Source organism: Phaseolus vulgaris, chromosome 8 (assembly GCF_000499845.2).
Source record: "Phaseolus vulgaris cultivar G19833 chromosome 8, P. vulgaris v2.0, whole genome shotgun sequence".
Lineage (NCBI taxonomy): Eukaryota > Viridiplantae > Streptophyta > Magnoliopsida > Fabales > Fabaceae > Phaseolus > Phaseolus vulgaris.
Genome location: NC_023752.2, coordinates 40,141,863 through 40,212,839, shown reverse-complemented (window position 1 = coordinate 40,212,839; position 70,977 = coordinate 40,141,863). Strand labels below are relative to the sequence as shown.

The following is a 70,977-nucleotide window of genomic DNA, read 5'->3' as shown; positions in this document are numbered from 1 at the left end:
GGTAAGATTAAAAATGGAAAATCCAAATCGCATGCATCCAGTACAAAACTTTCGAAACGTGAAGTCTTAAAAACCCTCATCGCCACTCGGCGACCGGGGGTGCAAGCTTAAGTTTTAAGCCCTCATCGCCACTTGGCGATCGGAGGCACATGACAAAGTTTTTAAAGTCCTCACCGCCACTCGGCGATCGGATGCACAAGTATTAAAATGTTTCTGACCGCCACCAGGCGGGAAAGAGATTTGAAAGTCCTCCTCGCCTTGAGCGAGCGTAGGCAAGAAAAATATTTAAAAGTCCTCCTCGCCTTGAGCGAGTGTAGGCGAGAAAGAGATTTAAAAGACCTCCTCGCGTCGAGCGAGCGCAGGCAAGAACAAATTAAAAGACCTCTTTGCGTTAGCGAATTGAGGCAAGATGAAAACCCTCAGTGCATCCGGGGAGGAGGAGATGTAGCCCCTGGGCAAGTTGAGGCATCAGGGCAAGTCCTTCTCACCCTTGAGTGAGTTCAGGCAAGATGAAACTGCAAAGCCAGGGGTGTTAACGATCTCAAGTACGGGAAAGAAAAACTCTTTCCCCTTGAGTGAGGCACCAATATTGGCCTAGTAAGACCAGTTAAGTCAGAAGTTAAAGGGTGGTAGGAGAGGTCCGCAGAGGGCACCCCACCACCCAAATCATTGTTCTGAAACTCTGGGAGGTAGAGAAGGATCCGAAAGGCGCCTCTACCCGCAGATGAGGGGACGGTGATGCGAGTTATTTCAGGGTAAAGACTCGGGGAAGGCAGAGGGAGATCCGAAAGGCAGCTCTCCTCCCAATCGAGCAAAGATGACATCGGGAGGTGGTCCCGCAGGGAACATTCTCAGTTAAGGGGAAGGTGATGTCGCCAGAAGCCCATTGCGCGAGAATGAAACATAAGAGAATTGCATGGCAAGGGCCGCGCCAGCAAAGTTCTAGGCGACGACGTAGAAATGCCTTTGGCCCTTGGTAGATCGGGCGAGAAAGGGTTTAGATATTAAGATCGACCTAAGCCCTTTTTACCGGGTAAGTGATGTTGTGTTAAACGTTATTGTTTCGAGTTAACCGCTTGTTTAAGTTAAAAAGGTTTGCAGAAAGTTAAGTACCGGTTGGTACAAGGCACGTTGAGTTGAGAAAAACCATACAGCTAAACAAGTTAATTGCACGACAGATAAGTTAGAAGATTATACATGAGTATCAAACAGTTCGAACGGAATGAAAATTGTTACATATAGACCAAAGTTAAGTACAAGAGTTCTCAAGGCGATAAATCGATTGGGGGGACGATCTTGCCATCCACAACCTCATTGTACACGGAAAACTTTGAAAGGTCAAGATCGGGGAATTTACAAGCAAACTGCTCCAAAGCTGCTCCAAAGCCAAAAGTGAGAACTTGGGCAACATCGAGCTGAAGCTTATCGATCTTCGTCTTCAACCCGTGGTTCTCTTCATCGAGCTCGTCGGCTTTCTTCTTGAGCCCGCTGTTTCTTCGCGAGCTCGGGCAAGCTCAGCAGCAGTTTCGGTTAGTTCCTGGGAGGCCTTATCCTGATCTTGCTCAACTTTTCCCAAAAGAGTCTCCCTCTCGATTGACCTCTTCTCTATATTGGCCACCTGTTGGGCGTCGGCTTTCTTTGCCTCCTCCAGCTTGGCAATTTTCTCCCTCAAGGGGACGAGCTTGCTCTCCAAGTCGATGGTCTCCTGAAGCTTGTCGTGCAGTTTTCTACGCAACTCGTTCTTGTCATCGCGCATGCTTCGGAGCTCGTCTTTGAGAGCATTTTCGACCCGCGAAAACTCGATGCCTTGCAGCAGCATGTTGCACTTGACCTTCTCAGCTTCAGCCTTCGCGGTGCTTGCGACCTCTTGATGGATGCGACAGTCGAGTTCTAGTTTCTCCAAGTGGCCTTTCAGCCCTTCGGCGACGATGTGAGGGAGGCATTCGTCGGCCATAGCATGTAGGCGCACATTAAAGTTTTTCAAGGCCTCTTGGGGGGAGGTTGGAAAACCCGGTGTTGATGGAGAAGGCAGGGGTTGGTGTCACCACCACCCTCGCAAGGTTGAATCGCGGGGGGAGCTTCGAGGCGTGGTGGTGAGATGGACAGCTCTTCGGCGGCTTGGTTGGAAGCTTGCGTATCCGCAAGTTGCTCAGGAGCGGCCTCAGCAACTGAAGCGTTTGAAAGTGGAACCTCCCCAGCGGACTCGAATGGTGTGGAGGCGCTGGGGGGTCCTCAATGAAGTTTGGAGCGGCGCTCTCAATTGTTGGGGGCTCTGTCATCGCCACCCTCTTCCTCTTGCAGATTAACCCATCCTCAGTGGCTTCATCCGTCTCTTCGTCAGATACTACCCTAGGGGCCTTCCTCTTGGCCTTCTTGAGGGGTAGTTTCTTGCGTTGGGGGGCTGGAAGAGCGGCGGCTGCGGGTGGATCGGCTGGCGAAGATTGGCCTTTGGCAGCGGCGATCTCCGCGACAGAGTTCGAAACTGTTTGGAAGCCCGCCGCCAACTTGTGGCGCCTAGCTATGGCACGTAGCTCAACCATCTTATCCTTTCCCATTAACAATGCAAAGAAAGATAAGTAATGTAAGACAATACATAGGGAAAGCTTAAACTACACACAAGTCGGAACAGCGTCGTCAAGGCAAAGGCAGGACGATACAAGTATAAGCTAAGGGAGCCCAAGGACGAACCTATATGGACGTCTAGCTGGCTTTCGAGAAACTCGTAAGAAATGATGGAGGAAGTGGGGAGAACCACGTTGCGGGAGGCGACTCTTTTCCAAAAATCGCATAAGTCCTTGTCGAGCGCCCCCATCTTTTCTGGCCCCCTGGCCTTCCTGAAGCTTGACTCCTTCTTCCCTTTGTTCACCCAGTACAAGGGGAACCCGTCGAGAAGAGAAGGGTCTTGAGCGCTGCAGCACACGCGCATGAACTTCCCCTTCCAATCCTTGTAGGATTGCTGGAAGATAGAAAGAATGGACCTCCTGGCGATCCCATTAAGGCTGACCCATAGACGATCGCTCGGGTTCTTCGCCTCGAACAAGTACAAGAATACGTCCACAGAGGCCGGGAGTCCCAAGTGTGCGCAGAGAATCTGGTAAGCTCGTACGAACGCCCAGCTGTTGGGATGGAGCTAGGCGGGGGCAATGTCGAGCTCGGTCAGGAGCTCCCTCTCAAAGCGTGTGAAGGGAAACCGGAGTTTGACCTTCTTGAACATAGTGGTGTATATGAAGCAAAAAGGGGTGTCGTCGCTCCCCTGATCATCGGTGCAGATTGGCTCACAGGGAGGACAAGGCCGCACAACCACTTTGTCATCGTGCTCTTTACTGAAAGAGAGGTTTTCCTTGTCACCCTTCTTTAGACGAAAGATGTCAAGGTCGGAGTTAACGGATGAGGTTTCACCCAACAAGGTTGCGGAGGCCCACGGGTATAACCGTTTGTAATCTGGAAGAGGTTTTGCCACCACGCTGGTTTGAGGTGGGTTTGGTTGCGGTTGGCTACGGTGAGAGGACGCGGGTCTCGCGACTCGGTCGGCGGGAACGTTGGGACCCCTTGGGGGGTCGCGGGAAGAAGAAGGGTTGGCCCTACGGGTTTTCGCCGGAGGGTTGCGAGGAGATGGAGGAGGGTTTGGTGTGATTTTTGGACGAGTCATCGAGAAAGCTGCAAGAAGATGAAAAGGTATGAGTGTTCGTAAACAGAAAGACTCGACAGAAGAAGAGAAGAGGGAAGAATAAGGGGGGCTCGCAGAGAAAGGTTCAGAAACCTTAAACGCAGAGAAGAGAAAAACAAAGCAGAGAAACATCCCACAACGTATGCTCCAGACAAGTATTGGATGATGCAAACTGATTAAAATGCAGCAAATATCAGTAGAAGTGATAAAAAGGTTACCTTTAGATGATCAGAAGAGTGGTCAGAAGGATGGAGATTGGGAGAATCGGAGCGTTCGCTGGAGCGTTTTGAGGGTTCGAAGAGAGGTGGAAGATAATGAAACAGTGAAATGGCGCGAAGTGTTTAAGAGTTTCGAAGAATGTCGAACGTTGCGGGAAGCGCAAACGACAGTGAACAATGGTCGTTGATGGGTCCACCTGTCGAACGATCGAAGGAGTTGGTGAAATGTCAAGTCAGTGAACAGTTTTAGCGCCAACGCCAAAGCCACGTAAGCCGCCGGATTTAAACCTCTTTAGTGTCTTCGCTGAGCAAGTCGCAGCTCGAGAATGGGGGGCTTGTGTACCGACCAGGTCGTCAGGTGTGATGACGTGTCTTGCACGTGACTATGTGAGGCGTGTTCAGCGGAGCACGTGAGCAAGGGAAAGATGGGCGGTCCAGAGGTGAGTGTAGTCGCCGGTCATGGAGCTAGCATTCTGCAATGAGCATGGCCGGTAGTCGCCGGGTTTGCCCTTCATCGACGTGTTTGGCGATTGGCGATCAGGTAGCTTGATATCGCCGCAGGAAGCACGTCGCCAGATGTCCCGACAAGCTTAGATTGAAGCTGATGAAGGCCCAGAAATGTAAGTTTAAGTGTACAACTCCAGTGAGGCGATTGTTGCGCTAGCATAGGGCGTGAAGGGCGTTTGGGTTGAGGGGACAGCTTGCCTATCAACGACAGGATTCCCAGAGTGGACATTCGTTGAAGGCAAGGTTTCCTCAGCCAGAACATGCATGGCGCTGCGATAAGGAGGGATCATCAAGCGACAAGCGATATCACAGAGATGGTGCGCTTTGCTGCACCCGATACTCGCCTTGTCAGGTGGTGTTCTAGAGCATGTCGCGTGCTAGTTTACTGCTTGAGTAGAGGACTTAGCCGTGCGACTAGTTACTACACAGAAATGACGTTCAAGTTGCCCCAACCCAGATGACGACACGTGTAGGGTTGGATGCTATCAGTTACTCCAACCCAGGTGATGACACGTGTAGGGATGGGTACAACCTGCGACCCCAGCCCAGATGGTGACACGTGCAGGGTTGGATGCGAGCCACGCGTCCAAAAGCATAACGGCCTGGAGAGAGAAGAAACCTAGCTATAAAGGTAAACTTAACAGAATTTACAGAGGTACGTTTTCATTTACGGCTCATTCTGCTAGGGTTGTGTGCCTTTAGTACGGTCCAACAGAGCATATTTTCTCTCAGTTTCTTGGGTGTTCTTGTCACTGACTTGAGCGTCGGAGCGCCACCGGCCGCAAAGGCGCCACCTTGTGTTTTTCAGGTTCTCAGAGAGGCTATCTGTGGTGTGGACTTGAAGGGCACGCGGTGTCAAGCTGGTGAGGAAGATCGTGACGAGGCAATGCTCTTGCGCTAGGTCAACCGACAGGATCAACTTCCCTTCAATTTCTCACTAAAATAGGCTATCTGGTGGCCCTCTTGAAGGAGAATAGCCCCAATACCTATGCTTGAAGCATCACACTCAATCTCAAATGTCTTAGTGAAATTAGGAAGGGCCAAGATGGGAGCATTAGTCAATTTTTCTTTCAAAGTTTCAAAAGCTTTTTGTTGTGCTTCTCCCCATTGAAAGACCACATCCTTTTTCACTATGTCATTGGGTGGTGCTGCAATGGTACCAAAGTTTGGGACAAATCTTCTATAGAAAGAAGCAAGTCCATGAAAACTTCGGACCTCATTCAAAGTTTTCGGTGTAGGCCAATTTTGAATGGCCATCACCTTTATTTTGTCCACACGGACCCCTTGCAACTTACAACAAACCCTAGGAATTCTATATGATCAAGAGCAAACATACATTTAGCAAGATTAGCATACAAATGTTCCTTCCTAAGGGTTTCTAAAACTTACCTAACATGCAACCTATGGTCATCCAAAGATAAGCTATAAATGAGAATGTCATCAAAGTAAACAACAACAAACTTACCAATGAATGGTCTAAGAACATGATGCATGACGCGCATGAAGGTACTTGGTGCATTAGTTAGACCAAAGGGCATAACTAACCACTCATATAAACCAAAGTTGGTCTTAAAAGCCGTCTTCCATTCATCACCCGGTTTGATACGGATTTGATTGTAGCCGCTTTTAAGATCAATCTTTGAAAAGATTTTAGAACCATGTAATTCATCCAACAAATCATCTAGTCTAGGGATGGGATGCCTATACTTAATGGTAATGTTATTGATGGCCCTACAATCCGAACACATTCGCCATGTGTCATCCTTTTTTGGCACTAAGATGATAGGCATAGCACAAGGACTCATTCTATCTTGAACCCACCCTTTCTCAATCAAAGCCTCAACTTGTTGGCGAATTTCCTTGGTTTCACTTGGATTGGTCCTATATGCTGGACGGTTTGGTAAAGAAGAGCCCGGTATCAAATCAATTCGGTGCTCAATCCCTCTCAAAGGTGGAAGTCCATTTGGAGGATCTTGAAACACATCTTGAAACTCTTCTACCAAATTTTCCAAGCAATAAGGACTATCAACAAGTGATTCTACTCTAAGAGTTCTAGGGATGGCTAAAAAAAGAGGATGATGAGCCACTATTTCCCTTTCAATTTCATGCCTAGACACAAGGAGTGTAGGCTTAGAACTCTTATCTTTTTTATCTTTTTCACTCTCCCTCTTTTTCTTCATTATAACTTGGTCCTCATGGACTTCTCTAGGAGAGAAAGATTTTAAAGTAACCTTGTGACCATGGAATTCCAAAGAAAGTTTGTTGGTAAAGCCATCATGTAAAACTTTTCTATCAAATTGCCAAGGCCTTCCCAAAAGAACATGAGTGGCTTCCATGGGCACAACATCACATAATACCTCATCTTTGTATTTTCCAATTGAGAAATGGATGAGGACTTGTTTATTTACAACTATTTCTCCTACTTCACTAAGCCATTGTAATTTGTAGGGCTTTGTATGAGAGATAGTAGGCAATCCAAGGATATCTACTACTCTTGTACTAGCCACATTTGCACAACTACCCCCATCCACTATCAAAGAGCAAATGTTGTTTTGAATAAGACATCTTGTATGGAAAATATTTTCCCTTTGACTTTCAAAAGGTTGTGAAACTTGTCCAAGAAGTCTTCTCACAACTAACAAATCCCCTTCAAGTGGACATTCACTCTCTTCCTCACTAGATGCACTAGAATGCAATGAATGCTTAGGAGAATCCGAATCATGCTCACTCACTACAATGCCTTCATGCATGTACATACTTCGTTTAGAAGGGCAATTAGTAGCTATATGACCATAACCCATACATTTAAAACATTTAGTATTAGACGTTCTAGTGGGTGATTTAGGCCTAGAAGTAGATGGCTTAGTTTCCTTGGGTTTGAAAGAAGAATCTTTGGAAGGAAATTTAGAAAAAGACTTTTTGTTTCTCCGAGAGTTGTTGTAGTAACCATCATTGGGAGCATTTTTGAAAGAATTTTTCTTAGCAAGTTGGGCTTCCACCTTCATTGCAAGATGAACTAAAGACCCCAATGATGAATACTCTTGTAACTCAACAATGTCTTGAATATCCTTCCTAAGACCACTCAGAAACCTAGCAATCATAGCTTCCTCACTTTCTTCTAATTCAATTTTAAGCACAAGCGTCTCTAGCTCCTTATAATATTCATCCACATTTAGCATGCCTTGTTGAAACCGTTGGAATCTCAACATGAGGTCTTTCCTAAAATGTGGGGGCACAAATCTAGCGCGCATGTGATCCTTTAAAGAGTTCCAAGAGTCCACGGGAGGACCCTTGTGATAGATAATGTCCTTTACAACACCATGCCACCATTTCATGGCATAATCACTAAACTCTAGGGTGGCTAGCTTAAGCTTATGCTCATCTTGGATCTCATGGATCTCAAATATTTGTTCACACTTAGCCTCCCAATCTAAATATACATTAGGATCACTAGAGCCATTAAAACAAGGAAGCTGGACCGAAGGTAGCCTAGACTTTGCATCTTGGTAGAAGCCATTGCCGTAGTGATGTCTCTCCCCTTGGTTATGATGTCTATGTCCATGGAATTGGGGTGGAGTTCTCCTTCTCATATGCTCTTCTTCACGGCCAAAATCATTTGAAGAAGCTCTTGTTGAAGGTCTATGTGAATGATGCTCATCATGGATAGAAGGAGATGGCCTAGCTTGTTGCACCTCCATCTTTTGCAATTTCTCTTCCAAGCGTCTAATGGTTCGTTGTGCTTCATGTAATTCACCAAGGATTGAAGCTTTGGAAGGAGAATTCTGCTTGTAGGATGCATCACTTGAAAAGCCAGCCATTTGTAATTAAAAACAGCAAACACACAAAACAGTAAACAAGTCAAGAAACAAAATTAGCAAAAAAATAGTGAGATTGGCAATGAAATTGCGGAAGTGAATTTGGGCAGAAAATAGGTCACTCTCAAAGAAATAATGTCCTTGCACCAATCTGATCTTGAGGTCTTGGAATCCTCAAATGAAAGATGTCAAAGCAAGCACACCAAACTTAAAGCCAACCACAACAAAACCAATGAAGCAATAAAGAAAAACAAGAAAAAGTATAAGCAAAGAAAGGCTAGAACAAAAGGAATACTAGATGTTTGACAAAATCAAAGATTAATGACAAAAGACAAGCAATAAAATTAAAGAACTCAATGAGAAAGTAGGCACACAAAAGAATACTTAAAGAAAAGCACTAGAGTAAATGAAGAAAACAAAAATTTAGCTACTGGAAAATATTTTTTTATGCAAACTGTGCTTGATGTTCACTGATTCAACTGGAATGATATAGATCGAACTGGATTATGAAATTTAAACCACAGAAACTTCAAGATGTTAACTCAATAATGGCACTGGAATCACTTAAAAACAGTAAGCCAATTAATTTAGATAAATTTTTTAAAATCGCTGCCAGATTACCGTATTTTTTTCGGCAGAATTGTACACTTTTTGTATTTTATTTATCATTTTTTGTGTACTTTGAATTTTTTAGTACTTCTTTCTTCTATGCTTTTATAACACTTTGAATAACACAAATCCAGAATTTCATAATTTTCCAGTGATTAAATCAATTGCAATAAGGAAAAACAGTTAAGCACTTTTCAGGAAAAAAAAAACAGAGGAATCCTAATAGGAATGAAAAACAGAATTATGAACTAGCAAAGACATAGTGGAAAATGATGTATATGGAACTTGTATAGGTCTAGAATACAAGCATGAACTCAAACTAAAACAGAAAATGCACAAAGGATCAAATATCAAACTCAGAAAATTATATGACACTAAAGCAAGAAAGAACAAAATCAATAAAAGTACTACAAGAAGTGATGACAATTATGGAAAAACAAGACTAAGACAAAACTTGTATGGATTCAGAAAGGAAAATACTCAAACATATGATAGGCAAAAGAATTAAAACAGCAAGCAAACTCAAATAAGCCTAAAAAAACAGAATCATAAATTGCAAGAAACTAAAAGAGCTCTTGAAATTAAAGTGCTACACAACTCAAAAAATTAAACAAGAACACACCTAAACTCTTGATACCACATGATGTGATTCCACTAGCACAATTAGAATGATTCTTGACATTCTTAGGAATCATCTTGAGTTGGTTATGAGATAGGCACTTTATCATAGAATTGGATCAAGGTTCTATGAACAAGAACTCACCAAAACTAGTGCCAAAACACAAACTCATATGGAAGTTCCAATTATTGTCAAATTGAACCGATTAAAGTTGAAGAAAAGGAAAATGCACCGAACATAATACTTAAGAATTGAAATGAACCGAACATATGAGCTAGAAAAACAAAGGAACAAGATGAATGGACAGAAACATCAAAGGACCGAACCAAAAAACAGCAAAACAGCAAGAACACCAAACAGAAATTTCAAAGAAGCAAACTAAGACATGAACAATTAAAGAGGAAGAAGGAAGGAGAAGAGAAAGCTCATGGAGATGGATGTATGGTTGGATGATCACGCCACTAGGAGGATGGAGACTCCAAGATAAGTGTGCAAGCCGCCACTTGAGGTAACCATGGAACCATCAAGATAAGACTAGTGAAGAAGGCACAGAGCTCTCCAATGCTCTCTCAAAAAATGAGTATAGTTTCTTTAGTCTAAATTCAAATATGAAATGTACAAGGGCAGCACCTTTATTTATAGCCTAGAGGTGCTGAAATGCAAGCTAAGACAATTCAAAATTCCCTCCTAAAATCAAATGCAACCGGCGCCTAAAACAAGTCATGAGGAAGGTGTGATCTCTTCTCTCACTTTGGCACCTCCTTATTTACTCCTACACCTATCTACTAACGCACCCCGCTTCCTAAGACTCCTAACTAAAGACTAAAAGATGCTTTAACAATAGAGGTTTCTAATGTTTCCCTCTATGCACCTTCAACCAAAGAAATTACAAAAAGAGAAAATAAACGTTCCCTAGCTCCTAAAGCTTTGAACATGCTTCTTGTAAGCCTTTGAGGTGGGCTTTGACCTCCATGGGTGTCCTCCACTTGAGCCTCAACCTCTTCTTGCTCTTGATGATTGGCCTCCATGTCCACTTGAGCTTGATCTCCATCAGCCTGGCTGCCCATTGGGGGCGTCAAGAGGGTCCATATAAAGAGTCACTAGGGGTGGCGCAGAAGGCGAGGGAGGAGGCCAACAAACGGCTGCACGAGGTGGCTCAAGCCCAGGCAGGGCTCCTCAATGAAGTGGTCCCCCTTCGCACAAAGATTGTTGATCTTGAGACGATTGCAGAAACCTCTAAGGCGTATCAGAAGAAACTCGAGGACCAGTGCATGGATTGGGAGCAGAAGCTGGGGAAGATGGAGGTCGCTCTTAAGAACAAAACTGATGAGTGTTCCCAGTTAACCACTGAGAATGCCTCCCTCCAAGCCAAAGTCCAAGAGTTGATCTCTGCCCTGACCTCCAAGGACCAAGAGATGACCGCTCAAGCTGCCAACTTCAAAGTTGCGGAGGAGAAGCTGATAGGGGAGGCTGCCACCGGTTTCGCCGATGGGTTTGCAGAGGCCCTTGTTCAAGCTGCCTATGCAAACCCCGGCGTCGATGTCTCAGGGTGCAGCCCCTTTAATGAAGTGGTCGACGACAAGCTTGTGCCTTTGGAGGCCCCTGAGGAATAACCTTGTCCTTATTTCAACAAAAACATATGATGTGTACATAGTTACCTTTTGTTTAACTTGTAATCGTTATGAACCTTGTTTTGTAATTATGACCTTTGATTTACTTTAACGTCTACTTAAACCTTATCTTCACATTCTTGTCCGCTTCTAACTTCTCTTGCACTTTTATCTGTTTCGGCTTTCTTTTCCATGTCAAAGGCCCAACTGGGATTTGCCTTTAATGTATTTCTTGGTTGCTTCGCCTTTACTCTTCATGGCGCGTGTCTCTCCTCTTATCCTTACTTCTTATTCTTCGAATTTCTTTTTTTCTTCTGAACTTGTGAAATCTTCAACCTGCTTGCCATTCACCTTTCTTGGGCCCGAGGCACTCGTAGCTGAAGGCAGTACTGACTTTCTCGTCGATTTAGGATGAAAAAGGGGGGTCTCTTCTTTTTTGGCCTCGTCGTCGCTCAAAGGCGCAGAGGACTTATCCAACCTGTGTTGGGTATCTACGCTTGAGGAGAGTCCCGCTCTGGGTGTCCTCAGCATGTCTAAACACTTGGGACAAAAGTCGCGCTTTGGTGCCCACGCCCATGGGGAGGTCTAAACAATAGTACCGTATCGTCTGTGGGGTGTCTAAAAACACCGAGGTGCAATGTTCTAGGCATTAGACGCTGGGGCGACGCCCTGTTCTAGTAACACCTTACCTTGGCATTGCTATCTTGGCGACGCCTCATCTTGGCGACGACTAGTTCCGGCGGCGCCTCATCTTGGCGACGCCTTGTCTTTGTCTTTGTTTCTTTAACCTTTGATCTTACATTCGAATGAGAGAAAAACTAGAACAAAAATATTTTAACTTTTCTTTTCTTTATTTGGGTGACCTCGTTAAAAAACCCCCGGGAGGGAAAAAGAGTGTCCCCTTTACAAACTCAACTGAAACAACATCAACTGAAATAAAATTTTAAATTTGTCGCATTCCAACTACGTGGGATGGGGCCCCCTTCTAAAGTTTCTAGTTTATACGAACCATTCCCTTTGGCTTTGGTTACTCTGAACGGTCCGGTCTACTTGGGAGACAATTTATTTTTGAGCTCGTAAGGGTGAGCCTTCCTCATGACCAAATCACCAACCTGAAATTGTCGCAGCTTCACCTTGGAGCTATACTGTCGCTCCACTCTTCTCTTCACGGCCTCTGCCTTGATTTTCGCCTCTTCTCTAGCTTCATCTATTAGGTCCAAGTTCACCCTCCTTTCCTCGTTGGATTCTTCTACTATGAAGCCTATGAAGCGGGGCGAGCTCTCGTGGATTTCCACCGGGATCATGGCGTCTGATCCATACACTAAGCTGAAAGGTGTCTCCATGGTGGAGGATTGAGGCGTGGTGTGGTAAGCCCATACGATCCTTGGCACCTCTTCAGCACACGCCCCTTTAGCCTTCTCTAACCTGTGCTTCAAACCTCTCAAAAAAACTCTGTTTGCTGACTCGACCTGCCCATTCGTCTGGGGGTGTTCGACTGACGCAAACACCTGCTTGATTCCTACTTCCGTGCATAGCTTCCCCAATTGTTGGCTTGCGAACTAGGTGTCGTTGTCTGAAATAAGACGCCTTGGTACCCCGAAACGACACACGATGTTCTTCCAAACAAAGTGTTGTACCTTGTGCGCGGTGATCTGTGCTACTGGTTCGGCCTCTATCCACTTGGTGAAGTATTCGATGGCAACGATCAAGTACTTCATCTGTCTTATCGCCAATGGGAATGGACCTAGGATGTCAATCCCCCAAGTATGGAAAGGCCATGGGCTGTATATGGATCTTAGTTCCTCTGGCGGCGCCTTGTGCCAATCAGCGTGCATCTGACACTGCTTGCAATGCTAGGCGTATCGCACGCAATCCTCTCTTACTGTTGGCCAGAAAAACCCTGCACGTATCACCTTGGACGCCAAGGACCTTCCTCCCACGTGGCTCCCACAAATACCTTCGTGAAGCTCGACCATTATCCTGGTGCACTCGTTGCCACTTACGCACGTCAAGATAGGGTGCGTAAACCCATGCCTGAACAATATCCCATCTACTAAGGTGTACATGGCGGCGTTCCTCTTGATCTTCTTGCCCTCCTCTGGCTCTGCTGGGAGGATTCCATCCGCTAGGTATCGCCTGTAGGGGGTCATCCAAGTGTCGCCTTCCTCCAAAGTGCATACCTGTACACCCCTTTCTCCATCTGGCGAGGCTGCGTAAGTACTGATGTAGGGTGCCCTCGCCGTGTCTTGACTCAGGGAGCGATGGTTACGTGGGTTTCCTCTTGCTGTGCTGACATGAAGAACATCTACCCTGTTGTCTGCAACAAACTTTCGCAGCGTTTTGAGGGTCTCTTGGATGACAGTCCTCTGCCTTCCCCCCTTGCCTGAGCTGGCCAGCTTGGCAAGCAGGTCAGCTCTGGCATTTTGCTCCCTGGGGACGTGCACCAGCTCAAACGCAGCGAAGGCTCTCTTCAACATCTCGACATACCTTAAGTACGCGGCCATCTGTGGATCCTTCGCTTGATATTCTCCCGTTACTTGCCCTGTGACCAATTGTGAGTCACTATTTACCAAGAGGCTCTGAGCGTCCATTTCTTTAGCCAAGAGCATCCCAGCAATCAGTGCTTTGTATTCCGCCTGGTTGTTGCTTGCCTTGAAAGCGAAGCGTAAAGCCTACTCGATCAATACTCCATTGGGCCCTTCCAAGATAATTCCAGCCCCACTCCCTTACTGGTTGGAAGAGCCATCCACTGAGAGCGTCCACTGTGCCCCTACTTCTACTTCTTGAGAGTCTCCTCCCGGTGAAAGTTTTGCCACGAAGTCGGCATAGACTTGCCCTTTGATGGAACCCCTGGGCTCATATTGGATATCGAACTCTGACAACTCGACCGCCCAGCGAACCATCCTCCCCGCTACATCTGGCTTTTGGAGCACCTTCTGGATGGGGAGATTTGTCATTACCACCACTGTGAAACTGTGGAAATAATGGCGAAGCCTTCGTGCTGAAAATACTACTGCTAGCGGTGCCTTCTCTAGTGATTGGTATCTCAATTCTGGGCCTTGCAAGGCCTTGTTTACGAAGTAAATGGGCTTCTGTACCTGGTATTGTTCCTGGACCAGCACAGAGCTAATGGCCCACTCAGTCACCGCAAAGTACAAGCGGAGGGGGACGCCTATTTGTGGCTTGCAGAGCACAGGTGGCGTCGCCAAGTACTCCTTCAACTTGAGAAACGCTGCTTCACACTCGTCTGTCCACGCAAAACGACTATTCCTTTTGAGGCATTGGAAGTAAGGGTGGTCCTTCTCTCCTCCAGCTGATACGAATCTCGATAACGCTGCCATTCGCCCTGTCAGTTGTTGAACTTCTTTTACTGAGGTTGGGCTCCTCATGGTGATGATGGTTGCACACTTGTCAGGGTTCGCCTCAATCCCCCTCTCCGTGAGTATGAACCCTAAGAACTTTCCTGCCTCCACGCCGAAGACGCACTTTTCTGGGTTTAACTTGAGGTGGTACTTTGATATGGTAGCGAACAACTCTTCTAGATCAGCTGCGTGCCGTCCTCTCTCGTGCGAAGTTACCACCATGTCGTCCACGTAGGCCTGTACATTTCCTCCCAGCATGGGTGCAAGGACCTTGTCCATCAGCCTCTGGTAGGTGGCGCCTGCATTTTTCAAACCAAACGGCATTACCTTATAACAGTAGCTGCATGTCTCCGTCATGAACGCCATTTTGCTCTCGTCCCTGGGATGCATCTTGATCTGATTGTAGCCTGAGAACGCATCCAAGAAACTCAGCATCTTGCAGCCCGAGGCGCTGTCCACTAATGCATCGATGTTAGGCAGCGGATACGAATCCTTTGGGCACGCCTTGTACAGATCTGTGAAGTCAACGCCCATCCTCCATTTCCCGTTTGCCTTTTTTACTAGAACCACGTTGGCTAGCCATTCAGGGTATTGTATCTCCCTGATGTGCCCAGTGCTGAGCAGCTTCCGTGTTTCCTCCTTCACAACGAGGCATCGCTCTTCGTTGAACTTCCTCCTTCTCTATCTCACAGGGCGAACCTTCGCATCCATGGTGAGATGGTGGCACAAAAAATCTGGGTCTATCCCTGGCATATCCGCCGCAGTCCACGCGAAAGCATCTAGGTGGCGTGAGATTACTGCAGCTACCTCTTCTTGTTCTTCTTGGCTCAGCAAGCGTCCTAATTTGAACACCTTACCCCAATTTGTCTTTCTACTGTGTTATCTTCTGCTCGGGGTCGCTCATTCTGTACATTCTGTACCTTCCTCCATAGGCGTCCCCCCAACGGGTGCATCGGGCATCGCCTCCTTTGGCTCTCCTTCTGTGGGCGAGGCCTCTCCGTGTACTCCTTCCATTGTCGAGGCATCGCCATTTCTTCCTTCTGTAGACGCTTCTTCTATAGGCGTCGCCCCTGAGGTAGCTTCGACCGGCGTGGGCTTCGCGGGCGTCACCTCTTCCAATGGTTCTAACTCCATTTGCGAATTTGAAACGAATGGTCGCTCAATCACCATGACCACGCCTCTCTTTGTCTTCAGGCTATTTTCATAGCACTTACGGGCTTCTTCTTGATCCGACTTGATCACAATTACCTTACCACTAAGATCTGGTAGCTTCATCTTCATGTGGCGCGTGGAGGACACCGCCCTCAATCTGTTCAAAGCTGGTCTGCCTAGCAAAATGTTGTAGGCTGAATTGGCGTTTACCACCAAGTACCGGATGTTCTCGGTGCATGATGTTGCTCCATCAGTGAACGTTGTCCTCAGCTCCAAGTAGCCTCGTACCTCTACTGGATTATCTGCAAACCCATACAAGCATCCAGTATAGGGTCTCAAAAGGTCGGGGGACAACTGTAGCTTGTTCAAAGTTGACCAAAACATGACATCTGCGGAACTCCCCTGGTCGACGAGAACCCTATGCACCCTCCTTCCTGCCGTGACTACTGAAACGACCACTGGGCCCTCCTTGTCTCGTAAGTGCGCTTCCTGTCCGAGTTCCTTCTCTCTGTGGCAGCTTCGTGGACCCTAGCAGGCTGTGTGCGTATCTGCGCTCTTGGTCGCGCGGGTGCAGCAATCGTGCACTTCTCGTACGCCTCGCCCTTCGAGGCAATGTGCTCTACCGCCCGACGCCTCACTTCAGCAAAAGTTTTGGGGCGACTGTGGTTGAGCGATTTGCTAAAAGATCCAGGACACATCCCCTTGCTGAATGCGTACACGATCATGGGCTCTTCTGTGGTACCTACTTTTACGACCTGCGCTCCGAAGCGACTTATGTATTCCTTCAGGGTCTCCCCTTGGAATTGTTTCACGTTGAAAAGGTCGTACGAGACTGGGGCTGGGGCCCTGTTGGCTAAATACTACTCTCTAAATAGTCGTGAGAGTTGTGCGAAGGACGTGATGTGACCCTTTGGGAGGCTGATGAACCAATCCAGGGCCATCCCAGTTAAAGTGCTCATAAAGAGCTTGCATTTTACGGAATCAGAGCCGCCAACCAACATCATTTGTTTGTGGAATGCCGTGAGGTGCGCCTCGGGATCCTCCATCCCTGTGAAGGTTACCTTGGGCCCTGTGAACGTGTTGGGGATTACTGTCTCTAAGATCGCTCGTGAGAACGGTGTTATGAATTCCCTAGGTGGGGAGGCGATCTCAGACTCGTCCCCGCGCCATCCGCGACGTAACTCCTCATTGGCTTGGTGGAGCTCATCGTTTCTCGCCTGAGAAGCTGCAAGATCCGCCTGCATGCGCTCTTGCTCCGCTTTCGAGGCTTCCATTGCGTCCTGCAGCCCATGCATCATGCCCATGAGTTGTTTCATGGTCATCTCTTCACTCCTAGCGCGTGCTGGTCTCGTGGCCATGGCTTTCTGGAAACTCTCTCAATTTATCTAGGTTTTAAGAACTGGAACTGAGAAACTTGCGTGGTGGGACTGACGTTTTAGATCGGCCCCACGGTGGGCGCCAAATGTTGCCGCCGGTTGACCGGGATCGTCTTTGCACGTGGCTTGTCCCTGCGAGCTAGGGCACCTTCGTCTTGCTCCGTCCGTGAGTACCTGAAAGAAGTGAACAAAGGGGCGCCCTCGCGGCCGTTTGCACTCCGACGATCAAGTCAGCTAGCGAGAAACATCAAAAAACTGGGCACACACCCTTGAGAGGTGGTCGAAGAAACTGTACTGAATGACTGAAAACTGTGTCCCTAGAACTGTGTCGCCCTAATTGCCTTGTGCTCACTGTGAGTGCACCGTGAAGACAACTAGGGTTTTCTCTGTGTATCTGTGTTTATTAGGTTAAAAATCTCCTCCCTCAAATGCTCTCAAGGTCCCTTTTTATACACTTCTCCTCTTTAATGCGCGTTAAAGCGCATTGAAAGCGTATAAAAACATTCCTTGGAACATTCGAATCTTAACTGAATTAACGCGTACCTTGGCAAACTTTCACTGAAACCTTTAATGAGCATGTGTGCCTTGCCACGTGCCCTTCTGACTTGATCGTTGTTCTGAGTGGAGGGTCCCACAGCGCTGCAACCCAACTTAGGGTTATTCCATCGTGTGAGCCCTCTTTCCTGCGAAGTGCTTCTAGCACGTGGGTTGACTTTCTGGGTGCCAACTCATGCGCCCCAATCACTAGCTACTTGCCTTGGGGGTGGGTCTACCTTTCCCTCGTACCATGCACGTGGTTCTCCCCTGGTTATGGCCCTCTCATGGGCCGTATCTGTTCTAGGGTCTCTCAGTGGTGGCATGGGTACTTCACGAGTCAGGATATCCCCTTCTGGTGCTAGACTTATGGCCTTGAAGCCACCTTTCTCTTCACCTTACTACTGTTCTGTATGGTCGAGGCTCGAGGCCTTTCGGGCGATGTCTTTACTCGGCGATGTTTCTCTTTAGGCGATGCCCCTCTTGGGCGATGCCTCTCTTTGGCGACGCCTTTCTTGGGCGACGCCTCAGCGAGGCAATGACTCGAGCGGCCAACCTGTTGACTTCTCTTCCTTGGGTCCCTTGAGGGGTTCCACCATGCGTTGACTCTGACCTTTGGTCAATGCCCGAGGACGGGACGGTACAGTACCATAATAGAAAAACTGTTTTAACTTTGACTGAGGTTTAAATGCTTTAAATGATTTAACTGCTTACGCTCCAGTCTTTATATGCTTTGACCAATCTTTAAATGCAATTGAAGAGTTTGTTAAGATTTGATAACTGATCCTGCCGACAACTCGAACGTGGAAGAATCGCTTTGTAGCACTCTCTGTCCCGTCTACGCGACTGCGTTCTCTGCGAAATCACCCTCAGAACCTTCTCTTAGATCTCCAAACATGACCTGCAAAACACACAGACGACGCCTCTAGCGGCCGTTTGCACTCCGACGATCAAGTTAGACCACAGAACCACCAAATGAGAAAAACTAGTAGTGTGTGTGAAAAACTCTTGCTCTCTTTTTTCTCGTATCCTCTTACTCTCACCCTGATTCTGTTTTATGCCACCACCTGTATCTGGGCCTAACAGAATTCTGTTATGCTTTCTGGCATGTGTCAGAACCCTGTTATGCTTTTCTGCGACAACGTACCTCCAGAATCAGTAGAGTGTGAGTGTTTGTGCGTCTCTGCGCGTCTCTGCGCTTGGCTGCGCTTGTCTGTACCTTTAGTGGTACGGAGTACACCTTTATCTGGGCCGCGCCCCTCTCAGATGGTGACACGTGGAGGTATGCAACTCACATCTAACCATACACGTGTCACTACTTGAAGGGCTCTAGCGCTTCTCTTTGTGCGCTAAGTTATTCCCTTTCGGAGTAACTTAGCATATTCCTCCCACCTGGGTAAACCGCCTACTCTCAGGAGAACACTAGGTGTGGCTAGTCTAGGCACACTCACCAAGCGTTGCTCTCTGCGTAGACGGCTTACCCTTCACGCACGTAATGGGTTGAGGGAGTCACCAATCACGGATCGGTTTACTAGCTTCCTCAGGCCACTCTCGTGCGCGATTCCCTGAGATGTGCTCATGCGAGGTCCACGTGTAACGCTCTCGCTGGGAACCTCAGTCCCAGCTTAACTGCGTGTAACACGAGGCCCCCGATGACCATGCACACCGATGACTGATCAGTGCTCTATTGCTTCTCGCGTTCTGCCCCCAGGCGTTAGTCTGGGAACTGGTCTGTTGGTGGCCACTTGGCTACTGACCACCGATCACCGTTCTGGGTGATCAGTCCCCTGACCTCTCTGCCGCCTGATCTGTCGATGGTCACTTGGTTACTGACCCCCCGATCACCGCTCTTGGAGATCGCCTCCCTGATCTCTCTGTCACCTGGTCCACGTGTCACCCTGCGAGTGGTCCACGTGGTTCTCTGCTGCTGACGTCATTGACTACCGATGACCGATCGGATCAATAACAAACAACATCTTTGAATAAATTCAGAAAAAAAGATTTGAGTAATAAGTTTTTTTAGTAGAGATTTTGACTTTTTCAAAGAGCTGAGATTGCTTAGAGTTTGTGATTGATCAAAGTGTGTGGAATAGGATTCAGCTTGTATTGATTTCAGATTATCTTTTGTAACAAGTGTAATCCTTGTACTCTGTTGAACAAGTTTTGTTTGTGTGTTTGTTGAGATTTGCTGTGTGTTCTTGAGGGGATCAAGATCAGAAATCTTAGTGTTGGTGTGTTGGCCAAGAGAAGTGTGTGTCTTGAGGGGATCAAGGTCACTTTCTTGGTTGTGGTGTAAGTGATTAAGGTGTGGTTGCTTAGTGGATTTCCTCAATGGATTCTGAGAAAACTGGATGTAGCTCTAGGTTTAGAGTGAACCAGTATAAACATCTGTGTGCAATCTCTCTATCCTTAATCTCTTTTAATTCAGTTTTGTTTTTGTTTGCTGGTATAAACAACTGATTGTTTCTGCGAAACAACCGATTGTTTTTCTGGTATTGCTGTTTTTGCTTGCTGTTTTGGCAAACTGGATTCCTTATCAATTGATTCTTGAGATAGTTTCATTCTTGACTTAAAAGTTTGCGAAAACCCTTTTTAAACAATTCACCCCCCTCTAGTTTAAAGCCATCCATTCTAACAATTGGCATCAAGAGCTTGGTTCTTGAAAGTTATTCAAGTTGATCCTAAAACTGTTTTTAAAATGGCTGATAGACTACCTTTTGGGGAAGGTGCTTCAATCAACAGACCACCTCTGTTTTGTGGTTTGAACTACTAGTTTTGGAAAGTAAGAATGAAAATATTTATGGAATCTCATGACAAAGGAATTTGGGATGCAATTGAAAATGGTCCTTTTGTCCCAAAGTTTGAAAAAGTTGGATCTGTCATTGAAAAGCCTTGGTCTCAATGGATTGATTCAGAAAGCAAGAAGGCCAAATTCGATTGCATTGCCAAAATTATAATAACCTCTGCTTTAAATTCTGATGAGTTTTTCAGGGTCTCTCAATGCAAATCATCAAAAGAAATGTGGGACACCTTGGAAGTCACTTGATCCGGTCAGTCATCGGTAGTCGGTGAGGTCAGCAAAGGATAGCCACGTGGACCATTCTTAGGGGAACACGTGGGTCAGGGAAACAGATGAGTCATTGAGTAAGTCACCCGGGGGGGTGATCGGTCGTCAGAGGATGCGCGATCAGCACCTATATAAGCACCTGGAAGCCGAGGGCGTGGCGCTATGGTGCACCGATCGGTCATCCGGTGTGAGACACGGTCATCGGGTTTTCGTGTTACGCTTAGTTAAGCAGGAAATGAAGGACGTTTCCCAGTGAAAGCATTTCATACGAACCTTGGGTGGCAGAGTATCAAAGAAAGGAGAAGTTAAGCGTTTAGTAGTGTCGTGCACGAGAGTAGCCTATGAGAGCTAGTAAGCCAGCCGGTGATTGGTGCTCTCTTAGCGCATAACGTGCATGGCACAAAGCAGAGGTGATCGTTCACACAGTAGGTGATGCCTGGTGCGTGCGCTTAGCCAAGCCACACTTGGTACTCACGCTGAGGTTGCACGAGACACCTAGCGAAAGAAACGCGCTAAGTTACTTCATACACGAATAACTTAGGCGCGCAACAGAGTATATAAAGGCATTCCGCGCTCATGTAGGGGAGGTAAGATTCATTCTTGCAAGTTACTGGTTTACACTCAGAGAGAGAGAGAATCACAGAGTGCACACGAGTCTCACTGAGATTCTTAGTTTTGTAGTTCTTTGGTGGTTTTGCAAAAGGCTGACTTGAGCGTCGGAGTGCAATCGGCCGCTAGAGACGCCGTTTGTTGTGTTTCGCAGGTTTGCTTAGAGTTCTTGTCGAGTGCTTGGAGCGTTCTTGCGGAAGACAGAGTTTGACGTGGCGAATCCTTCGACGTTTGAATCACCTGCAAGATCATCACTCATGAAGGTACAAATGAGGTAAAGAGAGCTAGGAAGCATACTCTAATCCAAGAGTATGAGATGTTCAAAATGCTTAAAGGTGAAACAATTGCTAAGGTGCAGAAAAGATTCACTCACATCATCAATCGTCTCATGAGCCTTGACAAGACCTTTGGAAAGGAAGAGCTGAACATCAAGATCTTGAAATGTCTTGATAGAGCATGGCAACCAAAGGTAACTGCTATTTCCGAATCTAAAGATCTAACATCATTAAGTATGGCTTCTTTGTTTGGTAAGCTTAGGGAACATGAGCTAGAGATGAATAAACTCAATGTTCAAGAAAGCGAAGACAAGCACATAAGGAGCATAGCCTTAAAAGCTTCCAAGCACAAAGGAAAACAAGAATCCAGTGATGATAGTGATGAGGAAAACCTTAGTTTGCTGTCAAGAAAGTTCAGCAAATTCTTGAAGAGAAACCGCAACAAGAACAACAACAAAGATGATTCTTTGAAATTCCCACCAAAAACAAGTCACATGGGAGGTGTGACCTTTTTCTACTATGACACCTCCTAAAAACTACACCTACACCTACTCTCCTAAGTCACATGGATAATGTGACTTTATTTTACATTTTTACACTTCTTTATTTAATATCCACACCTCCTACAACTATACAAGAGTAATTCAAATGATGCTCTTTTATTTAATGCTTGGCCTTGCCCCTCATGGGATGGACTTGGGCTTTTTGGGCTTTGGCCTTCTTGGGCTTGGGCTTTGGGCTTGGGCCTCATCTTTATTTTATGTTTTCTTTTAATTTTGAGAAGACTAGAAGGAAGAACTTCAAATGTGAAGGCGAATGTCCTCTTCCTTCATTAATAAAAGCCTCCTTTATTTGATTCTCATCACATAGGTATGGAAACAAGAAATCCAATGATTTTAATTCCAATAACTGTACCGTCCCGTCCCCGGGCGTTGACCAAAGTCAAAGTTAAAGTCAACACATGGTGGGACCCCTCAAGGGGGCCCAAGGGAAGAAAGTCAACAGGTTGACCGCTTAAGGCGTCGCCAGGTGCAGGCATCGCCAGGTGCAGGCATCGCCAGGATGAGGCGTCGCTAGGTGTAGGTGTCGCCAGGATGAGGCGCCGCCAGGTGTAGGCGTCGCCAGGATGAGGCGTCGCCAGGTTAAGGCGTCGACGGTGCCACCCCCCGATACCCATGGGTAGGAAAGACCGTGGAGGGGACAACACCGCGAGAGGCCTCAGTACCTCAGGACAATAATAAAGAGAAGAGAAAGGTGGCTTCAAGGCCATAGTTCTAGTACCAGTAGGGGGTAACCTGACTCGTGAAGTACCCACGCCACCCTTGGGAGACCCTGGGACAGATACGACCCATGAGAGGGCCACGCCCAGGGGAGAACCACGTGCATCGTACGAGAGAAAGGCAGATATGCTCCCAGGGCGAGTGACTAGAGGTTGGGGCACATGAGTTGGCACCCAGGAAGTCACCCCCTTGCGCCAGATGCACTTCGAGAAAGGAGGACTTGCACGATGGATTATCCCTAAGTTGGGTTACAATGCTGTAAGGCTCCCAACAGAGAATACCGATCAAGTCAGAAGAACACGTAGCAATAATCACTGGAACATCAATGTTTTCCTGAAAGTTCGCTAAGGTACGCATTGATTTAGTTTACGTTTCGAACGCTTTAAAGCACTTTAAACGCTTTAAATGCTTTAAACATTTTAAACTAGTTGAATGTTTTTTTATGCTTTAAATGCACTTTAAGACGCTTTAAATGTTGGAGGTGTTTAAAAGGGGCTTGAGGCGTTTGAGACAGGGATCCGAGTTTTGACCTAATTCTCACAATTTTACACACAAAAACCCTAGTTGTTTCGCTCACGCACCCATTGTACGCACAGGCAATTAGGGCAGAAAGCACTAGTTACTCAGTTATTTGACCACCTTTAGAGCATCCGTTCACGGTGTTCTGATACGGAGGTGTGTCCCTTTGATGTTTCTCGCTAGCTAACTTGATCGTCGGAGTGCAAACGGCTGCGAGGGCGCCCCTTTGTCCTTTTCTTTTCAGGTACTCACAGACGAAGCAAAACGAAGGTGTCCTAGCTCGCGAGGACAAGCCACCCATAAAGACGACCCTGGTCAACCGGTGGGAGGTAAAATTCATTCTTGATAATTACTAGTTTTACAAACAGAGAGAAAGAGAGAATCACAGAGTGCACACGAGTCTCGCTGAGATTCCTAGTACTTAGTTCTTTGGTGGTTTCGCATGGCTAACTTGAGCGTTGGAGTGCAATCGGCCGCTAGAGGCGTCGTTTGTTGTGTTTCACAGGTTCGCTTGGAATTCTTTGGGGAGTGCTTGGAATGTATTTGCGGAAGACAGGGTTTGACGTGGCGAGTCCTTCGACGATCGAATCACCTGCAAGATCATTTGGCGTCCACCGTGGGGGCCGTGTGAATTTGTGATCCCATCCATTTTGCTTCTAGATTTCGTTTGTTCTTGAGATTCTTTGCTGAGAAAATGAGGAAGACAAGGCAAACTTCACCCGCGCCATCAGCTGAAGAAGGAGCTGTGACAATGGCGCAAGTCTTGGAAATCATGCGAGCGCTGCAAGATGATGTGGCTGCATCAAGAATGGAGCAAGAAAGGATGCAAGAGGACTTGGTTGCATCGCAAGGCAGGAATGAAGAGTTGAATCAAGTGAACGAAGAACTGCGCAAGACATTGCAAGCGCTGAAGGAGCGGGTGGCGGAGCAAGGAGTGTCGCCGCCACCGTCTCCCCCCAGGACTTTCCCCATGCCTTTCTCATCCGAGATCATGAGTGCAGTGGTGCCACCAAACTTGGTGGGGGTGAAAGCCTCGTTTACAGGGGTGGAGGACCCGGAGACGCATCTGACAGCGTTTCACACCCAGATGATGCTCTCTGGGAGCTCAGATGTAGTGTATTGCAAACTGTTCATGAGCACCCAGAGCGGGATTGCTTTGGAGTGGTTCATGAGCCTACCAGATGGCCACATCACTTCGTTTCAGCAGTTCTCGAAGTTGTTCATGGAGCAGTATATCGTGAACAGGGCACCCCCAGTGGTGTCGTATGACCTGTTCGACGTGCGCCAGAACCAAGGTGAGTCCCTCCGGGACTACCTTAGCTGTTTTGGGGCTCAGGCAGTGAGGCTGCCCAGCAAAGATGAAGATATGCTGGTGCACGCGTTCAAGAAAGGGGTTCTGGCGGGCCCTTTCAGTGAATCTTTGATCAGGAATCGCCCCAGCACCTTCGCAAAGATTAGGCATCGTGTTGTGGCGCACATCGTAGCAGAAACAGCGGTTTTCGAGAAGAGGGGGAGTGCGATCCCGACCAAGTCGCGCGCAGGACCGAGTAGGTCTCAACAGCCGATGAGGGTGCATGAGGCCAAAGAAGGAAAGAAGGCCCAGGGGAAGCCTCGCCCTTACGAGCCTAGGAGGGACCAGGGCAGGGGGCGCGCGAGGGAGAGCAACGCGCCCCCCAGATTCGACTTCGTGGTGGAATTTGCGGAGTTGATCGCCATTCCAGCCATAGCGGCACGTTTGCGAGCACCGGAGAAGACTGACAAGGTGTTGGGACGAAAGAAGAACGTGTGGTGTGAGTTTCACCAGGCTTATGGCCACTCACTCCACACTTGTTTGGCGCACGGAGTTGGTGAAAAGTGGCTTTCTGAGCGATTACTTGCGGAAGACGCAAGGTGATCGGGCGTCGGGGCCACCAGCGGAAGATCCGCAGCACGAGGTGCCGGTGCAGGGGGAGGGTGTACGACCTCTCAGAGGAAGAGGTACGCGCGCTCGGTGATGGCTGTCGACTCGGTGGAAGAAGATCATTCCCCCGATGTTGACATTACCTTCACCAAGGCAGATCTCCAGGACGTTGTGCCTCACGACAACGATCTTATAGTTATCTCCCTTGTCACGGCAGGGAGAAAGGTGCACAGGGTCCTTGTGGACCAGGGAAGCTCGGCGGACGTGATGTTCTGGCCGACATTCAACAAGCTGCAGTTGCCCCTTGATCATCTGAGGCCATACCCGGGGTGCTTATATGGCTTCGCAGGGGACCAGGTGGAGGTGCGAGGCTACATCGAGCTGAGAACCACGTTCACGGATGGGGCCGTGACTCGCACCGAGAAGATCAAGTACCTAGTGTTCAATGCCCCATCTACCTACAACATACTGTTGGGAAGACCGACGCTCAACAGGTTGGGTGCTGTACCGTCGACGAGGCACATGAAGTTGAAGCTGCCGTAGATGGAGGGGGTAGTGATCACCATCAAGTCGGACCAGAAGGAAGCTAGGGGTTGCTATGAGAACAGCCTCAAGCAGCAGAGGAGTGTGTGCCATGTCACCTCGACACCACCGCCGGGTGCGGGCGAGAGGCGATCGGAGGTGGAGGTGGTAAGAGGTACACAAGGTGATCTGGAGATGGAGGAAGCAGCGCTGGGGGGCTCGGGGGTGGCCCAAGCAGAAGCTGAGAAAGAAAGCATGATCACGCCTCGCGAGTCAGGGATCGCGAGGGCGGTAACCGCCAGTGAAAGAAGGTCCCACCCTGCTGAGGGGTGGGTGGAGACGGAGATCCAGGGAAAGAAGTTTAAGCAGGGGGGATCGCTCAGCGATGACACGCAACGACAGATCGCCGGGGTGATTGAGAGGCATCTGGACGCGTTTGCGTGGTCAGCCTTTGACATGCCAGGCATTGACCCAGACTTCCTCTGCCATCGTCTTGCAATGGACCCCCAAGTCCGACCGATGCGCCAGAGGAGGAGGAAGTTTAATGAGGAGAGGAGGCAGGTAATCCACGAAGAGACCCGCAAACTCTTGACCGCGGGGCACATCAGAGAAATCCAGTACCCAGAGTGGCTGGCCAATGTGGTACTGGTGAAGAAGTCAAACGGCAAGTGGAGGATGTGCGTGGATTTCACTGATCTGAACAAGGCATGCCCCAAGGACTCCTATCCCCTACCCAGCATAGACGCCTTGGTGGATAGCGCATCGGGATGCCAGCTTATGAGTTTCTTGGATGCATTCTCAGGCTATAACCAGATCAGGATGCATCCGATGGACGAGTGCAAGATTGCGTTCATGACCGAGCGGTCTTGTTACTGCTATAAGGTAATGCCATTCGGGTTGAAGAATGCGGGAGCCACCTATCAGAGGTTGATGGATAGAGTGCTCTCGTCGATGCTAGGAAAGAATGTGCAGGCTTATGTCGATGACATGGTGGTAACCTCACGAGAGAAGGAGCAACATGTCACTCATCTGGAGGAATTGTTTGCAACTATCGCCAAATACGGGTTGAAACTCAACCCAGAGAATTTTATTTTTGGCGTAGAAGCTGGGAAGTTCTTAGGCTTCCTCTTGACAGAACGGGGAATCGAGGCGAACCCCGAGAAGTGTGCGGCGATCATAGCAATGAGGAGCCCAGCGTCGGTGAAGGAGGTGCAGCAACTCACCGGTCGGTTGGCGGCATTGTCGCTATTCATGTCCGCAGGAGGAGAGAAGGGTCATCCTTACTTCCAATGTCTCAAACGGAATAGTAGGTTCGTTTGGACTAAGGAATGTGAGGAGGCTTTCGTTAGGCTGAAGGAGTATCTGGCAAGCCCACCAGTATTGTGCAAGCCGCAGGTGGGCACCCCTCTCTGTCTACTTTGCTGTAACAGAGAGGGGCGGTCAGTTCAGTATTGGTCCAAGAGCAAGACCAGGCCCAGAGACCTATTTATTTCGTGAGTAAGGTGCTGCAGGGTCCTGAAGTAAGGTATCAGGCCCTAGAGAAGGCGGCTTTAGCGGTGGTGTTCTCGGCGAGGAGGCTCTGCCACTACTTTCACAGCTTCACGGTGATGGTGATAACCGATCTGCCTATCTAGAAGGTGCTGAAGAAGCCATATGTAGCTGTGAGAATGGTGAAGTGGGCCGTAGAGCTATCTGAGTTTGATATCAGATACGAGCCCCGAGGACCGATCAAGGGGCAGGTGTTCGCGGACTTCGTCGTCGAGTTGTCATCGGGCGTTACACCTTCGAAGGGCTTGGATTTTCGCTGGGTCTTATCAGTGGATGGTTCCTCCAATCAACAGGGGAGTGGCGCTGGGGTAATCCTGGAAGGCCCAAACGGAGTACTGATGGAGCAGTTTCTGCGTTTCACCTTCAAGGCCAGCAACAACCAGGCGGAGTACGAGGCCTTGATCGCCGGTATGTTGCTGGCAAGGGAGATGGGAGCAAGGAGTTTGATGGCCAAAACCGACTCCCTGTTGGTCACCGAGCAGGTGACAGGAGAGTTCCAGGCCAAAGACCCTCAGCTGGCTGCATACCTCGAGTATGTGCACACCCTGAAGACGTCCTTTGCAGAGTTCGAGTTGGTCCATGTGCCGAGAGAGCAGAATGCCAGAGCTGACTTGCTTGCCAAGCTAGCCAGCTCAGGCAAGGGGGGAAGGCAGAGGACCGTCATCCAAGAGACCTTGAAGGTCCCTCGCGCGTTCGTGACGGACAACCAGGTACTTCAAGTGTACAAGTCAAGGGAGCGTATAACGATCGATCATTGGTCTCTAACTCAAGAAACCTTGATAGCACCCAGGGTGAGAGCGCGACCGGTGAGGACCGATGAGGTGATGGAGGTTTGCGCCGTTGGAAGGGCTGATACGTGGATAACGTCGTACCAGCGATATTTGGCAGATGGAGTGCTCCCGCTGGACCCGTCAGAGGCAAAGAGGGTAAAGAAAAGCTCAAGTAAGTTTACTCTTATCGACGGGGATCTCTTTAGGTTTGGATTCACCCATTCGGTGTTGGTGTGTGTGCACAGAGAGCAGTGCACGAGAATCATGTCAGAACTCCACGAGGGAGTGTGTGTGAGCCATGTCGGTGGTCGCTCTTTGGCAAGCAGAGTTCTCCATGCGGGGTACTACTGGCCAACGCTGAAGGAAGACTGCGTGGGATATGCTCAGCGTTGCAAGCAGTGCCAGCAACACGCAGATTGGTACAAGGCGCCCCCTGAGGAGTTGAGGTAAATTCACAGTCCATGGCCGTTCCACACCTGGGGAATTGACATCCTGGGACCTTTCCCCTTGGCAGTGAGGCAGATGAAGTTTCTGATCGTCGCGATCGAGTATTTCACGAAGTGGGTAGAGGCAGAGCCAGTCGCACAGATCACTGCTCACAAGGTTCAACAGTTCGTGTGGAAGAACATTGTGTGCCGTTTCGGAGTGCCCAAGCGTTTGGTTTCCGAAAATGGCACCCAGTTTACGAGTCACCAACTGAAGAACCTGTGTGACGAAATAGGAATACAGCAGGTGTTTGCCTCGGTGGAGCACCCTCAAACGAATGGGCAGGTAGAGTCGGCCAACCGAGTACTGCTCAGAGGGCTGAAGAGAAGGTTAGAAAAGGCCAAGGGAACGTGGGAAGAGGAGGTTCCCAGGATTGTGTGGGCCTATCACACCATTCCACAATCTAGCACCCATGAGACACCGTTCAGCTTGGTCTATGGGTCAGACGTTATGATCCCTGTGGAGATACAAGAAAGTTCACCAAGGTTTCTAAATTTCGTGGCCGAGGAGTCCAATGAGGAGAAGAAGGTGAACCTAGACCTCCTGGATGAGGTACGAGAAGAGGCTAGGGTCAGTGCCGAAGCTGTAAAGAGGAGGGTGGAGCGTAGGCACAACTCCAAGGTGAGACCGAGGCAGTTCCAGGAAGGGAACCTGGTGATGAGGAAAGCACATCAGCACGAGATGGAGAATAAGTTGTCCCCCAAGTGGACTGGCCCGTTCAGAGTGGTGGAGACGTTGGACAATGGCGCTTATCGGCTGGAGACTTTGGACGGAGGGGCGATCCCAGAACGTGGAACGCCACACATTTAAAGTTCTATTTCAGTTGAAAGTGTAAAGTAGTCGCGCTTTCGCGCTAGTATAAACAGTTTGAACAGTTCAGGGGGCACTCTTTTTCCCAGAAGAGGGTTTTAACGAGGCCACCCAATAAAAAAGAAGTTATCAGTATAAAATGTTTGCAAGTTTTTAAGTTAAAATCCTCCTCGCCCCAGGCGCGAGCGCAGGTATTCGGTTAAGCCTTCCTCGGCCCAGGCGCGAGCAGGGCAACTGGTTTAAAGTCCTCCTCACCCCAGGTGTGAGTGTAGGCAACTAAGGTTCGAATAGCCAGGGGTGCTAGTAAACCCAAGGAGGGAAAGGAAGGATTTCGAGAAACGCCTTTACCCAACTGGCATAGCATCAATATTGGCGCAGTAAAATTCTTAGTCAAAGCCTTTCTCACCCCAGGAGTGAGAAGGTTGATGTGCGACTCGACGTGTTAGGGGTCGATGACCTTGGGGCTGGCAAGAGGGGTTATCGAGAAACACTCTGCACCCCCGAAAAAAGGCATCATCCTTAACCGATCGGTGTGGGAGTCCTCTATGCACTTAGTGCTGGAGCGACAAGCAATTTAGAAAGATATAACGTGGAAGCAAAGACGCGATGACTGATGAGTGGTTGGCTGTAGCATTCTGATCGGTTATCGGCGGATAGAGCGTTGTTTAAAGAGTTTTAGACGAGTTCTTACGCGGTAGGCCTAAGCGAGCAAAGCCACGCCAGAACAGTTATCAAGTGTTGTTAGTTGTGATCAAAGTCAGAAGCAAAAAGTTCAAGTACGGTGAAGGTTTGTACCAAGCTCGGGTAGGTTAAGCAGTTAATCGTTCATAGCAGGAGATAAAGACTAAGAGATACACAATAGAAGAAGCAGTAAGAGAAAGGAGGCATTGTATATATGCAATAAGAGTTTTTTACATTCAGAAATTATATACAAAGAGATGTAAACTGGGTGAAAAGCGATCAAGGGCGGACGATCTTGCCGTCTAGCACCTAGAAGTCCATGGCAAACTGAGAGTAGTCAACCTCCAGAAAGACGCACTTCACTTGCTCAAGGGCCAAGTCGAACCCATCAGCAAAGGTATCAGTAGCTTCTTCCCAGAGCTTGGCCTTCTCTTTTTCGAGCTCAACCTTATCTGTCTCGAGCACGACTTTCTCGGTAATCAGGGTGGCGTTGGCAGACTCGGTTTCCTTGAGCTTTTGATCTTTTGCTGTGAGAGCTTCCGCCATATTCGCGATTTGTTGGTGCAAAAAGGTGTTCTCAGTTTCAAGCTGGATGGTCCTCCCCGTGGTCTCCAGCAGATCGGCATCAAGAGCGGCGATGGCATCCCCCATCAACATCTCCGTCTTGATGGTCTCTTGGACTTGCAGGGCGCGCCCTCTCTTGGCTTCCTCCAACATGTCCTTCAGCATGCCGTTAGTATTCTGCATGGACTTGCAGTTCGCTCATCTTACCCTCCAGCTTTTCAAGGCGACGATGTTGTGTGGAGAACTCAAGGGAGAGCACCATTTGGCAGGCCAGATGAAGGTCCACCTCGCTGGCGCTCCACTTGACTAGCTCACGATTTTGGAGCAGTTGCTTAGTCAATCGGAGGACCCTGGTGAGCCCTTCAGCGCTGGAGCCCGATGCTTGAAGGGAACTCTCGCCACCACCCTCGGTTGTGGTAGTAGAGTCTTGAGGGCACGGTGAGGTTGGGGGGCGAGAGGTTCCCTCCGAACGAGCAGCCCCGCTCCCAGCTGTTTGAGTTGGTAGGAGTGGCCTGGCTGGGGGCGGGGAAGGAAGAGGGGCTGGGGAAGGAGAGTGTATAGGGGAGGCCTGGGCTTGAGGGATCGGAGTAGCATCTCCCTCAAGGCCCTCGGTTCCCCTCTTTCTTCGTTGAACCAAGGGGGACCCCGAGCTCTCCTCTTCAATAGACACAACGGTGGTGGGAGCCTTCACCAACCGTTTCCTCTTCTTGTCACCCCTGGTCTCAGGGCCTTCAGCTGGCGCGACCGAGTGGGAGAGGCAGGGATAGGCTCGGCGGTCGCCACCGTTCCAGAAGACGACCCGACGGCTCGTCGGCTCTTGGCTAGCTCGATGAGTTTCTGTCGTCGTTCCTTGGTGGAAGTCATATCTGCACCGGTTAAACATGGCAAAGGGGTAGTACGCAAAAAGCCAAGAAGGCAAACAAAACAAAGTGCAGAAAGGCAATTAACATATGCAAATACGCAAGTATGGCAAACAAGCGCAAGGTTGCATGCCCAGAGAAATAGCAAGTTAAAGGGAGGAGAAGAAGGCAAACCAATGTATTTTTTGAGCATTTCTGCATGGAACTCGTGCTTGATGAGGGTGGAGGAGCCAAACTTGGCGCCCAAGCTCGAGAGAAGGCCGAACATCTCGCGCTCGTATGGCGCCATGGCCTCCAAACCTCGGGGTTTCCTGAACTCCACCCTTGGGACCCAGTAGAGTGGGAAGCCCTCAAGTAGAGTTGGGTTGTGCTCGTTGGAGGTGATCATGTAGAACCTACCTTTCCAATCCTTGAAGGACTGTTGGTATAGGCCCAAGATCACCCTCCCTGACACACCATTCAAGCTTACCCACGACCTATCACCCGGGTTCTTGGCCTCAAAGAAGTGGAGGAAGACGTCGGTTGATGGAGGGTGCCCGAAATGGTTGCGTAGATTTTCGAACGCTCGGATGAAGGCCCAAGCGTTCGGGTGGAGTTGGCAAGGAGCCACGTTCAGCTCGGTGAGGAGATCCTTCTCGAAGAAGGTGAAGGGAAGTCAGAGGCGCAACCTCTTGAAGATGGCTGAGTAGATAAAGGTAAAGGGCACCCCATTGGTGACCCTATCATCCACACATATTGGCATGCCTCGGGGGGGGGGGGGGGGGGGGGGGATGCACACGCCCAAGTGTCGGTCATCCTCCCTGTCAAGAGCACATGAGGGCTCATCCGCATTGCTGCTCAGCAAGGTAGCGAGATGGTCAACGGGGAGTTGTGATGAGAATCAAATAAAGGAGGCTTTTATTAATGGAGGAAGAAGACATCCACCCTCACATTTGAAGTTCTTCCTTCTAGTCTTCTCAAAATTAAAAGAAGACATAAAATAAAGATGAGGCCCAAGCCCAAAGCCCAAGCCCAAGCCCAAGAAGGCCAAAGCCCAAAGAGCCCAAGTCCATCCCAAGAGGGGCAAGGCCAAGCTTTGAAATACTCTTGTATAGTTTTAGGAGGTGTGGTTATTAAATAAAGGAGTGTGAAAATGTAAAATAAAGTCACATTACCCATGTGACTTAGGAGAGTGGTGTAGGTGTAGTTTTTGGGAGGTGTCATAGTAGAAAAAGGTCACACCTCCCATGTGACTTGTTTTTTGTGGGAATTTCAAATGAGTTTATTTGAAATTTCCCACCTATTTTTCAGCACCTTAGGCTATAAATAGAGGTGCTTCCTTTGTAAAATTCAGATTGGAATTAATCTAAGAAAACTCTACTCAAATTTTGAGTGAACTTTGGAGAGCTTTGAGCCTTCTTCTCTAGTCTTATCTTGATGGATCAATGGAGTCCTCAAGTGGCGGCATCACTCTCATCTAGGAGCATTCCACACTTCTAGTGGCGAGATCATCCATCCTCCTTCCATCTTCATGAGCATTTCTTCTCTCCTTCCTTTCTTCTTTGTTGATTCTTTGTTCTAAGCTTGTTGTCTTGTTATTTGGTTCGGCTATTCTTGTTTTCCAGCACCTATTTTCTGTTCTTGCCTTTTAATTTCACTTTTGTTCGGTTCAATTGTGTGCTTATTCAATTCTGTTCGGTTCCTTTTAGTTTCACCTCTTGTTGTTGGTTCAATTTGACAATATGTGGAACATCCAAATGAGTTTGGGATTTGGTACTAGTTTTTGGTGAGTTCTTGTCTTAGAACAATGATCCAACTCTAAGAAAAGTGCCTCTATAATGTCCAACTCAAGGTGATTCCTAAGAATGTCAAGAATCATTCTCTATATGGTTAGTGGAATCACATCAAGTTGGCTAGACGTTTCGGCGAGCAGGTGGAGGGGAGCCCACTGTACACCTGCGCGTAGTCTTGTGGAGGAAGCTTCGCTCCGGGGTGCGCACTCGCCAAAGGGGTTGCACTCGTTGAAGGCGATGACGGTGCACTGGCGGAAGGCTGTGCACCAGAAGATGAAGCAAGACGCGTGGTGGTTTCTGTGCGAGCCATTAGCTACAATGGAGAAAGAAAGAAGAAATGAGGGGTCAATGAAAAACAAGAGGAAGACAAAGGGAACGAAAGTGCTACGGTTTGAAGGGAGTGGAGAAACGAAAGTGACGAAGGAGAAGAAGAAGTGAAAACGCAGAAGAAACCCTGGTACAGTGCAGAAAAAAAGAAAAAACAACCCATAGCGTATGCACAGTGCAGTTATTGGATGATGCAATCGGTAGAAGATATTCAAATATGCCGTAGATAAAGAAAAGGGGTACCTTTTGTTTATCGCAAACAGTTTCTGGAAGCCTGAGATTGGGGAAGACGAATCGCAAGGAGGGAGTTCGAGAGGTTTCAGAGAAGAAGTGTTGGAGAAGGTGATGGAACAGTGGAGGCGCGTAAGTTTTGAATATGAGAAACGCAAACGACGTTTCATCCTAGACGTTGATGCGTACACGTGTCGCAAGATTAAGGGAGGAAAGCCTAACGTCACTTAAAGCACAACACGTGATGTGGCACGTGACATGGCGTCACTTGCCACGTGGCCACTGAGGACGATCACTTAGTCTCTTCGCCGAAAACAAGTATACAGCTCGAGACTGGGGGGCTTGTGATCCGGTCGGTCATCGGTGGTCGGTGACGTCAGCAACAGATAGCCACGTGGGTCGTTCCTAGTGGGACATGTGGGCCAGGGAAGCTGATGTGTCTTAGAGAGGGTCACCCGGGGCGTGATCGGTGATCAGAAGGGATGCGCGATCATCGTCTAGATAAGCTGATCGGTTGTCGTGTCACGCGCAGTTGAGCTGGAACGAGAGGCGATTCTCGGCGAGAGCGTTGCATACGAGCCTTGTGTGGCAGAGTATCAGAGAAAGGAGAAGTTATGTGCTTTGTAGTACCGCGCATGAGAGTGGCCTAAGAGAACTAGCAGCCAGTCGGTGATTGGTGCTCTCTTAACCCATAACGTGCATGGTGCAAAGCAGAGGTGATCGTTCACACAGTAGGTGACGCCAGGTACGTGCGCTTGGCCAAGCCCCACCTGGTGCTCACGCTGAGGTTGCACGAGACGCCTAGTGAAAGAAACACGCTAAGTTACTTCGTACACGAATAACATAGGCGCTCCGCAGAGTATATAAAGGCATTCCACGCTCATGCAGGGGAGGTAAGATTCATTCTTGAAAATTACTAGTTTTACACACAGAGAGAAAGAGAGAATCACAGAGTGCACACGAGTCTCGCTGAGATTCCTAGTACTTAGTTCTTTGGTGGTTTTGCGTGGCTGACTTGAGCGTCGGAGTGCAATCGGCTGCTAGAGGCGCTGTTTGTTCTGTTTCGCAGGTTCGCTTGGAATTCTTTGGGGAGTGCTTGGAACATATTTGTGGAAGACAGGGTTTGACGTGGCGAGTCCTTCGACGATCGGATCACCTGCAAGATCAACTTTAAACGCTTTAAACGTTTTAAACTCGTTGAACGTTTTTATACGCTTTAAATGCACTTTAAGACGCTTTAAATGTTGGAGGTGTTTAAAAGGGTCTTGAGGCGTTTGAGACAGGGATTCGAGTTTTGACCTAATTCTCACAGTTTTACACACAAAAACCCTAGTTGTTTCCCTCGCGCACCCACTATACGCACAGGCAATTAGGGAAGAAAGCACTAGTTACTCAGTTATTTGACCACCTTCAGAGCATCCGTTCACGGTTTTCTAATACGGAGGTGTGTCCCTTTGATGTTTCTCGCTAGCTGACTTGATCGTCGGAGTGCAAACGGTCGCGAGGGCGCCCCTTTGTCCTTTTCTTTTCAGGTACTCACAGACGAAGCAAAACGACCCTGGTCAACCGGCGGGAACAATAACTATACTTGTTTAGTTTGTGGTGAGCAAGTTCATATAAAGGTAGATTGTCCAAACAAGAGCAAGGAGAAAATGCCTAGCTACAAGGAAAAGAAAGGCAATACAAAGAGAGCCTACATAGCTTGGGATGAAAATGAGGTATCATCATCAAGCTCTTCATCAAGTGAAGATGAGAAAGCAAACATCTGCTTGATTGCTGAAGATGATGATGAATCTAGCAGCTCAAGTGAGGTTAGTTCATGTGCTTCCTTACATGAACAAAATTATAGTGAATTGCTTGAAGCTTTTCAAGAAACTCATGATGAAGCTAATCGATTGGTTCTTTCAAACAACCGATTGAAAGAACTTAACAGCTGGCTGGAAAAGAGAGTGAAATCACTTGAAGATGAGATTGAAAAATCTAAAAATGATTTCAAAAATCTGGAAAATCATTTCAAAAATTCTTCTTGCAAGTGTGACACTCTCATTTGCGAAAATTGTGAAAAGCTTGAGAAAAAGGTTCATTATCTAGTTGACACTGTGGACAAGTTTTCAAAAGGGAAATCTAAGTTTGAGAATGTCTTGGCATCTCAAAGCTGTGTTTTTGGAAAGGCTGGTTTAGGTTTCAATCCACAGAATCAACAAGATAAGTTTTCAATTTTTTTTTAAAAAAAGCCAGTAAAACAACCGATTGTTAAATCGAAACAACCGGTTGTTACATGCTTTTATTGCATGAAAAAGGGCCATTCGGTTAGATTCTGCAAAATAAGAAAATTATTTGTTCCTAGAGGCTACATGAAATGGATTCCTAAAGGGTGTGAGGTTCCAAATGAGAAAAAGAAATCTATTGGACCCACATTTGTGAAGGGACCAAATCTTATTGCTTGAACTCATGTTTGTGCAGGAATTCTAAAGAATTATGAAGGACTAAGTCATGTGATCAAGTTCTTGGAAGAAAAAGACCATCATTGAAGTTGAATCAATGCTCTGCATCTGTCCAAAGGTTCTCAACAGTGAAAAGAGGCTTCTTGATCATAAAGCACATGGCTCATTAAAGAAATAACATAAGGATAAGACTTTCCTTTTTCTGTTCTTAATTTCGGTTTTAAAGTTCTTTCTCATGGTTACAAATCTTCTTTAAAATGCTTAATGTCATTTGCTTTGAACTTTTTCTGCTCATGGTTAAAATTCAAAATCAGTTTTAACTGCTACAGAAAAACAACCGATTGTTTCTTCGAAACAACCGATTGTTTTGAGTCTGACAACACTATGAAGAAATCAATTTAATTTCTATTTTGAATTTCTATCTGTTGCAAATCTTTTTAAAGAGAGAATCCTTGGTCAAAGAACCTGTGTTGAAAGCTGATCACTTTCAGAGAGAAGTTACAACAGTCATAAAGGAATGTATTCCAAAATCTTGGAAATTCAAGAGCCTTAATGACTAATCAAAGATCACATGTGAAGACCAAGTGATTTTCAGCTTTTTCTGACGTTTTTTGTGCAGGGTAGGGTCAAGTCCTCTCTCTCTGAAAATCTGGTACCCACTCATATCATTGAATGCTATTTGATTCTTTTACTGCTATAAATTCTATTGCAGCTGATCTCTTCCACAAGAACAACCAATTGCAACATCTCTTGCAAAATCTGTGAAGTGAGCTTTTCTCTGTTTTCTTCTCTGCCATCATGGAATCAACTCCTCCCACCTCAAAGAGAGTCAAAACCAGAGGTGTAAGGTCTGGAGGAAGGCTAAAAGGCTGGTTTTCTGGAGATAATGATCTTATTGAGAGGTATAGGTATGAAACAAGTATCAAAAAGATAAACAACCCCAAGGTTGTGTGCTTTGATTGGCTGAAAAGTCAAAAGCTTGATAATGTAAGGAGGCTGTTCAGAGATCAATCTCTCAGAAAGTTCTTGGAGATAAAAGGCAACATCTACCCAGATTTGATAAGGGTGTTGTTCTACACAAATCTAAAATTTGAGGGAAACAATCTAGTTTCTCATGTAAAAGGTGTAGAAATGGAGATAACTCATGAGGTATGGGCTGTTGTTGCTGGTTTCAAGTTCTCTGGCCTCAGAATCAACAAGGGAAACCTTGGAGTAGTGGTGGATTTCAACAAAATCCAATACTCTAAGAGTTACTTGAAGAATCAACATGCTCAAGTTAGAAAATGCTCTGTTGTAGGTCTAAAGCTTGATGAAAGGTTGCTAGCCCTCATTGTGACATGGATCCTAACTCCAAGGGGGAGCAATCATTCAGTGCTTACTGAGGAAGATCTGATGTATATCTTCTGCATCATGAAGAAGATCAAAATCAATTGGATCAACATCATCAAAGAGCACATGCAAAAAGCTATGAGGTTAAGTGACTATCACTATCCATATGTTGTTTTGGTATCTAAATTTTTACTCTATTTTGAAGTGAACCTTGAAGATGAAACATCTGAGTTGGTCAAGTCAACTCAAGAGTTGAACAATAGATCACTCAACAAAATGGGTTTTACCAAAGTAGGTGGAAAATGGATTAGCAAAGATGGTGACCTTGGTGCTTCATCTAGTGTTGTTGCTGATCTTGAACAAGATGAACCTGCTCATATGGATGCTCAACATGAAGATCCACCTGAAGATTATCAAGATGTTGGACCAACTGCTGGTGCTGGAAATCAAGAAGAAAGGATTCAAACCATGTCTCCTTTGGAGAGACTCATGGTAAATAGGCTTGATAGCTTTGGGGAGAATCAAAGAAATCTCCATGATCTCTGTGTCAGTAATTTCCAGAGGATTGACAACAGGTTTGACAGCATGCATGCACGCTTCATGACTCTAGATGAACAGATCGAAGTTGTCCAGAACCAAATCTTTGATCTCCAGTTTGTTGATGATGATGAATGAAGAAAAACAATTGGTTGATGTATCGAAACAATCAATTATTTTTGGGAGTTATATCAGTTTTTCAATTTTCTTTCTTGTTGTTGTTGCTGTTTTAATTCTGATGTAATCAAAACAATTATCTCTTGTTTTATCTCTTCTTTTTGTCTATTTGTGAAGACAAATAGGGTGAGATTTATATGTTGTGTTTGATTTCATTTTTTATGTTTTTTCTGCAAAACAGTTTGCTATATTTTGAATGATGTTTATTCTGATATTATGCTCTGAATTTCTGTATTTGTTTCTGTGCTAACCAAATATCAGAAGTTCCATGCTTTGCTTAAAACTGTATCTTGCAGGAACTGCTTCAGATTCAATCAAGTACAACACAAGCATCAGGGATTTGTCTTCATCAAATAAATAGGGGGAGATTGTTGAACCAAGTGGTGTTCAAGCATTGAAGAATCCAAACCCTTTGAAGGATGTTGAAACATTGGTTGTGCTTGCTGTTGCTGGGCTATTTTAGTTAGGATCAGAGGTAGATTGTATTGTAATCCACCTCTTGATTGAATCCAAAGCATAGGCATTCTCAATCTTTTTGAAAGAAAAATGTTTTTCAAACAAAGTTAGAAACAACCGATTGTTTATACTTAGATGTTTTTAGAAAAGATTGAAAACTGTTTTTCAAATTGTTAAGCTGTTAAAACCAAAACAACTGATTGATTCGAGGAAACAACCGATTGTTTGTTTTGGTACCATAACAGAAAAATTGTTTTAACTTTGACTGAGCTTTAAATGCTTTAAATGATTTAACTGCTTACGCTCCAGTCTTTAAATGCTTTGACCAATCTTTAAATGCAATTTAAGAGTTTGTTAAGATTTGATAACAAACAACATCTTTGAATAAATTCAGAAAAACAGATTTGAGTAACAAGTTTTTTGAATAAAGATTTTGAGTTTTCAAAGAGCTGAGATTGCTTAGAGTTTGTGATTGATCAAAGTGTGTGGAATAGGATTCTGCTTGTATTGATTTCAGATTATCTTCTGTAACAAGTGTAATCCTTGTACTCTGTTGAACAAGTTTCGTTTGTGTGTTTGCTGAGATTTGTTGTGTGTTCTTGAGGGGATCAAGATCAGAAATCTTAGTGTTGGTGTGTTGGCCAAGAGAAGCGTGTGTCTTGAGGGGATCAAGGTCACTTTTTTGGTTGTGGTGTAAGTGATCAAGGTGTGGTTCCTTAGTGGATTTCCTCAGTGGTTTCTAAGAAGACTGGATGTAGCTCTGGGTTTAGAGTGAACCAGTATAACCATTTGTGTGCAATCTCTCTATCCTTAATCTCTTTTAATTCAGTTTTGTTTTTGTTTGTTGGTATAAACAACCGATTGTTTTTGCGAAACAACCGATTGTTTTTTTGGTACTGCTGCTTTTGCTTGCTTTTTTGGCATTGTCAGAGTGGTTACTTAGAACAAATGCACATGTATTGTATAAGGCTTCCATTAACTATGATAAATAAAGTGCATATAGAGGGCCTAAGTTCGCCCTAAGCCAAGATCCATCCGGGTAGAAGCCATTTTATTGTTGACCTTAGTTCATATGATACCAAACCCAATTCAAGTTGTTGCCATTTTATCGTCAACCTCAATTTATCTAGGGTCGGACCCTAGTTAAGTTGGAGTTGTTTTATCGTCGACCTTAGTTCATCTGAGCCCAAACTTGAGTAAGCTAGGGTTGTTTTATCACCATCCTCAATTTATCTAAGGATAGATCCCAGTCGAGCAAGAGTTCTTTTATTTTGAAAGTCAGTTCAACTGAGGCTAGACACCAACTAAGCTGGAGTTTTTTTATCGTTTACCTCAATTCATGCGAGGTTGGATCCCATGTAGAACATGAGAACTTTGATGTTTCAAATCTATGATGAAGGTTGAAGTTGTGCTGCTTTTGGTTTGAGCTTAGTCTAGGTTGTTTATAATTCTTGTAAAGATCATTCCTAGTCCCTTGCACAAGCTAGCTCAATCTATTTTAAAAGAGAAAAGTGTTTTTCTAAGCAAAGAGAAAAACAACCGGTTGAAACCACAAAATAATTGGTTTTTTCTCCCTTAGCTCGTTTGAAGGTTTTAAAAATTGTTTTTGACTTGGTTAAATAACTGTCTAACCAATTCAATCGATTAAAACGTCTTTTCAACCGGTTGATTGTCACATTTCATAACATCTTTTCAAAAACCTGTTGGATCTGTTTTCAGTTGGATCAAAACTGTTTTGGCTCATGATTGACTTCCTAGAACGACTAGTTTTAATAGCTATAAGTATGACTTCTCTTTTGATTTTAAAAGACAAGTTAACACATTTATAGTGAGATTGAAATTGTTTTTGAAGAAAGATTCAAATCAAGTTTTGCAAGATTGCTAAATAGATGTGCACTGGTTCAAGGTATGATCTTAGAAGCTTTGTGATTCCTGTAAATTCAGGTGTAATCTGTTCCTTTCATGATTATGTATTTTTTCTTTTATAAACTTGTGAAGTGTGTGAAAACCTGTAAATTCAGAGGGTGTTCTGACTAAGGGTGTGTGTGTAGCAAAGAGGGTGAATGATTCTTGTGGTATCAAGATCACCTCTTTGTGATTGTGTGTATTGTAATCTGTGGTTGGTTACTAGTTGTACCGACCAGGTAGTCGGGAGTGATGACGTAGCAGCAAGCGATAATATAGGCGTGTTGAATGGAACACCTGGCTGACAGAAGGGAAGGAAATCGGGAAGTTTGTGTAGTCGCCAATCGTTAAGTTGGTGTGCTCCGATCTTTAGCATATCTAAACCGGAGGTCACCAGGCTTGTGTTGTAGTCGCCGCATGCGAGTTTAGGCGACCAAGTGATCAGAGATCGCCGGGAGGAGGACATCGCCGAAAGATCAGGAAGGCTTGTCCGAGGCTTCCAAAGGGCACGAGTACAAAGAATGAAGTTATCAGATGATCGTTCCCTAGCCAGAGGTTGAGGCCAGGGAACAACTTACCAGAACATACACGATGAGCAAGTAAGGCAGATCGTGATAGCGGCAGGCGAGACCACAGAGAAGGTGTGCATGGTGACACCCCGTACTCGCCACACAGAAGAGATCGCGCTCCATGGCAGCTATACACCGAGTTACTCCTTGCATGGGTAACTTAGTCGAACAGCCTGAAGAGTAAGAAGTGACGCTCAAGCAGAGGACGTTCCAGATGGTGACACGTGTACAGCTGGATGCGAGCCACGTGTCCAGAGGTGTAACCGTCAGGAGAGAGAAAGTGCACAGGTATATAAAGGATTCTGACGAACTTCTGAGGTACACGCGTTTAGAACACTTCTTTACGCTTTGAGAACACTTGAGTACGCTGAGAGAGTTTTTGCACAGTTCCTTGAGTTTCTAGCTTTTCTCTCTTAGAGTTTTGGTGGTTCCGTCACTGACTTGAGCGTCGGAGCACGATCGGCCGCAGCGGCGCCACTCTGTCTTTTGCAGGTTCTTGAGGTGAATCGAGGTGTGAAGGACGGAAGCTAGCGTGGTGCAAAGCCGATCCAGAGGAAGATACCTTTGACGTGGCAAGACTCTTGCGTTCTGGTCAACTGGCAGGATCATCAGGCGCCCACCGTGGGCCGTGTAAAACCTGTTCCCATCCACAGCGTGAGTTCTTGAGGTTCTGTAGTTTCCATGTGGTTGTGTGCTGGTGCAACCATTTTCCACCGTTCGTTCGAGTTTTTGTTCGGTGAATTCGAGTTTTCTGCTGTTCGTTTGGGTTTTAATCGATAGTCTGAAGTTTTCCACCGTTCGTTCGAGCTTTCGATCGGTTTCTTGAAGTCTCTTGCTGTTTGTGCGGTTTTCAATCGGTTGATTTGGAGCTTTTTCCGTTCCTTTGCGTTTCTGGTTGGTGAATCGGGAGTTTACTGGAGAAGCGGTAGGTTCATGGTGAGAGTGCAAGTTTCTGTGAAGGTTTTGACGTCCGAATCTATCGGCGTGCTGTTGTAGTTGTGTTTTTGGAAGTTCTTGGGAGTTTGGAGTTTCTGGATCGATTGTTTGTTGGAGAAGGTTTTGTATGTTGAAGTTTGGTTTGCTGAGTTTTCATGAGAAAGATGAGAAGCAACTGTTCAAGTCCCGTTGTGCCAGTTGCTACAGAAGGCGCCATGACCATGGCGCAGATGATGGAGATCATGCGTGCGCTGTAGGCGAATGTGGAGGCATCGCGCATAGAGCAAGCGAAGATGCATGAAGACCTGGTCGCCTCTCAGGCCAGGAATGAAGAGCTCAGCAAAGTGACTGAGGAGTTGCGTCAAGCTCTTCAGGAGCAGAGAGGACGCCCAGTTGTTGAAGAGGTCGCGCCGTCGTCGCCACCGCGCGTTTTCCCTATGTCGTTTGCTCAGGCGATCACAGACACGCCTATCCCTGCGAGCGTAGTACTTGTGAAAGCTTCTTTCACCGGCGTGGAGGACCCTGAGGCACATCTCACCACGTTCCACACGCAGATGATGCTGTCAGGAGGCTCGGATGTTGTATATTGCAAGATGTTTGTGAACATGCTCCAGGGAACAGCGCTGGAATGGTTTGTGAGCTTGCCTACATGTCACATAACCAATTTCCAGTAGTTTCCGAAGCTTTTCGTCGAGCAGTACATTGTGAACAAGGCGCCACCTAGGGTGTCTTATGACCTGTTCGACATAAGGCAGTACCAGGGAGAGTCCCTCAGGGACTACTTGAATCGCTTTGGAGCACAGATGGTCCGCTCGCCTGCTAAAGACGAGGAGATGCTGGTATACGCCTTCAAAAAGGGCATGCTGCCGGGACCTTTCTGTGAAGCACTGATTAGGGCTCACCCCGCCACGTTTGCTGAAGTTAGGCGACTTGCGGTGGCCCACATCGCCGACGAGAGTGAGGTCGCCGAGAAGAGAGGGAGTGTGGCCCCTGCTAGGCCACGTGCCCAAACTAGGATTGATGAGAATCAAATAAAGGAGGCTTTTATTAATGAAGGGAGAGGTCATTCACCTACACATTTGAAGTTCTTCCTTCTAGTCTTTTCAAAATAAAAAAAGACATAAAATAAAGAGAGGATCAAGCCTAAAGCCAAAGAAGTCTACAAGCCTTCAAAGAATGGGCTTCAAATAAATATCTCTCTTTAGTATTCTTGCTGTTTTCTTAATTGTGCCTACCAAGTGTTTGTGTTTTTTCCTTTTTGAATCCATACAAGTTTTGTCATAGTCATGTTTTTCCAAGAATGTCATCACTTGTTGTAGTACTTTTATTGCATTTTTTGTTTCTTGCTTTGGTGTAATACAGTTTTCTGCATTTGTATCTTGATCCTTTGTGCATTTTGTGTTTTAGAATTGAGTTCATACTTGTATTTTAGACCTATACAAGTTCCTATACATCATTTTCCATTATGTCTTTGCTAGTTCTTAATTCTGTTTTTCATTCCTGTTAGGATTCCTTTGTTTTCTGAAAACGTGCTTACTGTTTTTCCTTATTGCAATTGATTTACTCACTGGAAAATTCTGAAATTATGGATTTTTGTTCTTCAAAGTGTTATAAAAGCATAGTAAAAAGAAGTACTCAAAAATTCAAAGTACACAAAAAATGATAAATAAAATACAAAAAGTGTAGAATTCTGCCGAAAAAAATACGGTAATCTGGCAGCGATTTTTGAAAAATTTATCTCAATTAATTGGCTTACTGTTTTTAAGTAATTCCAGTGCCACTATTGAGTTAACATCTTGAAGTTTCTGTGGTTTAAATTTCATAATCCAGTTCGCTCTATATCATTCCAGTTAAATCAGTGAACATCAAGCACAGTTTGCATAAAAAATATTTTCCAGTAGCTTGTTTTTGTTTTCTTCATCTACTCTAGTGCTTTTCTTTAGGTATTCTTTTGTGTGCGTACTTTTTCATTGAGTTCCTTATTTTCTTGCTTGTCTTTTATTCATTAATCTTTGAGTTTGTCATACATCTAGTTTTCCTTTTGTTATAGCCTTTCATTGCTTATACCTTTTCTTGTTTGTCTTTATTGCTTCATTGGTTTTCCACCGTTCGTTCGAGCTTTCGATCGGTTTCTTGAAGTCTCTTGCTGTTTGTGCGGTTTTCAATCGGTTGATTTGGAGCTTTTTCCGTTCCTTTGCGTTTCTGGTTGGTGAATCGGGAGTTTACTGGAGAAGCGGTAGGTTCATGGTGAGAGTGCAAGTTTCTGTGAAGGTTTTGACGTCCGAATCTATCGGCGTGCTGTTGTAGTTGTGTTTTTGGAAGTTCTTGGGAGTTTGGAGTTTCTGGATCGATTGTTTGTTGGAGAAGGTTTTGTATGTTGAAGTTTGGTTTGCTGAGTTTTCATGAGAAAGATGAGAAGCAACTGTTCAAGTCCCGTTGTGCCAGTTGCTACAGAAGGCGCCATGACCATGGCGCAGATGATGGAGATCATGCGTGCGCTGTAGGCGAATGTGGAGGCATCGCGCATAGAGCAAGCGAAGATGCATGAAGACCTGGTCGCCTCTCAGGCCAGGAATGAAGAGCTCAGCAAAGTGACTGAGGAGTTGCGTCAAGCTCTTCAGGAGCAGAGAGGACGCCCAGTTGTTGAAGAGGTCGCGCCGTCGTCGCCACCGCGCGTTTTCCCTATGTCGTTTGCTCAGGCGATCACAGACACGCCTATCCCTGCGAGCGTAGTACTTGTGAAAGCTTCTTTCACCGGCGTGGAGGACCCTGAGGCACATCTCACCACGTTCCACACGCAGATGATGCTGTCAGGAGGCTCGGATGTTGTATATTGCAAGATGTTTGTGAACATGCTCCAGGGAACAGCGCTGGAATGGTTTGTGAGCTTGCCTACATGTCACATAACCAATTTCCAGTAGTTTCCGAAGCTTTTCGTCGAGCAGTACATTGTGAACAAGGCGCCACCTAGGGTGTCTTATGACCTGTTCGACATAAGGCAGTACCAGGGAGAGTCCCTCAGGGACTACTTGAATCGCTTTGGAGCACAGATGGTCCGCTCGCCTGCTAAAGACGAGGAGATGCTGGTATACGCCTTCAAAAAGGGCATGCTGCCGGGACCTTTCTGTGAAGCACTGATTAGGGCTCACCCCGCCACGTTTGCTGAAGTTAGGCGACTTGCGGTGGCCCACATCGCCGACGAGAGTGAGGTCGCCGAGAAGAGAGGGAGTGTGGCCCCTGCTAGGCCACGTGCCCAAACTAGGATTGATGAGAATCAAATAAAGGAGGCTTTTATTAATGAAGGGAGAGGTCATTCACCTACACATTTGAAGTTCTTCCTTCTAGTCTTTTCAAAATAAAAAAAGACATAAAATAAAGAGAGGATCAAGCCTAAAGCCAAAGAAGTCTACAAGCCTTCAAAGAATGGGCTTCAAATAAATATCTCTCTTTAGTATTCTTGCTGTTTTCTTAATTGTGCCTACCAAGTGTTTGTGTTTTTTCCTTTTTGAATCCATACAAGTTTTGTCATAGTCATGTTTTTCCAAGAATGTCATCACTTGTTGTAGTACTTTTATTGCATTTTTTGTTTCTTGCTTTGGTGTAATACAGTTTTCTGCATTTGTATCTTGATCCTTTGTGCATTTTGTGTTTTAGAATTGAGTTCATACTTGTATTTTAGACCTATACAAGTTCCTATACATCATTTTCCATTATGTCTTTGCTAGTTCTTAATTCTGTTTTTCATTCCTGTTAGGATTCCTTTGTTTTCTGAAAACGTGCTTACTGTTTTTCCTTATTGCAATTGATTTACTCACTGGAAAATTCTGAAATTATGGATTTTTGTTCTTCAAAGTGTTATAAAAGCATAGTAAAAAGAAGTACTCAAAATTCAAAGTACACAAAAAATGATAAATAAAATACAAAAAGTGTAGAATTCTGCCGAAAAAATACGGTAATCTGGCAGCGATTTTTGAAAAATTTATCTCAATTAATTGGCTTACTGTTTTTAAGTAATTCCAGTGCCACTATTGAGTTAACATCTTGAAGTTTCTGTGGTTTAAATTTCATAATCCAGTTCGCTCTATATCATTCCAGTTAAATCAGTGAACATCAAGCACAGTTTGCATAAAAAATATTTTCCAGTAGCTTGTTTTTGTTTTCTTCATCTACTCTAGTGCTTTTCTTTAGGTATTCTTTTGTGTGCGTACTTTTTCATTGAGTTCCTTATTTTCTTGCTTGTCTTTTATTCATTAATCTTTGAGTTTGTCATACATCTAGTTTTCCTTTTGTTATAGCCTTTCATTGCTTATACCTTTTCTTGTTTGTCTTTATTGCTTCATTGGTTTTCCACCGTTCGTTCGAGCTTTCGATCGGTTTCTTGAAGTCTCTTGCTGTTTGTGCGGTTTTCAATCGGTTGATTTGGAGCTTTTTCCGTTCCTTTGCGTTTCTGGTTGGTGAATCGGGAGTTTACTGGAGAAGCGGTAGGTTCATGGTGAGAGTGCAAGTTTCTGTGAAGGTTTTGACGTCCGAATCTATCGGCGTGCTGTTGTAGTTGTGTTTTTGGAAGTTCTTGGGAGTTTGGAGTTTCTGGATCGATTGTTTGTTGGAGAAGGTTTTGTATGTTGAAGTTTGGTTTGCTGAGTTTTCATGAGAAAGATGAGAAGCAACTGTTCAAGTCCCGTTGTGCCAGTTGCTACAGAAGGCGCCATGACCATGGCGCAGATGATGGAGATCATGCGTGCGCTGTAGGCGAATGTGGAGGCATCGCGCATAGAGCAAGCGAAGATGCATGAAGACCTGGTCGCCTCTCAGGCCAGGAATGAAGAGCTCAGCAAAGTGACTGAGGAGTTGCGTCAAGCTCTTCAGGAGCAGAGAGGACGCCCAGTTGTTGAAGAGGTCGCGCCGTCGTCGCCACCGCGCGTTTTCCCTATGTCGTTTGCTCAGGCGATCACAGACACGCCTATCCCTGCGAGCGTAGTACTTGTGAAAGCTTCTTTCACCGGCGTGGAGGACCCTGAGGCACATCTCACCACGTTCCACACGCAGATGATGCTGTCAGGAGGCTCGGATGTTGTATATTGCAAGATGTTTGTGAACATGCTCCAGGGAACAGCGCTGGAATGGTTTGTGAGCTTGCCTACATGTCACATAACCAATTTCCAGTAGTTTCCGAAGCTTTTCGTCGAGCAGTACATTGTGAACAAGGCGCCACCTAGGGTGTCTTATGACCTGTTCGACATAAGGCAGTACCAGGGAGAGTCCCTCAGGGACTACTTGAATCGCTTTGGAGCACAGATGGTCCGCTCGCCTGCTAAAGACGAGGAGATGCTGGTATACGCCTTCAAAAAGGGCATGCTGCCGGGACCTTTCTGTGAAGCACTGATTAGGGCTCACCCCGCCACGTTTGCTGAAGTTAGGCGACTTGCGGTGGCCCACATCGCCGACGAGAGTGAGGTCGCCGAGAAGAGAGGGAGTGTGGCCCCTGCTAGGCCACGTGCCCAAACTAGGATTGATGAGAATCAAATAAAGGAGGCTTTTATTAATGAAGGGAGAGGTCATTCACCTACACATTTGAAGTTCTTCCTTCTAGTCTTTTCAAAATAAAAAAAGACATAAAATAAAGAGAGGATCAAGCCTAAAGCCAAAGAAGTCTACAAGCCTTCAAAGAATGGGCTTCAAATAAATATCTCTCTTTAGTATTCTTGCTGTTTTCTTAATTGTGCCTACCAAGTGTTTGTGTTTTTTCCTTTTTGAATCCATACAAGTTTTGTCATAGTCATGTTTTTCCAAGAATGTCATCACTTGTTGTAGTACTTTTATTGCATTTTTTGTTTCTTGCTTTGGTGTAATACAGTTTTCTGCATTTGTATCTTGATCCTTTGTGCATTTTGTGTTTTAGAATTGAGTTCATACTTGTATTTTAGACCTATACAAGTTCCTATACATCATTTTCCATTATGTCTTTGCTAGTTCTTAATTCTGTTTTTCATTCCTGTTAGGATTCCTTTGTTTTCTGAAAACGTGCTTACTGTTTTTCCTTATTGCAATTGATTTACTCACTGGAAAATTCTGAAATTATGGATTTTTGTTCTTCAAAGTGTTATAAAAGCATAGTAAAAAGAAGTACTCAAAAATTCAAAGTACACAAAAAATGATAAATAAAATACAAAAAGTGTAGAATTCTGCCGAAAAAAATACGGTAATCTGGCAGCGATTTTTGAAAAATTTATCTCAATTAATTGGCTTACTGTTTTTAAGTAATTCCAGTGCCACTATTGAGTTAACATCTTGAAGTTTCTGTGGTTTAAATTTCATAATCCAGTTCGCTCTATATCATTCCAGTTAAATCAGTGAACATCAAGCACAGTTTGCATAAAAAATATTTTCCAGTAGCTTGTTTTTGTTTTCTTCATCTACTCTAGTGCTTTTCTTTAGGTATTCTTTTGTGTGCGTACTTTTTCATTGAGTTCCTTATTTTCTTGCTTGTCTTTTATTCATTAATCTTTGAGTTTGTCATACATCTAGTTTTCCTTTTGTTATAGCCTTTCATTGCTTATACCTTTTCTTGTTTGTCTTTATTGCTTCATTGGTTTTGTTGTGGTTGGCTTTGAGATTGGTGTGCCTTGCTTTGACATCTTTCATTTGAGGATTCCAAGACCTCAAGATCATATTGGTGCAGGGACATTATTTCTTTGAGAGTGACTTCTTGTCAAGCCAAATTCACTTCGGCAGTTTGCTACCAAATTACTTTTTGCTAACTTTGTTTTCTTAACTTTGTTTGCTGTTTTGTTGTTTGCTGTTTTCTTTTATACATGGCTTCATATTACAGCAGTGGTTCTTCCAAACAGCTTTCTTCTAGCAAAGCTGCTGCTCTTGATGAATTAAAAAAGGAAAAACGAACCATTAATCTCAATGATGAAGCTATAAGAAAGTTGGAGGAAAGATTACAAAGACTTGAAATGAAGCAAGCTAGGTCCTCTCATTCTATTCATGGAGAGCATCATCATCATAGACCTTCATCAAGAGGCTCTTCCAATGATCATGGACGTGAAGAAGATCATAGAAGAAGGAGACCTCAACTCAACTTTCATGGATTTAGACCATCTCATGCTCATGAAGATAAACGTGAAGATGGCTACTACCGAAATGCAAAGGCTAGGCTACCTTCGGTCCAGCTTCCTTGTTTCAATGGCTCTAGTGATCCTACGTATATTTAGATTGGGAGGCTAAGTGTGAACAAATATTTGAGACCCATAAGATCCTTGATGAGCACAAATATAAGCTAGCCACCTTAGAATTTAGTGATTATGCCAAAGAATGGTGGCGTACAATTGTAATGGACATTATGTATCGCAAGAAACCTCCCGTGGTTTCTTGGAATACTTTGAAAGAGTATATGCGCGCGAGGTTTGTTCCTCATTCTAGGAAGGAACACTTGTTGGAGTTCCAAAGGCTTCCTCAAGGACATAGGATGGTAGATGAATACTTTAAAGATTTTGAAACCACTTTGACTAAAATGAATATGCATGCTAATGAAAAGTCAAAGATAAAATGGTTTGTCCGTGGTTTAAGAAGAGATATTAGAGAATTTATAGAATTAAATGAGTACTCTTCTTTGAAGCAAGTGCTTCGCATAGCCATCAAGATGGAATTATATCTTTTGAAAACCACGTCTACAAAATAAGTTTCTACTACAAATTCTTCTACTCCTAAGTCACCTACCAAAACTTCCAATATAAAATGTTTTAAATGTTTAGGTTTTGGGCACACAGCTCTTCATTGTCCACAAAAAACCTTAATGACAAACAAGGTAAAACAATACCTACCTCACCCACCTCCCTGACGTAAAAATGAAAAAGACAAAGAAAGCCAAGTTGACATGAGTCTTATCCTTTCACCTCCAAGGTGTTTTCCTTCCTTATCTTTTTCATTACCCAAGGTTTCTATTTCAACACCATCTTGGTTAAAAAGTGTTAGGGATGATTTCATACCTCCTAATGGTTTTCACCATTTAAGAGGCCTTTTTCCAAAAGATATCATCATTCCCAAACAAATTTTTCCAACTTGGTCGATTTATAGAACCTCCTTTTCTGAAATCCCATTGTTTACAAATGATAAGTCATGTTTACATTTTTCTTCCACTTTTAATTGTAAAACTAAACTGAGTTTGTTATATGCAGGGATTCAGAATTCGTGGACGAATTCTCTCCAACTCGAGGAGTATGATAAGAATCAAATAAATGAGGCTTTTATTAATGAAGGGAGAGGTCATTCACCTACACATTTGAAGTTCTTCCTTCTAGTCTTTTCAAAATTAAAAGAAGACATAAAATAAAGAGAGGATCAAGCCTAAAGCCAAAGAAGTTGATCCTGCCTGTTGACCGGAACGCTGAGAATGCCTCGTCAAAGGATCGACGTGCACACCGCTTCTCACCTCCGTTCCTTTCCGGGATTTACTTCAAGAACCTGCAAAGAAACAATGCGGCGCCGCTGCGGCCGATCGCACTCCGACGCTCAAGTCAGTGACGGTATCACCAAATACTAAGAACAAGAACCGTGCAAATCCTCTCTCACACTCGCAAGCATAAAGTGTATGAACTGAACGTGCGTACCTCAGAAAGTCTGTTAAGAACTCTTATATACCTGGTGGCTTTCTCTCTCCTGGCAGTTACAGACTTGGACACGTGGCTCGCATCCAACTGTACACGTGCCATCATCTGGAGGCTCCCTGACTTGGCGCTGCATCTGCTCTCATTTTGGCTAAGTTACTTATGCATGGTACTGCCCAGTGCATAGCTAACTTAGGAGTGCGATCGCTACTGGAACTGGCGAGTTAGGGCCTTCATACACCTTCACTGTGGTCTCGCCGGCCGCCTTCATAATCTGCTTCCCCTTCATCTTCGGCGATGTGCTCGCTCTGGCGATCTTCAATGACTAGGTCGCCCGAATCTACATCTGGCGACTTGATCTTTGACCTGGCGATCGCCGATTCTGGTAAGCTGGAAATCGGAACACGCCAGCTTAACAACTGGCGACTACACGAACCCCCCCGACTTCCTTCCCTTTTGCCAACCTGGCGCCTTGTCAACACGCCTACACTGTAGGAGGATGCCACGTCATCACACCCGACCACTAGGGCGGTACACAAGCCCCTAGTCTTAAGCGAAGACTTGTCTAGCGAAAAGACTGAAAGAGCCTTCGTTTACACCGATCTACGTGGCAATGACGCAGAATTCCAAGCGATTGTACTTTCTGCTGCTCTGACGCTCCACCAAACCCTTCACTCATCGTTCAACACGTGGCTTCATCAACGGCTCTCTTCATCTGCCGTTAGCGCTTCCTAAAATCATTTCGAAAACCCTTAAACCCATTACGCTCCACTGTTCCATCACTTTCTTCGTGCTTGCAAACGCTCTCACTTCCTTCTGCGAAAGCTCTCGACGTTCTTCAACGCTCTAGATCACCATCTCCCTTCACCGTCTTCCTGATCATCGAAAGGTAACTACTTTCCTTCATCTGCTGGGTTTCCTTGCATTTTCACCGATTTGCATCATCCTGTAACTGCCTGGTGCATACGCTGTGGGTTGTTTTTCCATTTCTCCTTCTGCGTAACTGAGGGCTTTGTCGATCGTTGCAACGAACATACATTCGTTCGTTTTTTTCACCTTCCTTCTATGATCGAGTCAGCCTCTGTAACCCCCTGATCATTTTTCCTTTCTTCTTCCTTTGCAGTTGCTATCATGACTCGCACCAAGATTACCCCGAACCCACCTCCTTCAGCACGAAACCTTCCTTCACAAGCACACGACCCAACACAAATTCGTGGCGCTTCGTCTTCGCAGGCTGTGAGGCCTGCGTCTTCCCAACCTGTCCTGGCTCAGGCGACTCCATCTAACGCTGGAGGAGCCCCCGTCCCTCTGCCAGACTTCAAAACTCTATACCCCTGGGCTAACTCAACCCTTCTGAAGGAAACCTCGTCGGTGAACACTGCGGGAGCAGTTTTGCGGTTGACTAAGGGGGACGAGGCCTATCAATCGTTTCACAAGGAGCACGACGAGAAGATGATGGTGCTGCCTTGCCCCGCCGCTCTGCCAGTGTGTGCTGATGACAGAGTAAGCGCCGACGGGCCCTTCTGCTTTGTCTATACAACTTTCTTCAAGAAGGTCAAGCTCAGGTTCCCTCTCACCCGATTCGAGAGGGAACTTCTGACCGAGCTCAACATTGCTGCCGCCCAGCTTCACCCCAACAGCTGGGCGTTTGTTCGAGCCTTTCAAATAACGTGCGACCACCTGGGGTTGCCCGCGTCGGTGGACGTGTTTTTGTTCCTTTTCGAGGCCAAGCACCCAGGAGACCGCCTGTGGGTCAGCTTGAATGCGATTGCTGGGAGATCCATTTTTACCATCTTCCAGCAATCGTACAAAGACTGGAAGGGAAAATTCATCCAAGTACGTGCAAACGACAAGGACACCTCCCTTCTTGATGGCTTCCCCTTGTACTGGGTGGACAAGGGGAAAAAGGAGTCCAAGAGCTGCTTCAGGAGGCCCAGAAGTCCTGATAGCATGGGAGCTTTGGACAGAGACCTCTGTCTTTTCTGGAAGAGGGTGGCGGACGCCAATATAACATTCCTGACCACCACCTTGATCTCCTTCGAATTCTTTGAGGATCAGCTAGAATTCCAAATAGGTTAGGACATCCAAACTGTTGCTTTGATACTGCTTCTGATACTGCTTCTGGGCGTCTTGTGCGATACGCACAAGACTTTGGTTTTACCTTTCCTGCATATACTACCTGTTTTGCTGTTTTATTACCTCATACACTTATCTTTTTCTTCTTTGAGCTAACCCATGCATTTTCGTTTCATGCAGACAACATGTTGGGCAGAAACATGCTCGCCGAATTGAAGTTGCTCGCCCGAAACCACGGGTTGGCGACCGGTTCCCAAACGGTGCCCAACTCGGCGGTCGAGAAGGCCATCGTTCATGGGCGATCACCGCCCAAGGAACCCACCCAGCGCAAGAAACTGGTCCTTAAGAGACCTAAGCGAAAAGCCCCTCAAATCGTCCATGAGGAGGAAGAAGAGGATGACGAGGTCACAGAGGATGGCCTCGTGAAGAAAAGGAAGAGGGTGGCACCATCTTCTCCACCTGCTCCACCCCCTCTTCCAACTTCAACACCACCGTCGACGCCTGCTCCTCCTCCATCATCGCCAACGCCGCAGGCTCCTCCCTCTCCAGTCCAGGCGATTCCACTGGCCACTGCGCCACCTGCAGCTGAGGCCCAAGAGCCAAATTTCCTGGAGGACCCCCCAAGCGCCTCTACGCCACACATCTCAGCTGGAGGGGGCCCCCCTTCAAACGCTTCAGCTGCAGAAAATGCTCCAATCGGGGATGAGGTGGCTCATACCTCTCCAATCCTGATTACCGAATCCCCGATTGCGTCGCCACGCCAGGAAGCAACCACTGAAGATATTGCCAAGGAAGGTGGCGGCGAGAACCCTCAACAAGCCCCCCTGGCGCCTCTCCAAGCAGCAAACCTTTCCCTTGAAGTCACAAGGATGTGGGAACCTCTAACTGCCAAGTTGAAAACCATAGCAGAGGATATCCCCGCGATCATAACGAGGGCTGTGGAGAGATCCACCAGGAGGCTTCAAGACGATCTCTTCAACCTCAAGACTGAAAATAGCACTATGAAGGTCGAGGTGGAGAAAATGTCATTCAGCCTGACGCTCGCAGAAATCGAACATTCCCGAGTGGAGGATGCCCTGAATACCGAGCTCAGGCTGGCGCGCAAGGAAGCTGCTGACCTTCGCCGCAAAGTTCACGATCTTGCCCAAGAGAAGGTCGAGTTGGAAAGCAAAATCGTGCCTCTTCGCGCCAAGGCGATCGACCTGGAGGCTTACATTCAAGCTGACGCCGCCAAGGTGCAAAAACTGGAGCAGAGGTCGATCGACCGCGAGAAGCTACTTGGGCAAGTAGAAAAAGCGAGGGACGACGCCATGGCTGATCTCGCCGAGGCAAACAAGGAGAAAGGAAAGATGGCTGCTGAGTTGGCCCAAGCTCAAACGGAATCCAAGAAGGTTACTGACGACCTTCTCCATGCTCAAGAGACCAACGAACAACTCTGAAAACAGGTTGAAGAGCTGGAGCAGCAGAACAAAGAGCTCAAGAAACAGGTTGAAGAACTTCAAGGGCAAATTGAAGAACTTAAGCTAAACTCTGCTCAGATTCTGGCTGCTGGATTCGAAGCCACTCGGGAACAAATCGCATGCCTATTCCCCGATCTTGACCTCAGCATGGTGTCGTTGAACAACGAAGTAGTAGATGGAAAGGTCGTTCCTGCAGAAGACTAATCAACTCCACCTCATCTGCTACTTTATGATTTCCCTTGTATATATCTTGTAATAAACTCGCGCCTATGTATTCTTAACAGATACTCATTTCAATCACAAGGCTTGGATATTCTCTCCCCTGACTCCTTTTAAGCGCTTTAACCTTCTTTGCATGTTTAACTTTGTCGGATTTAACTTAGTGATTTTGCAAACGCGACTTTTGACGTAACTGCCTCGAGCCAATTCAAACTTAAGCAATAATTACTTTAAACAACTTGTACTCTTAAGGCAACTAACCTTATTGCAAGAATACCCTTCAAGCAACGAACTGCAACTCAATCATTGGCTCAAACAACGTCCCACTCGACCTGCTTTGTCAAACAAGTCTTTCAACCTCCTCGCCGTCGTTTAAACTCTTCCCGATCGCCAAGACCTATTGGTAACATCAGGTTTTCCTAGCCTCATGCTTTGGCAATCGTTTCTTTATCTGGTGGTAGAAGCGCCCTTTGGGATCTTCCTTTGCCCCCTTTGCCCCCCTGAACTTCAGAGCAAAAGACCGGCTGACTAGGCGTTCTCTTCGAACCTACCTTAGCCACCTTTCAAACTTCTTCCACCCTCTTCGCCATACCTGAACTCGTTCGAGACGAGAAGGATTTTATCTTGCCTATGCTCGCACGTAAGCGAGAAGGTCTTTTAACTCGCCTGAACTCGCTCAACGGCGAGAAGGACTTTATCTGGTGCCTCAACTTGCCCAGGGTGTACATCTCCTCCCCCCTGGATGCACTGAGGACCTTTTCTTTCTCTCGCTTGCACTCACTCGGCGGCGAGGAGGTCTTTAACTGGCCTTAGCTCGCACAACGGCGATAAGGACTTTATCTGGTGCCTCAACTTGCCCAGGGTGTACATCTCCTCCCCCCTGGATGCACTGAGGACCTTTTCTTTCTCTCGCCTGCACTCGCTCGGCGGCGAGGAGGTCTTTAACTGGCCTTAGCTCGCACAACGGCGATAAGGACTTTATCTGGTGCCTCAACTTGCCCAAGGTGTACATCTCCTCCCCCCTGGATGCACTAAGGACCTTTTCTTTCTCTCGCCTGCACTCGCTCGTCGGCGAGGAGGTCTTTAACTTGCCTCTACATTGCCCCAGGGGTTCCATCTTCTCGCCCCCAGAAACATGGAGGACTTTTTACTCTTTCTCGCCTGCACTCGCTCGACGGCGAGGAGGTCTTTTACTTGCCTCAGGACGCGCGAGAGCGTTGAGGTCTTTCATCTGGTGCCTCCGATAGCCGAAAGACGATGAGGACTTTGAAAACTTAACTGGTGCCTCCAATCGCCGAAAAACGATGAGGACTTAAAACTTAACTGGTGCCTCCAATCGCCGAAAAACGATGAGGACTTAAAACTTAACTGGTGCCTCTAATCGCCGAAAAACGATGAGGACTTAAAACTTAACTGGTGCCTCTAATCGCCGAAAAACGATGAGGACTTAAAACTTAACTGGTGCCTCTAATCGCCGAAAAACGATGAGGACTTAAAACCTTTTAGAAAGCACGCGATATATCTTTTCTTGCCTTAAATCATGTACAAATGACAAGGTCTTTCTTCAAAACTTTTGAAAATAGCACACATGCAATCTGAAAACACCTTATACTTCGAAAACTCTTCTTTTATTGGGTGGCCTCATTAAAAACCCTCCTTAGGGAAAAAAGAGTGCCCCCTTCAAACTGTTTTAACAGAGACATTGTAATATAACATTGTGTTTGTCTTTACTTACAAAGCTCTTAACTATAGTACAACTTCAGGTGTGTGGCGTTCCAGGTGCGAGGGATCGCCCCTCCTTCCAGCGTCTCTAAGCGGTAGGCCCCGTTCCCGAGCGCCTCGGTTATTCTGAACGGTCCAGTCCACTTGGGTGACAATTTATTCTCCATCTCGTACTGGTGGGCCTTCCTCATCACCAAGTCGCCCTCTCTAAACTGCCTTGGCATCACCTTCGAGTTGTATCTTCGTTCAACCCTTCTCTTCACGGCCTTAGCCTTCAACCTCGCCTCTTCCCTGACCTCATCCAGCAGATCCAGGTTCAGCCTTCTCTCTTCATTCGAATCTTCCTCTACGAAGTTCTGGAATCTCGGCGAGCTCTCCTGGATCTCCACTGGAATCATGGCATCACACCCATAGACCAAGCTAAACGGGGTCTCATGGGTTCCTGACTGCTCGGTGGTGTGGTACGCCCAGACTATACGGGGCACCTCCTCAGCCCAACTTCCCTTGGCTTTCTCAAGCCTTCTCTTCAAACCTCTCAACAACACCCGATTAGCTGATTCCACCTGGCCATTTGTTTGAGGGTGCTCGACGGATGCAAACACTTGTTGAATTCCCACCCCTTCGCAAAGCTTCTTCAACAGGTGGCTTGCAAACTGCGTCCCATTATCTGACACCAGGCGCTTAGGCACTCCAAACCGGCACACGATGTTCTTCCATACAAAACCTTCGATCTTGTGTGCGGTGATCTGGGCCACTGGTTCTGCTTCAATCCACTTGGTGAAATACTCAATCGCCACCACCAAATACTTCATTTGCCTGATCGCCAGCGGGAAAGGTCCCAGGATGTCGATTCCCCAAGTATGAAATGGCCAAGGGCTATAGATCGACTTCAACTCCTCGGAAGGTGCCTTATGCCAATCGGCGTGCTGCTGGCATTGTTTACAGCATTGGGCATATTTTTTGCAATCTTCTCTCATGGATGGCCAGTAGTAGCCTGCACGGAGAGTCCTCGCGGCCAGAGCTCGACCCCCGACGTGGCTTCCGCATATACCTTCGTGGAGCTCTGCCATAATTCTCGTGCACTTCTCGCCGTGTATACATTCTAGGAGCGGGTGAGTGAACCCAAACCTGTACAGGTCGCCATCAATCAACGTATACTTGCTGGAATTTTTCTTTACCTTCCTAGCTTCCGTCGGATCCAACGGGAGGAGGCCATCTGCCAGGCACCGTTTGTATTGCGTTATCCAAGTGTCTGGCTCATGGGCGGCGCAGACCTGCATCACGTCCACCTTCTCTCCTCGGCATGCTCTAACTCTCGGCGATCTCAGAGTTTCTTGCGTCAAGGACTTATGGCTTCTCGCTGCTCTCTCCGTCGACCTGCTTATCTGAAGGACCAGGTGATCTGCTACAAATGCCCTCGGCGTCTTCAGAGTTTCTTGAATCACCGTCCTCTGCCTACCCCCTTGCCTGAGCTGGCGAGCTTAGCAAGCAAGTCAGCTCGGGCATTCTGCTCTCTGGGCACATGTACTACTTCAAAGGAGGCAAAGGAACTCTTCAATTCCTGCACATACGCTAAGTAAGCCACCATTTGTGGATCTTTAGCCTGGAACTCGCCTGTTACTTGCCCTGTGACTAGCAGCGAGTCACTCTTAGCCATCAGCACCCTAGCTCCCATCTCCTTGGCCAGCAGAATCCCGGCGATCAGCGCCTCATACTCTGCTTGATTGTTGCTGGCTTTGAAGGCAAACCTCAAAGATTGTTCAATCAGCACGCCGTTGGGTCCTTCCAATATGACCCCAGCACCGCTGCCTTGCTGGTTCGACGATCCATCCACCGAAAGTACCCAACGGAAATCGTCTCCTTCAACCCGCGCCGCCTCTGATGAGAGCTCGACCACGAAATCTGCAAAGATTTGCCCCTTGATCGGGCCTCGAGGCTCATATTTAATGTCAAACTCTGACAACTCCACTGCCCACTTCACCATCCTTCCCGCAACGTCGGGTTTCTTCAAGACCTTCTGGATGGGCAGGTCAGTCATCACCAGTATTGTGAAACTGTGGAAGTAGTGGCGCAACCTCCTCGCCGAAAACACCACAGCCAGCGCAGCCTTCTCCAGGGCCTGATATCTCGTTTCTGGGCCCTGCAACACCTTGCTCACAAAATAAATAGGCTTCTGAGCCTGATCTTGATCCTGGGCGAGCACCGCACTCACCGCCCTCTCAGTCACAGCGAAATACATCCTGAGAGGGGTTCCCGCCAGCGGTTTGCACAGAACCGGCGGGCTCGCCAGATACTCTTTTAGTTTGACGAAAGCCTCCTCGCACTCTTTCGTCCAAACGAACTTGTTATTGCGCCGCAGACATTGAAAATAGGGATGCCCCTTTTCTCCGCTAGCTGACACGAAGCGAGATACGGCTGCCATCCGACCTGTTAGCTGTTGGACTTCTTTCACCGTAGCCGGGCTTCTCATCGCCAAGATGGCGGCACACTTGTCTGGGTTAGCTTCTATCCCCCTTTCAGTCAAGAGAAAACCCAAAAACTTTCCAGCCTCCACGCCGAAAATGCATTTCTCCGGGTTGAGCTTTAACTTGAACTTGGCGATCGTCGTGAACAATTCTTCCAAGTCTGCAACGTGCTTGCTTTTCTCCTGCGAGGTCACGACCATGTCATCGACGTAGGCTTGCACGTTCCTTCCCAGCATTGGTGCAAGTACTCGATCCATCAACCTCTGGTACGTGGCCCCCGCGTTCTTCAGCCCAAACGGCATCACCTTATAGCAGTAGCACGACCTCTCCGTCATGAAGGCTGTTTTTTCTTCATCCATGGGATGCATCTTGATCTGATTATAGCCCGAGAAGGCATCCAGGAAACTCAGCAGCTTGCACCCTGCAGCACTATCAACCAGGGCATCAATGCTTGGTAAAGGATACGAATCCTTTGGGCAAGCTTTGTATTTCCCGTTACTCTTCTTCACCAGTACGACATTTGCCAACCATTCAGGGTACTGGACTTCCCTGATGTGGCCTGCAGCGAGGAGTTTCTGTGTTTCGTCCCTGATCGCCTGCCTCCTCTCCTCATTGAATTTTCTTCTCCTTTGTCGCACCGGTCTCACCATGTTGTCCATCGCCAGATGATGGCACAAGAAGTCGGGATCGATCCCGGGCATGTCCGAAGCGGACCAAGCAAACGCGTCCAGATGCCGCTCAATCACCTTGGCGATCTGGTCCTGGAGATCGACCTCCAGAGATCTTCCAAGCTTGAAGATTTTCCCTCCGATCTCCTTCTCGAGCCACTGCTCAACAGGTTTGGGCCTGGATTCTCTGGCGATCACCGCCCTGGCGATTCCCTGTTCCCTTGCTTCCTCGGGGCGATTCCGCGCCTCTTCCTCCTCCAGGCCAGCATTCCTCTCCCCTAGCTCAGCGTCTACTGGCGGCCTCCTCTGTTACCGGCGGTCTGGGCTTCACACCGGGAGGTGGGGTGGTTGTTACATAACTCACTGATCTTTTGTTTTTCAGGCTATTCTCATAGCACCTTTTCGCTTCTTTCTGATCAGACTTGATCGTGATCACCACCCCTTCCATGGACAGCAACTTCACCTTCATGTGCCGAGTCGACGGAATGGCGCCTATCCTGTTAAGAGTGGGCCTTCCCAACAGGATGTTATATGCTGAAGGGGCGTTTACGATGAGGTACTTGATTTTCTCCGTCCTCGACCCAGCCTCATCTGTAAACGTGGTTCTCAGCTCAATGTACCCCCTGACCTCCACCTGGTCGCCAGCGAACCCATATAAGCACCCTCCATAGGGCCTTAGCTGGTCAAGGGGCAATTCCAACTGCGTGAAAGTCGGCCAGAACATCACGTCTGCCGAGCTTCCTTGGTCCACTAGAACTCTGTGGACCTTCCTTCCCGCCGTAACCAACGAAATAACTATGGGATCGTTGTCATGAGGCACAACGTCCCGAAGATCCTGCTTTGTGAACGTAATGTCCACTTCCGGCGAGTGATCTTCAAACATGTCCACTGTCATCACCGATCGCGCATACTTTTTCCTCTGCGATGCGGTGCATCCTCCACCTGAGAAACCCCCTGCAATGGTGTGGATCTCCCCATGGATAGGCATCTCGTGTTGCTGGGCTTCCCCACCTGCTGGCTGGGAACTCGACGCTCCCCCCGTCCTCCTGTCCAGCAGATAGTCATTTAAGAACCCGCTCTTAACCAGATCGTCGAGCTGGTATCCTAAAGACAAACACGAGTCCAAAGTGTGGCCAAAACATTGGTGGAACTCACATCAGGCGTCCGGCTTTGACCCCAGCACCTTGTCACCCACCTTCTCAGGCGCTTTCAACCTAGCAGATATGTTAGGGATAGCGATCAGGTCCGCTAGTCCCATGACAAATTTGTGCTTAGGCGGGCGATTGTACTCCCGGCGTGCTGGTTGCTGGCGTGCTGCTTGTTGGCGCGCTTGGCTTCTTCCCTTGTTTCTCCTGTCGTAAGGATGGCGAGTCCTCTGGTCTTTTCTGGCCGCCGCCGCCGTTTCCAGCACCCTCTGCGGCTGGATCCTGGTCTGGGCGCGTGGCCTGGCGGGAGCCACGCTGCCTCTCTTCTCGGCGACTTCACTCTCGTCGGCGATGTGGGCCACCGCAAGTCGCCTGACTTCAGCAAACGTCGCTGGATGAGCCCTGATCAAGGCCTCGCAGAACGGCCCTGGCTGCACGCCCTTCTTGAAGGCATAGACCAGCATTTCTTCATCCTTGGCCGGCGATCTGACCATCTGCGCTCCGAAGTGATTGAGGTAGTCTCTGAGGGACTCCCCATGGTACTGCCTTATATCAAACAGATCATAGGACACCCTGGGCGGTGCCTTATTCACAATGTACTGCTCGACAAAGATTTTCTAGAACTGTTGAAAATTGGTTATGTGGTCGTTAGGCAGGCTCACAAACCACTCCATCGCCGTTCCCTGGAGCGTACTCACGAACATCTTGCAGTAGACGGCGTCTGACCCTCCCGACAGCATCATCTGCGTATGGAACGTGGTCAGATGAGCCTCTGGATCCTCCACGCCGATAAAGACAGCCTTAACCGGAACCACGCTCGTGGGAATAGGCGTGTCGGTAATCGCCAGAACAAAAGGCATTGCGAAAACACGAGGTGGCGTCGACGGCGCCACCTCTTCAGCAGAAGAACGTCCTTGCTGCTCCTGAAGAGCTCGACGCAGCTCCTTAGTTACCTTGCTGAGCTCCTCGTTCCGGGCGCGAGAGGCGACCAGGTCCTCATGTATCCTCGCCTGCTCTACGCGCGAGGCTTCCACAGTTGCCTGCAACGAACGCATCATTTCTGCCATCTGCGCCATGGTCATGGCGGCGTCGCCTTCAGCAGCGACAGGCGCCACGGGACTGGAACGATTGCTTCTCATTTTTCTCATTAACTTCAGCGAACCACAGGAATACAGCAAACAACACTTCAACCACAATCGAATCAGCGATCAAACGGAGAAACTCAAGAAACTGCGCAAGAACTCAAGAACACCGCAAACCCTCGAAGAAAACCACAACTTCACCAAAAAACCACCGTTTCCCCGCGGACAACCAAACAAGCGAAAGAACTCGAACTTCCACCAAACAGATTGCGCGCAAGCAACAGAAGACCTCACTCCACCGATCGAAAGCCAAAACAAACGGTACAAACGCAAACTCACCGAACGAAATTCAGACAAACCGTGAACGATGGTTGCACCAGCACACAACCACGCAGAAAACTTCGTAAACCTCGAAGAACCCACGCTGTGGATGGGAGCAAGTTTTACACGGCCCCACGGTGGGCGCCTGATGATCCTGCCTGTTGACCGGAACACTGAGAATGCCTCGTCAAAGGATCAACGTGCGCACCGCTTCTCACCTCCGTTCCTTTCCGGGATCTACTTCAAGAACCTGCAAAGAAACAATGCGGCGCCGCTGCGGCCGATCGCACTCCGACGCTCAAGTCAGTGACGGTATCACCAAATACTAAGAACAAGAACCGTGCAAATCCTCTCTCACACTCGCAAGCGTAAAGTGTATGAACTGAACGTGCGTACCTCAGAAAGCCTGTTAAGAACTCTTATATACCTGGTGGCTTTCTCTCTCCTGGCAGTTACAGACTTGGACACGTGGCTCGCATCCAACTGTACACGTGCCATCATCTGGAGGCTCCCTAACTTGGCGTTGCTTCTGCTCTCATTTTGCCTAAGTTACTTATGCATGGTACTGCCCAGTGCATAGCTAACTTAGGAGTGCGATCTCTACTGGAAATGGCGAGTTAGGGCCTTCATACACCTTCCCTGTGGTCTCGCCGGCCGCCTTCATAATCTGCTTCCCCTTCATCTTCGGCGATGTGCTCGCTATGGCGATCTTCAATGACTAGGTCCCCGAATCTACATCTGGCGACTTGATCTTTGACCTGGCGTTCGCCGATTCTGGTAAGCTGGAAATCGGAACACGCCAGCTTAACAACTGGCGACTACACGAACCCCCCCGACTTCCTTCCCTTTTGCCAACCTGGCGCCTTGTCAACACGCCTACACTGTAGGAGGATGCCACGTCATCACACCCGACCACTAGGGCGGTACAGAAGTCTACAAGCCTTCAAAGCATGGGCTTCAAATAAATATCTCTCTTTATAGTTTCTTTTATAAAATGTAGAATGTTTAAATATATAGTTTTTAGGAAGGTGCTTAGAGGGAAACCTTAGATACCTCTTTTGTAAAAGCATCTTTAGGCATTAATTTAGAATTTTCTAGAAGGTGACTCTTCATGCTTAACTTTAGGTGCTAGAAATGAGTAGCATGCAAGGGACTTTTGGTTAGCTTGTTTTGTAAGCTTCATGACCAGCCCTTGCTCCTATAAAAGGAGGGCTTAGGTCCTTCATAATGCAGATTTGGAATTTGTAGTATCAAAACTCTCCCAAATTGGTGATTGAGTGTAGTGAGAACTTGTCTTCTCCTCTTCCTAGTCTCATCTTGAGTGCCTTGGTTCTCTCAAGTGGCGGTATTGCACACTTATCTTGGAGCATTCACACTTCAAGTGGCGTGTTCATCAACCAAGAACTACAACCACATAAGTCCTCTTTCTTCTCCATCTTCTCATTCCATTTCCGTTCCTATTTGAATTCCTAAACATGTCTTAGGTTCCTTTCTTGCTTTCTATTCGGTGTTCTTGCTTATTTTCATGTTTCAATCGGTTCATCTTCTTTCTCCCTGGATTTGTTCGGTGCATTTCAGTTTTGAAGCATTTTAATCGGTTCATTTCATTTGTTATGAAATTTAATCGGTTCATTTGCATTTTTACATTTTTTAATCGGTTCAATTGGCAAGAAATGGGTCTTCCATGTGAGTTTGGTGTTTGGTGCAAGTTTTGGTGAGTTCTTGAAACATAGAACATTGATCCAATTCTATTAAAAGTGCCTAAGCTATCTCCAACTCAAGTTGATTCCATAGAATGTCAAAGAATCATCTCTTCTTTGCTATTGGAATCTAAGACATAGTTTGTCATGGGGTTGGCGGATCTGATCGCCATTCCCAACATAGCAGCCAAGCTTAAGGCACCTGAGAAAGTGGGCGACAAGGTGTTAGGACCAAAACCAAACGCCTGGTGTGAGTTCCACCAGAGTTTTGGTCACACTGTTGATTCGTGCTTGGCCCTGGGATACCAGCTCGACGATCTGGTCAAGAGCGGGTTTTTGAACGATTACCTGCTGGACAAGAGGACGGGAGGTGCGTCGAGCTCCCAGCCGGCGAGTGGCGAGATTCAGCAGCACGAGATGCCCACTCACGGTGAGATCCACACCATCGTTGGAGGATTCTCGGGTGGTGGATGCACTGCGTCACAGAGGAAGAAATACGCAAGGTCTGTGATGACGGTGGATATGTTCAAGGATCACTCGCCAGATGTGGACATCACGTTCACAAAGGAGGATCTTAGGGACGTTGTGCCTCACGACAACGATCCCATAGTTATCTCGCTTGTCACGGCGGGAAGGAAGGTCCACCGGGTACTGGTGGACCAAGGAAGCTCGGCGGATGTAATGTTCTGGCCGACTTTCACACAGTTGCAACTACCCCTTGACCAGCTAAGACCCTATGGAGGGTGTTTGTATGGTTTCGCTGGCGATCAGGTGGAGGTCAGGGGGTACATCGAGCTAAGAACAACGTTCACGAATAAGGTGGCCTCGAGGACGGAGAAAATCAAGTACCTCGTTGTGAATGCCCCCTCAGCATATCACATTATGTTGGGGAGACCAACCCTCAACAGAATAGGAGTTGTGCCCTCAACCAGGCACATGAAGGTTAAGTTACCATCGATGGAGGGGGTGGTGATCACCATCAGATCTGACCAGAAGGAGGCGAAGAAGTGCTATGAGAATAGCCTCAAGAATAAGAGGTCAATAAGTTACATCACCACGACGCTGCCTCCCGGTGTGAAGCCCCAGCCAACAGAATGGCGAGTTGTTGATGCGGCGATGGAAGTGGCCGCCGGAAGTGATGTCACCATGGTGGATGCTGAGGTTGAGGGAGAGAGCGGCGGATGGGAAGAAGAGGCGAGGAACCGCCCAGAGGAAGAGAGGGAATTGGGAATCGCCAGGGTGGTGATCGCCAGGGAAACTAGACCCAAACCCGTCGAGGAATGGCTCGAAAGGGAGATCGGGGGAAAGGTCTTCAAGCTGGGAAGATCTTTGGAGGCTGAGCTCCAAGACCAGATCGCCAAGGTGATAGAACGGCATCTGGATGCTTTTGCGTGGTCTGCATCAGACATGCCGGGAATTGACCCCGATTTCTTGTGTCACCATTTGGCAATGGACACACAAGTCAGACCAGTGCGGCAGAGAAGAAGGAAGTTTAACGAGGAGAGGAGGCAGGCGATTAGGGATGAAACACAGAAGCTCCTCGCTGCAGGCCATATCAGGGAGGTCCAGTACCCTGAGTGGTTGGCTAATGTCGTGCTGGTGAAGAAGAGCAATGGGAAGTGGCGCATGTGCGTCGACTTCACTGACCTGAACAAGGCTTGCCCAAAGGATTCGTATCCTTTGCCAAGCATTGATGCCCTGGTCGACAGTGCTGCAGGGTGCAAATTGTTGAGTTTTCTCGACGCCTTCTCGGGGTATAACCAGATAAAGATGCATCCTATGGATGAAGAGAAAACTGCCTTCATGACTGAGAGGTCGTGCTACTGTTACAAGGTGATGCCCTTTGGGCTGAAGAATGCGGGGGCCACGTACCAAAGATTGATGGATAAGGTACTTGCACCAATGCTGGGAAGGAATGTGCAAGCGTACGTAGATGATATGGTCGTGACCTCGCCAGAAAAGAGCAAGCACGTCTCGGATCTGGAGGAGTTGTTCACCACAATCGCCAAGTTCAGATTAAAGCTGAACCCCGAGAAGTGCATTTTTGGCGTGGAGGCAGGGAAGTTCTTGGGATTCCTCTTAACTGAAAGAGGAATAGAGGCAAATCCTGATAAGTGTGCTGCCATATTGGCGATGAGGAGCCCGGCTACCGTGAAGGAGGTCCAGCAACTTACAGGTCGGATGGCCGCCCTGTCTCGTTTCGTATCAGCTAGCGGAGAGAAAGGCCACCCGTACTTCCAATGTTTAAGGCGAAACAACAAGTTTGTCTGGTCGAAGGAATGTGAGGAAGCCTTCGTGAAGCTTAAAGAGTACTTGGCCAGCCAACCGGTTTTGTGCAAACCCCTAGTAGGAACCCCTCTCAGGTTGTATTTTGCTATGACTGATAGGGCGGTGAGTGCGGTGCTCGCCCAAGATCAAGACCAGGCTCAGAAGCCTATTTATTTCGTCAGCAAGGTGTTGCAAGGCCCGGAGGTGAGGTATCAGGCCTTGGAAAAAGCTGCACTGGCTGTAGTATTTTCGGCGAGGAGGTTGCGCCACTATTTTCACAGTTTTACAGTGCTGGTGATGACCGACTTGCCCATCTAGAAAGTCCAGAAGAAGCCTGATGTAGCTGGGAGAATGGTGAAGTGGGCGGTGGAGCTGTTGGAGTTCGACATCAAATATGAACCCCGAGGACCAATCAAAGGGCAGATTTTCACTGATTTTGTGGTCGAGCTCTCGTCAGAAGCAGCACGAGTTGAAGGGGATGATTTTCGTTGGGTTCTCTCGATGGACGGATCGTCAAACCAGCAGGGTAGCGGTGCTGGAGTCATTCTAGAAGGGCCCAACGGCGTGCTGATAGAACAGTCCCTGAGATTTGCCTTCAAAGCCAGCAACAATCAAGCAGAGTATGAAGCGTTGATCGCCGGAATCTTGCTGGCCAAGGAGATGGGGGCTAGGGTGTTGATGGCTAAGAGTGACTCGTTATTAGTCACGGGACAAGTAACAGGCGAGTTCCAGGCCAAGGATCCACAAATGGCGGCTTACTTGGAGTATGTGCAGGAGTTGAAGAGTTCCTTTGTCTCATTTGAAGTGGTGCATGTGCCCAGAGAGCAGAATGCCCGAGCAGACTTGCTAGCTAAGCTCGCCAGTTCGGGCAAGGGGGGTAGGCAGAGGACAGTGATCCAAGAAACTCTGAAGACGCCTAGAGCATTTGTGGCAGACCACCTGGTTCTTCAGATAAGCAAGTCGACGGAGAAAGCGGCGAGGAGTCACAAATCCTTGACTCAGGAGACCTTGAGATCGCCGAGAATAAGAGCATGTCGGGGGGAGAGGGTGAACATGACGCAGGTCTGCGCTACGCACGAGCCAGACACGTGGATAACACAGTACCAGCGCTGCCTGACAGATGGCCTTCTCCCGCTGGATCCGACGGAGGCTAGAAAGATAAAGAAGAACTCCAGCAAGTTCACCATGATTGATGGCGAGTTGTACAGGTTTGGGTTCACACACCCACTCCTGGAATGCGTGCACGGAGAAAAATGTACAAGAATCATGACCGAGCTCCATGAGGGCATATGTGGGAGTCACGTTGGGGGTCGAGCCCTGGCTGCAAGAACTCTCCGTGCAGGTTATTACTGGCCAACGATGAGGGAGGACTGAAAGAAGTATGCACAGTGTTGCAAGCAATGCCAGTAGCACGCCGATTGGCACAGGGCGCCTCTAGAAGAGTTAAAGTCAATTTACAGCCCATGGCCGTTTCATACTTGGGGAATTGACATTCTGGGACCTTTTCCATTGGCGGTCAGGCAGATGAAGTACTTGGTGGTGGCAATTGAATACTTCACCAAGTGGATCGAAGCGGAGCCAGTAGCCCAGATCACCGCACACAAGATCGAGAGTTTTGTATGGAAGAACATCGTGTGCCGGTTTGGTGTGCCGATTTGGTGTGCCTAAGCGCCTGGTGTCAGACAACGGGACTCAGTTTGCAAGTCACCTACTGGAGAAGTTGTGCGAAGAGGTGGGAATACAGCATGTGTTTGCATCCGTCGAGCACCCACAGATGAATGGCCAAGTGGAATCTGCCAATCGGGTGTTGCTGAGAGGTTTGAAGAGAAGGCTGGAGAAAGCTAAGGGCTCGTGGGCTGAGGAGGTACCCCGCATAGTCAGGAACCCATGAGACCCCGTTCAGCTTGGTCTATGGATGTGATGCAATGATTCCAGTTGAAATCCAGGAAAGCTCGCTGAGATTCCAGAACTTTGTAGTGGAAGACTCGAACGAAGAAAGAAGGTTGAATCTGGATTTGCTGGATGAGGTCAGGGAGGAGGCAAGGGTAAAGGCTGAGGCAGTGAAAAGGAGGATTGAGCGAAGGTACAACTCGAAGGTGATGCCAAGGCAGTTTAGAGAGGGCGACCTGGTGATAGGAAGGCCCACCAATACGAGATGGAAAACAAGTTATCACCTAAGTGGACAGGACCGTTCAGAATAACCGAGACGCTCGGGAACGGCGCCTACCGCTTAGAGACGTTAGAAGGAGGGGCGATTGCTCGCACTTGGAACGCCACACACCTCAAGTTATATTACAGTTAAAGCTTTGTAAGTGATCCTGCCTGCTGACCAAGACGCAAGAGCCTTGCCTCGTCAGATTTGGATCGACTTTGCGCCGTGTTAGCTTCCGTCCTTCGCTTTGATTCACCTCAAGAACCTGCAAAAAGACAGAACGGCGCCGCTGCGGCCAATCACGCTCCGACGCCCAAGTCAGCGACTGAACCACCAAATACTAAGAGAAAACTTAAGAACTCTTTGGAACCGTGCAAAATTCTCTCTCAGCGTACTCAAGTTCTCACAAGCGTAAAAGAAATATTCTAAAACGCGCGTACCTCAGAAGTTCGTTAGAATCTCTTATATACCTGCGCACTTTCTCTCTCCTGACAGTTACACATCTGGACACGTGGCTCGCATCCAGCTGTACACGTGTCACCATCTGGAGCATCCTTGACTTAGGCGTCACTTCTTACTCTTCAGGCTTATTCGACTAAGTTATCCATGCAAGAAGTAACTCGGTGTATAGTTTCCTTGGAGCGTGATCTCTTCTGTGTGGCGAGTACGGGTGTCTTCATACACACCTTCCCTGTGGTCTTGCCGGCCGCCGTCGTGATCTACTTTACTTGCCTCATCGTGCATGCTCGGGTAAGCTGTTCCTCGACCTCAACCTCTGGCTAGCTAGGGAATGACTATCTGACGACTTCACCCTCTGCTTCTAAAGCCTGGAACAAGCTTCCCTGATCCTTCGGCGATGTCCTTCTTTCGGCGATCTCTAATCACCTGGTCTCCTAGGTTCGCATCCGGCGACTTCATCTCAAACCCGGTGACCGCCGGTTTAGGTATGCTAAATATCGGAGCACGCGAACTTAATAACTGGCGACTACACGAGCCCCCCGACCTCCTTCCCTTCTGCCAGCCAGGTGTCCCGTTCAACACGCCTATATAATAGCTTGCTGCCACGTCATCACTTCCGATCACCTGGGCGGTACACAAGCCCCCCAGTCTTAAGCGAAGACTTGTCCAGCGAAAAGACTAAGAGGTCACGTCACTGCCGATCTGCGTGGCGCTGACACAGAATTCCAAACGCTCGTACCCTCTGCTTTTCTGACGCGCCACCAAACACCTTTTTCCAATCGCTCGACACGTGGCTTCATCAACGGTCATCTATAGCTGTCGTTTGCGCTTCCAAAAGCATTTGAAAAACCCTTAAACCCTTTCATTTTTACTGTTTCATCATCTCTTTGCCTTCTCAAAAACGCTCTGAGTTTCCTCTGCAAACCCACGACGCTCTTCAACTCTCTCAATCCCCAACTCCCTTCAACGTTCATCTGATCATCGAAAGGTACCTCCTTTACTCATTCTGTTGATACCTGCTGCATTTTAACCGATTCGCATCATCCATTATCTGTCTGGTGCATACGCTATGGGTTGTTTTTTCCTTTTCTTCTTCCTTCTCGCAACTTAGGGCTCCGTCTTCCATTACTTTCATCACAACGAACTCTCGTTCGTTCGTTTTTCATCCTTCGTCCACAATCGAGTCTATCTCTACAACCTTCGTTCATCTTTCTCTTTTTCTTTTTCCTTTGCAGTTCCTGCGATGGCTCGTACAAAGACCACCGCGAATCCTCCTCCTTCATCACGAAACCCTCCATCCCAAGCGCATAACCTACCGCGAGCATCTGGTGCTCCCTCTTCCCAGGCTGAGAGGCCTGCAACCTCTCGTCCCAACCTTGCTCAAGCAACCCCACCAGTCGCCGGAGGAGCCTCCATTCCCACTCCAGACTATAAAAAACTTTACCCATGGGCCACCCCAACTTTGCTGAAGGAGACTTCTTCAGTAAACTCTGCTTTGGCGATGCTACGGTTGAAGAAAGGGGACGAACCCAACCTTTCGTTCCACAAGGAGCACGACGACAAACTGATGGTGCTGCCTTGCCCTCCTGACGTGCCAATCTGCGTGGATGACAAGGGGAACAACGGCGAGTTGTTCTGCTTCATTTATACCACTCTCTTCAAGAAGGTGAAACTCAGGCTTCCCTTCACCCATTTTCAACGGGAACTATTGACCGAGCTCAACATCGCCGCTGCCCAGCTCCATCCCAACAGCTGGGCATTCATGCGGGCATTTCAAATTATGTGCGCGCACTTGGGACTACCGGCCTCGGTAGACGTCTTCCTTTTCCTGTTCGAGGCTTAGAATCCTGGGGACCGCCTCTGGGTGAGCTTAAACGGAATTGCTGGGAGATCGATCCTCTCTATCTTCCAGCAATCTTACAAAGATTGGAAGGGAAAGTTCGTCCAAGTGCGCCAAAATGATCAAGACCCTTCGCTGCTCGATGGCTTTCCCTTGTATTGGGTAAACAAGGGAAGTAAGGACTCCAAGGAAAGCTTCAGAAGGCCAAGAAGTCCTGACAACATGGGCGAGTTGGACAAGGATCTATGCCTCTTCTGGAAAGGCGTAGCAGCCGCCAACATCACCTTCCCCACCTCCGCAATAATCACCTTCGAGTTCCTCGAGGGCCAACTCGAAGCTCACATAGGTTAGTGCTTACCTCGACTTTTAGGTTTTCGTCTTGTGCTGCATCTCTGTTATCTATTATTGGGCGTCCTGCTTGTGGCGCATTAGACTTGGTTTTTATTTCCTGCACCATTCGTTTGCATCATTCGCACCCGTACTTGTATATTTTACTTTTGCCTTCGCGCTTACTTGTATATTCTTGCACTGTGCAGATCTCATGTTGGGCAAAGGCAAATTGGCTGAACTGAGGGCGCTCGCCCGAACCCACAGATTGGCGTCGGGCTCTCAAACCGTGCCAAACTCGGTGGTGGAGATCGCCGCTGCCCAGGACAGATCGCCCCCTCAAGGCCCAGCTCCTCCAGAGGCACTGCCCGCCCCTCAACGAAAGAAGCTCGTCTTAAAGAAACCAAAGAGGAAAACTCCT

At 47.3% G+C, this 70,977-nt stretch overlaps 4 protein-coding genes across 4 annotated transcripts in view; 3 read left to right on the top strand and 1 right to left on the bottom strand.

The window, feature by feature from the left end:
* Positions 1-12,898: 12,898 nt before the first annotated feature.
* LOC137825128 (uncharacterized) lies at positions 12,899-13,636 on the bottom strand. Its single transcript, XM_068630802.1, has one exon. It carries the CDS (start codon positions 13,634-13,636, stop codon positions 12,899-12,901), a length of 738 nt encoding a protein of 245 aa, XP_068486903.1.
* Positions 13,637-23,970: 10,334 nt separating this feature from the next.
* Positions 23,971-25,113, top strand: LOC137825127 (uncharacterized). The gene has a single exon (XM_068630800.1). It carries the CDS (start codon positions 23,971-23,973, stop codon positions 25,111-25,113), a length of 1,143 nt encoding a protein of 380 aa, XP_068486901.1.
* A 99-nt stretch (positions 25,114-25,212) lies between these two features.
* Positions 25,213-25,662, top strand: LOC137825126 (uncharacterized). The gene has a single exon (XM_068630799.1). It carries the CDS (start codon positions 25,213-25,215, stop codon positions 25,660-25,662), a length of 450 nt encoding a protein of 149 aa, XP_068486900.1.
* A 45,108-nt stretch (positions 25,663-70,770) lies between these two features.
* The window catches only part of LOC137825124 (uncharacterized), a 1,449-nt gene continuing 1,242 nt past the window's right edge, over positions 70,771-70,977 (top strand). Inside the window, exon 1 of the mRNA XM_068630798.1 lies at positions 70,771-70,977. This exon is cut by the window's right edge and continues 766 nt beyond it. Within this exon, the coding sequence (XP_068486899.1) occupies positions 70,771-70,977 (207 nt within the window).

Bases quoted from the DNA above. Each gene is read 5' to 3' on its own strand.
- LOC137825127 (XM_068630800.1), top strand. From the start codon at position 23,971: ATGGCGCAAGTCTTGGAAATCATGCGAGCGCTGCAAGATGATGTGGCT.
- LOC137825126 (XM_068630799.1), top strand. From the start codon at position 25,213: ATGGCTGTCGACTCGGTGGAAGAAGATCATTCCCCCGATGTTGACATT.
- LOC137825128 (XM_068630802.1), bottom strand. From the start codon at position 13,636: ATGGACGCTCAGAGCCTCTTGGTAAATAGTGACTCACAATTGGTCACA.